Consider the following 64314-nt stretch of genomic DNA (forward strand, 5'->3'; position numbering starts at 1 on the left):
ATGAATAGAGTTGAATTCAACTGTGAGTTAAATGAATAGATTTATACTAATTAGAGTTAAAAATTTGTTATTTTTGTTACAACTTGTAGAAGTTGAATTTAATGTCGCTTGTTTGTGGCGTGACATATTACATATCAATCTATCTTGTCATTTTTTTTGAAATTTTTGAAAAGAGGGTATTTTAAGGGGAACTATTTAATTTGCTGATCTGCAAGAAGGAATTTGATGTAGCTAGTAGCTACTGAACTTGTGTTGAAGATATGCATTGGTCTTTGCTCTTTTGTTCTTCGCTTGAGCCTGGAGCTAACGAATAAAGATGAAAGCTAGGAAATGTACTCTTGCCACACACACCCAAAGAAAAGGTGAATCCATTAACTTATCGATGATCAAATGGTTCAGATCAGTAACTTCTTCATCGTTAGACACCGAGGGCTTGTTCGGATCACAGGATAGGAAAAACATAGGAATAGGAAAAACACATGAATAATATAGGATTGCATATACAAAACGTAGGATTGAAAAACAAAGGAATTTGATGGTAATAAGCATTCGGAACACTACAAGAAACTTGTTAATCCATGACGGATTCTCGGTGACGGATTTACAGATCGTCACTGACAAACGTAATCCGTGACGATATTTTGTTTTTTGTCACGGATGAGCCCAGTGGATATTCATGGCACACTAACTCGTGACAGTTTTATCAGGACTGTCACAATGTATGATTTTAAATTCGTCATACTCTAGGTAGCCCAAAACAATAAAAAAATAAAACATATTTAGCGCAAAGAAAAATAAAAAAATGTGATTGCAAGAAGAATCAAACCCAAAATACGATTTGTTAAATTTGAACAAAATAGTTTTGTTAATATGTTATATGTATATGATGCATAATATGGCAAACTAAAAAAATATGGTGCGCATGGGTAAAAATCTGCAACATGTGGGATTTGAACCCACACTTAGCTGAAGGTAGGAATGCGTCTTACCATTTGAACCACTTGTTCTATTGGTCCCAATGTGTACTTAAAATATTTTTATTTGCCTTTTATTTGTCCAAATGTCACTCGAGTAGGCCCAGGATGTTGCCCATAGCGTGGCCCAGCAACTCAGAGTTGGCGTTTCAAAAAGGAAAAAAGAACTCGAATTGGTAAAATAGAAGTTCAAAAAGGAAATATTTTTTAAATATTCTACGTGATCTAAATTATTCTTTGAAATTTACCGTGAATTTTCGAAGCTCAATAACTAATTTTAATACCACAAAGTTCATTTACTCTATTAAAATAAATAGAAAACAAATTAAAATTTCTCTCTCTGCACTTGGGCCTTTTTCGGATCAAGTATTAAAATAGAAAACAACTTTTGTTTTGGTCATTTTGTTATATGACTTTGTTTCAATAATTTGAATTTGAATTTCAAATTATGACAACTTCAAACAACATTTTCAAATACTAAATGATTTCAACTGAAAAAGTTATCAACAATAAAATTGTATAGCTCATTAATATCTATAACTTTTATTTTGGTCATTTCTTTATCCGACAAAGTGATATTAATATTGTTCACAAATTTTACATATGTCTCTTATAGTTTATGAAACCATATGGGAGATGTGTAAATTTTGTGAACAATGTTACTATCACTTTATTGGATGAAGAAATGGCTAAAACAAAAGTTATAGATATTGATAAGTTATACAACTTTGTTGTTGATGATATTTTCAGTTGAAATCATTTAGTATTTGAAAATGTTATTTGAAGTTGTCATAATTTGAAATTGGAATTCAAATTATTGAAACAAAGTCATATAGCAAAATGACCAAAACAAAATTTGTAGATATTGATGAGCTATACAACTTTGTTGTTGATGACTTTTTTAGTTAAAATCATTTAGTTTTGAAAATATTATTTGAAGTTGTCATAATTTGAAATTGAAATTCAAATTATTGAAACAAAGTCATATAGCAAAATGACCAAAACAAAAGTTATAGATCTTGATAAGTTATACAACTTTGTTTTTAATAATTTTTTCACATAAATTCATTTAATATGATAAAATTCGATTCAAAGTTTTAATATTTTAAAATTTCCAGGTTAAATGACCATTTTGTCCAAGTAACTTGTATAATAGGTTTTCAGATACCAGGGTTATTCTAGTAAAATCGCATCAAAATTGCTACTCCCCTCAACCCTAGCCGATTCCAAATCTAAGTCCAGATCTCTTTCCCCAAACCCTCACGCTCGCGGCTCTGATCCAGCGCTCGCCAACAGCTGCGTCGGCCTCGGCCTCCTCGGCGGCGGCGGCGACGGGCGTGGGTGGGGTGGAGCCGGCCGTGACGCTCGACCAGGTGCCGCGGTGGAGCGACCCCGACCAGCGCCTCTCCTCCTCCTCTTCCCGCACCGCCGCCGGATTCGACGAGAGCCCCGCCTCGTCCTTCCTCTCGTTCGCTGACGACGGCATGGCCGATGTGGTCGGGGGCCGTGGCGTGTCGCGGTTCCCCGTCGACCACGAGATCAACTCGAAGATCCACCCGTGGAACCTCGAGGTCGATTTCCACCCGTGGATCCTAGCATGCTTTCCCCTACTGATCTACATTCTGTACTTGTAATTTGTATATGTAGTTCTTTTCTCTACAAATTGACATTCAGATCAAAACATTGTAACAAACATGCATGCTAGGAACACTTCATTTGTGCACTTCTGCTGGGAGAGGCAGCTAGGATTATCAGTTTATTACCAAATATACTGCATCTAATAAGACACCATATGAAGTAATAAATTAAACATATTGCTTATCATTTGTTGCCTTCTGCTTGTACATGTGTTTTTTTAGGTAAATCTGCTTGTACATGTGTAGAAGCATCACATGATTTCTGCCGTATAGGAAGTTAGGAACTGTCTATATACTCAGTGGAACGGACTATTAATTAGTATACCATGCTATCATCCATGACCAATATTCTCATCTTTATGGTCATGCATACAAATCTATATGTTTAAATACTATATGCCTATAGTCCGTAGAAATGAAGCATGCATAGGAAGTTACTCGTATCATAACTTTAGTGTCTAAATTTAGTGCTATACTCCTATGCATTCTAGTTCACTTTCCTGTACCACTTTACTTGCTCTCATATTTTTTTTGGTTTAGTCTAGCGTCAGTTGCTTGTTTGCTTGGCCAATGAAATGAGGTGGGTTGGGGATAGGGACATTGAGTTCTGTTAGCGCAATATATTATGGGGACACAGATTGGTGTTGCAAAGTAGCCCTATCATTCAAAAACTAATATCGTATCTGTAGATTGTTTCTTGTTGTTTCTCTAGCTCATAAAAAAAAATCTAACATTTGGTATTGTACTATCAGGTTGCTGGGCTGAAACTTTGATGGAGGAGTGGCCAAAATGCTTTGGTGGCTGCTGGGAATTGTCATGTGCTTTTGAACAGGTTTTAATTATGTTGTATGAGATATGCTAAAAAAAATGTTGTATGAGATGTGAAGGTTGTAATGTGTTTTTAGAATATTTATGTGCTGCTGATGATGAGAGAATGTAAATTGATGATAGGTAATTGATTTTGCTAAAATTATGGATGAAATATTTGTATTTTGCTAAATTTAGCATCAGCCGAATTTTAGTTGGGCTGAAATATTGCAGTAGCCCAATTTGAACTGGGATGAATGATAACTAAAAGGCCATAAAAACACCACAAAAAAACAAATTGGCCCAAAACAAAAAAAATCCAGTTGGTCATAAATGGGCCGAAAGCTCTAGGAACCCGAATTGGACCAAAAACACATGGGCTAAATCCTAGGTGGCATCGATGACACATCATTGTCCACCTTGGCAAACATGTGGCACATACGTGGTGATTCGAATCCGTGATCCTACATGGCAGATAATCTGTGACGGAAAAACATCCTATGTGGCAGCTATCCGTGACGGTTATTTTTCGTCACAGGAAATGCGCTTGGTTGGACTAACTAGGCCTCGGGCTCTATCGTGACGGTTTAAAACCGTCACCGATTCTGTTAATCTGTGATGGTTTTCGACAAACCGTCACGCAAGTCAATCCATGACGCTCAATCCGTGATGATTTCTGAAACCATCATAGATGTTGTTTGGTGACGGTTTTTCAGTGATCCGTGATGGAAATTTTCCATCATGGATTAACAGGATTCTTGTAGTGGAATACAGGAATATATAAACCATAGGAATTTTCTAATTAATATTGATCTCATATATTATAGTATAATTATAGTACAATTAAGCAATAAAATATTAGTTCCCATCTAGTCACTCCAACGTGATTAGCATCTACCCTATGGTAGCTAATGGTAAAAATGAAGTGTGAGTTGAAAGTTTTCAAATCCGAGTTGAATGTTTTCAAATCCGAGTTGAAAATTTTCAAATCTGGGTTGATAGTTTTCAAATCTGGGTTGAAAGTTTTCAAAGTTGAGTTGAAAGTTTTTCAAATTTGACTTAAAAAAAATTTAAATTTCGAGTTGAAAGTTTTCAAATCTAGGTTTAAAATTTTGAAACTGTGACTTCATATGTAGATTTCTTTTTAATTTGTTAGTTAAAAAAATCTTATCTACTACCATCATTATCCTAAATTGTTATTATCTAATATACTAGTAGATTAGTATAACTACTTAGGCCAAAAAAACGAGCGTCAGCCAGCTAGCCATGCCCCAGACAGGCTCGGTGTTAATGGCAAACTGGTTCCATTTATCAAATCTATAAGAGACTTGTAGATACACTAATTAGTGTAGCTAGAAGATAATTCACTGAGTTTTGAATATGTGTAGCTGACAAGCGACAAGTGAATCTCAATCAAGCAATCGATTGAAATATAGCTGAAATCCTCTTTATATTTTCAACTCACAGTGAATGACAGATGGGCCCCTCTTATCAGTAAAAGAGACCTTATACCTAGCAACATTTTTGGCCTGCAGATAAGCAGCAGAGAGAAGGAATCTTTCATGTCGCACCATCTATCATCATTATTGCAAGGATAAGATAAGTAGAGAAAAACTCCAAACGCAATGAGAGATGAGACATGAGAGATTAGCCACGCTTGGTCCCCATGCAAAGCACAATCGTCCTTGCGCGCTCTAATCATGCATGTTACTAGCTATAGCCTCTATCAATTAAACAAACACCGATCAGAAAAGAAAAGGGGATCATGATATTTAAACAAAGCTAGCAGCTTGCAGCAGTAGAAACAAGAACAAAAACAAACGTCTCGATCCAGGACAGGAATGAAATCTATCAATCCATCGGACATATCATTCAGGCCTGGGCATCGATCGATCGACTGATCATCCTCGTCGTCTATCTCGTTGGATTCGTGCTACTAATATTATTCAGAGCTTTGCTCCATCACTATTCTTTCAGAGTTTCAGACAACAGCAGGTGATGCAGTACAGTTAATTAACGATGTAATAGCTTAGGCATCAGTGCAGTTGTATACTCCGCAGCTTTTTTGCATTTCAGTATACAAGCTAGTATGCAAGACATTCTTTTTTGCACTTTAGTAGATGTACAAGTGCAAACAAATTTTGACGTTTCTTACCCTTCGTCTACCTTGGTCTCCAGTATAGCTTTGTGCTTAATAACATACTCCCTCTGGTTCTATAATTCCTGATGTTTTGAACAATAATAGGGTCTCTAAAATATATCATTAACTTTATTTTTCTATTCTAATATATAATGCATGTTTACTTTTCTTACAGCACTTTGAAGGACAAATCTATATATGTTTTTCTAGTTCCTTTAGACAAAATAATTTTGAAGTTATTGATAATCAAAGTTACAAAAGTTTGACCTCAATCTTATCCAAAACGTTAAGAAATATGAAACCGGAGCGAGTATTATACAACCCCTGCTATAGAGTACTCCAATAGGGTTGTATAATCTAATAGTAAAGTGGAGACACTGAGATTTAGGGTGGAATCGGTCCTTGTAAGCGAATACAGATGGTCTCCCTTTGCATCACAAGTTTTCGCAAACAACTTTTATTTTGCAAACATGCCAACACTATGTGTTGGATTTTAAAATGGTTTCGCAACCCATTTTCCTACATCGACAAACAAGTTTGGTGTGAGTGGGACCATTGGTACTATGCCCGAGAGAATGGTTACCGTGGAACCACGGGGTGCAGCGAGATAAAGGATTGGGGTCATCAACATCCTACAGGAGTAATGCAATTATTGGGTAGATCTGTCGATTCGTCACACGAACCGAGGCCAGTCAAAAGTTAACATGCACACTAGCAATGCAATTTCACAAACAAAACATTTTGAAAAGTAGAAGCAATATGATCAAATGGTAACTTACATCTGTCCTCATCTTCAAAATCTTTAAAAATCCTCATCCAAAATAAATTCCGTCAGCGTCAACTATTCGCAAAAGAGAAAAAACCAAGCAAACTCCTAAAAAGAAAATATTATTATTATTAACTACTAGTGCCATTTGGTAGATCTCAATATAGAAAAAAAAATAAAGACATGAACGGAGTAGATCAGAGTTACGCATAGGAAATTATGAATTTTTTAAGTTAAACATAATTTTTAGATTTAAAAAGGGATTTATTTAAAACTGGAAAGGAACATGTGTCCTCACCTTAGAGAGGGTTTTTGGCTTCAATGAAGATAGGTTTTGGGCGCAACGTCTTGCTCATGCTGATTGTGCAGATTGGATCTTGCGAAGGTTGTGGTATAGTTACTATTAATCTATGTCAAGTTTCCATGTTCAAAAATGAATAGTGATTGGCGTCAATCATTTGGAAACGATTATGGAGCGCTCCTTTTTTTACAAGACATTTCTGAATGAACATTTAAATGGAAGAACAAAAATGAGCCCCACATGTGTAGATGGATTCTAATCACTCAGGTGGATGTCCACCCGTTTATTGCATGTCAACTAAATGATTGAAAAAAATTAAAAATATTGACAAGGTAGATTTATATGAAATATATCACTCCACAAGCATGCAAATTGAAATCCGACTTCTACAACTTGTAACAAAAATAATAAATTCAACTGTGAGTATATGTATACTAATTAGAGTTAAAAATTTGTTATTTTTGTTATAACTTGTAGAAGTTGAATTTAATATCGCTTGTTTGGGGAGTGACATATTACATATCAATCTATCTTGTAATTTTTTTTGAAATTTTTGAAAAGAGGGTATTTTAAGGGGAACTATTTAATTTGCTGATCTGCAAGAAGGAATTTGATGTAGCTAGTAGCTACTGAACTTGTGTTAAAGATATGCATTGGTCTTTGCTCTTTTGTTCTTCGCTTGAGCCTGGAGCTAACGAATAAAGTGACAGCTAGGAAATGTACTCTTGCCACACACACCTAGGTGTGGATGTCGAGCTGGCTTGGCTCGGCTCGTTATCCTAACGAGCTAGAAACCCAGCTCGGCTCGGCTCGTTTGAAAGCTCGAGCCAGCTCGTTAGGCTCGTGAGCTTTGGGGGCAGCCGGCGACCACGGAGGCACGGAAGCAGCTCAACCTCGCCGGCACCAGCGACCACGGGGAGGAGCTTGACGGCGGAGGAAATGAGCTCGAGCTCGCCGACGACCACGGGGAGGAGCTTGGCGGTTGAGGGGACGAGCTCGAGCTCGCCGACGACCACGGGGAGGAACTTGGCGGTGGAGGGGATGACGGACGAGCTCGAGCTTGCCGACGGCGTCAGGCACAAGGGGAGGGGCAGAGAGCGACGGCGTCAGACGCGGCGCGTGGGACGAGCTCGAGCTTGCCGATGGCGTCCAGAGAAGTGTCTTGATGTTGTCGTCCACTGTTTCCCAGAACTTGACATTAATGGGACAACGCGTCCTGACTAGAGTGCCACAGGCGTTGCTGAACTTGGACCGCACTATCGGTGGTTCGACGGGCTTCCCATCCTGATCGAGAGCAATCACGTTGTAAGATTCCTTGGGTAATTTATTCTTGCTTCTCTCACCACGTCTTTTTTTCCCACTCCCGTCTGCACTTGTAGATGTCTCCGTACGTTCAGGTGCAGACGTAGCGGTGTCCATCTCAACTTCTTGCTCTGTCCTGTTCCTCCCGGCTTTACGTTTCGAGCGGCGTCGGACTACCATCTGCACAGAATAGGTAACTCTATACACCATTAGGTTCATGTCACATCATAGTTAGGGAATAATACATGGCTAACGATTTTCAGCACTTACGGCCTGTTCGATAGGTATGTAGTCCGGATCATCATCGCGGGGGGCGACTTGTGTTATTTCCATTGGAAACGGGTCACTTGGTGTGCGCCACGTTTCTTCACTAGAAGCGTCTGGCTGCTTATTGCTACCGGAATTTTAAGGAGCGTTACCTTCTTGAGGCGCTATTGGTGCGTTCGATGGAACCTTTTCGTTCGACATCTTCCAACTTGACGTAAAAAAATTTGACATAAGTCCCAATTTTACGTAAGTCCCAATTTAACGCAATTTCACATAAGTCTCAATTTGACATAAGTCCCAATTTAACATAAGTCCCAATTATACATAAATCTCAATTTAACATAAGTCCCAATTATACATAAATCTCAATTTAACATAGGTCACAATTTAACTTATTTTCACATAAGTCCCAATAACTTAATTTCACATAAGTCCCAATTTAACATAGGTCCCAATTTAGCATCAGTCACAATTAAACATAAATCTCCATTTGACATAGGTGCCAATTTAACAAAAGTCCCAATTATACATAAATCTCAGTTTAACGAAAATCACAATTATACATAAATCCTAATATAACATAAGTCTCAATTTAAACATAAGTCACAATTTAACATAGGTGCCAATTTAACAAAAGTCCCAATTATACATAAATCTCAATTTAACAAAAGTCCCAATTATACATAAATCCCAATATAACATAAGTCTCAATTTAAACATAAGTCACAATTTAACATAGGTGCCAATTTAACAAAAGTCCCAATTATACATAAATCTCAATTTAACAAAAGTCCCAATTATACATAAATCCCAATATAACATAAGTCTCAATTTAAACATAAGTCACAATTTAACATAGGTGCCAATTTAACAAAAGTCCCAATTATACATAAATCTCAATTTAACAAAAGTCCCAATTATACATAAATCCCAATTTAACATAAGTCCCAATTTAAACATAAGTCCCAATTTAAACATAAATCTCCATTTAACAATCCACAATTAAACCTTCTCAAAATTAAACAATCCACAATTGCACATATCACAATCCACGATGCACAATTAAACAATCCACAATCCACAATTGCACATTTCACATTTCTTTTTTTAAAAGGAAATGTTACCGAGCGACGGCGGGGACGAACTGGCGGAGGCGATGGCAACGGCGAGGGGGGAGAGGTCCGTGCGGCGGCGACGGCGACGGCGGGGTGGGAGAGGTCCTGGCAGTGGCGTCGGCGACGGCGAGGGGCGGGGCGACTTCGGGGAGGAGCCGGCGGTAGCGGGGACGACTTGGCGGCGGGGACGACCTGGCGGCGGCGATGGCAACGGCGAGGGGGGAGAGTTCCGTGCGGTGGCGACGGCGACTTGGCGGCGGCGACGGCGACGGCGAGGGGGGAGAGGTCCTGGCGGTGGCGACGGCAACGGCGAGGGGGGAGAGGTCCTGGCGGCGGCGACGGCAAAGGCGAGGGGGGAGAGGTCCTGACGGCGGCGGCGGCGACGGCGTGGGGCGGGGCGACTTTGGGGAGGAGCCGGCGGTGGCGGGGACGACGGCGACGGCGACTTGGGAAATTTTGGCAGCCTGGCGGCTAGGGTTTCGCGGGAGCCGGGACTTAGAAAATTTTGGCTCCCCGCGCTCCCTATATATAGGCGCAGATCATCGCATACGGGCGGCTTAAGGGACCGCATGGAAAAAATATCTTTCCATGCGGGCTGTTAAGCCGGCCGCATGCGAAAAAGATCTTTCCATGCGGGCTGTTAAGCCGGCCGCATGCGAAAAAGATCTTTCCATGCGGGCTGTTAAGCCAGCCGCATAGAAAGATCTTTTTACCAAAAAAACTCATATTTTTTTTCCTCTAAGTAAACTGTCCATATATATTTTTTTCCCAATATTTCGCCACAATTATACATTCCAAATGTTTTTGGCACTAAGAAAACTCATGAAAATTGCTCAAAACTCGTAATCAAATGTTACATGCTAATGATTACAACATAAGGGGGACCTAAATTCATGCACATACATTTGAAATATAATGAGAACTAAAGGTTACGAAATAACTATGACTTAATAACCTTGGCAACACCATCTGCTTGAACGTACGACATATTTGCTTCATTGATTGTTCTCTCAACCTTCTTAATTCGCATAGGAAGATCAGTAAACAATGGTACATCGTCGAACTGGTTGTAATCATTGGGGTCTTCGATGTTGTCGATGCCGACGATCTGTTGCTTTCCGGATATGACAATAGTTTTTCTTTCATCTGAAGGGTCCTTCACATAAAACACTTGAGCCACACGCTCTGCTAAAACCCATGGATCATCCTTGTGGCCTGTTTTACTGTGATCGACTATCGTTAGCCCGTAGTCATCAACAGAAACCCCTATTGTGTCTTTAACCCATTCACAACGGAGCACGGGGATCAGGATGTTTAGGCCATAGTCCAGTTCCCATATTTCTTGAATGGTCCCATAATACGACCTCTTTTCTCCACTCGTGTCAATCGCTTCGACACGGATCCCACTGTTTTGTGCGGTGCTTTTCATGTCCTTCGTAGTCGTACTCAAGGTAAATCCATTGATGTCGTAACCTTGCCATGAATTGACAATACTTGAAGGCCCACATGCCAGTCTTTGTAAAGTAAGTTCCTCCACAGAATCACCAACTGGCAGGTTTAGATCTTTCAACCACAGAGGAAAGCGACGCTTGTGCTCTCTTGATATCCAATCATTGGACCGCCCTGGGAAGCAGGCTTTGATTTCTTCTAGGTGTCGCTCAATGAATGGCTCAACGATAGCGAGCTGTTGAAGAACGCTATTGTGTGCCGCGGACACCTTTTTGTAATCATTATCGAAGAACTGCTTCCTACCAACAGTACCCCTTCCAGACAATCTACCTTCATGTCGATGAACAGGAATGCCAATGGCATTAGCATCCTTTATGTAGTCCATACAACACTCGACTGCCTCTTCAGTTGTGTATCCCTCTATCATTGATCCTTCCGGGTGAGCGCGATTGCGTACATAGCCTTTGAGGATCGACATGTAACGCTCATAGGCCCACATCTGATGTAAGTATAATGGACCAAGTTCAATAATTTGAGGGACGATGTGAACGATCAAATGCTCCATCATATCTAAAAATGATGGTGGGAAATATATCTCAAGCTGGCATACAGTCTCGACGGCAAATGTCTGAAGCGGACCTAATTCCAAAGGATCAAATACCTTCTGCGAAATTCGATTGAAAAAGTAGCACAACTTTGTTATAACCACCTTTGTATGGACTGGTTTGACTGCCCTTATAGCAATTGGTAGGAACACCGTTAGCAACCTATGACAGTCATGCGCATTGTATCCCGAAATGGACAAATCCTTCATTGATACTAGCTTCCTGATGTTCGATGCGAAATCAGTAGGCACTCTAACCCCTTGTAAACATTTACAGAAGGCTTTTTTCTCTTCAAATGTCAACGAGTAACAAGCAGGAGGAATCTCGGTTTTCCCATTTGGCAGCACTACTGGGTGAAGGTCATGCCGTATGGACAAATCTACAAGGTCGTTACGTGACTTCAATCCATCCTTCGTTTTACTCGGGATGTCCAGCAATGTGCCAACGGTGCTATCAAACACGTTCTTCTCGAGGTGCATAACATCAATTGCATGTCGAATCTCTAGGTCCTTCCAGTAATCTAAGTATTTGAAGAAAATTGAGTGCTTCTTGAAAGGCGACGCAGTACCGTTGTCACCATCAGCTTTCTTCCTCTTTACTGTCTTCTTCTTTCCCTTTCCATATACAACCTTAATCTTCTTTGTTATCTCATACACGTATGTACCACCTCTTGCAACTGGGGCAGTGTCATTCTCCACTGTATTATCGAACAATCTAGCCATCTTACGGTACCTATGTCTTTGTGGTAGGAACCGTCGATGTCGCATGTACACTGTCTTCAAAGACGACGTCAGGTATTTGTATGAAGTTTTCTCCAGACATATCAGACATCCAGTCTTCCCTTTAATCTGCCCAGATAATGAAAAGTTTGCAGGTAGGTCATTGATGGTAACGAATATGATCGCACGTAGATTGAAGTGCTCCCGCTTAAACTCATCCCATAGTTGTAACCCCTCTTTCCAAAGCTCCTCCATGTCCTCCATCAAAGGCTCAAGGAAAACATCTATGTCGATTCCAGGTCGGTTTGGACCTTGTATGAGGATAGTGAGTAGAATGTACTTTCGTTTCTGACATATCCATGTTGGAAGATTATACATTGTGAGAAGGACTGGCCATGTGCTGTGCGAGCTGCTTAAGTCACCAAACGGGTTCATTCCATCAGTGCTCAACGCAAACCTTACATTCCTAGGATCCTTAGCAAATTCTGGGTGTTTTGCATCAAATGTCTTCCACTGGCGAGCGTCGGCGGGATGTCGAATCATACCATCTATTTTCCGGCTCTCTTGATGCCATCTCATCAACTCAGCATCAGTCGGGTTTGAGTACAGACGCTTCAGGCGGTCCTTAATTGGTAGGTACCACATCACCATTGAAGGAATCTTCCCGCGCTTACCCTTATCAGAATCTGGATCTGTACACTCTGAATCTATGGGCCCATTCCCCGTTTTATACCGACTTGTGCCACACGTTGGGCAACATTCCAATTCCGCATATTCTTTACGGTATAATATGCAGTGATTCTTATAAGCATGAATCTTTTCTACACCAAGAGATAAAGGACATATGAGTTTCTTCGCTTGATACGTGTTCGATGGTACAAAGTTAGGCTTAGGAAGCAACACACGCAACAAACTCATCAGATCATTAAAACTTGTGTCCGACCATCCATGTTTAGCCTTCAATCTCAGAAGTTCAAGCACTGAACGCAAGACTGTGAAATCCTTATCACATCCCTTCGTTTCATCGTAAAGAAGATCCTTCGATGCCTTCTCTAATGCCTGCCAATTCTCCAATCCTCGTGACCTGCCCGCTAGCACCTCTGGTTCAACATGGCGTAGCATATCCTCAATATCAAAACCACCATCGAAATCATCACTATCGGTGGAAACATCGACAACCATTCTTTCACGCGACATGTCTTCGATTATAAAATTCTCCGCCTCATTCATCTCGAAACTTAACTCTTCATCGTCATCTTCCGGATTGGCGAATTCCCCGTGATAGGTCCAAACCTTGTAGTTGGCGGTGAATCCGTACTCCATTATGTGACCCAATATTTCACCAGGATCTACCAACAATTTCTGATTCTTGCAATGACGGCACGGACAAAAGATCTTTGTCATATTCTCCCTCAAAGCATGCACCTTAGCCTGATCAATAAATTTAGATACTTCCTTAATAAATATCGGCTGCGTTCTCCGCATCTCATACATCCATGACGACCGATCCATCTAATTATATAAAGGCAAAAAAGTTACAGATAAAAAAATAGACCGCAGGTATTTCATACAAAAGTTTAAATGCATTTGTCTCCCAAAAAAAATACAACAATACATGTAACTAGTATGTACAATTGATTACATGCAAAATTTGCCCATCAAAACATATATTTTGAAGCTAGATTTTGCAAAAAATAGTTAGACCAAACCTTGTCAAAATATTAAAAAAACTCCACTTTCCACCAACGAAATATAACAAAAATGGAGCCAAATGAAGCAGGATAGAGAGTTCTTCACCTTTCGTATAGAGTTCAAGTAAAAATTTCGGGTTGAAAACCTCCCCCCCTAATTGGTGCTTGCTTTAGGAGAGAGAAAGCTTCGTTTTCAAATGGTCAAGCTCGGGCCTGGAGGAGCATATATGGCCGATCATCGCATGCGGTCCCTTAAGCCAGCCGCATGCGAAGATCCATTATCGCATGCGGCTGCTTAGGACAGCCGCATGCGATAATGGGCCTATTTTCGCATGCGGCTGTCTTAACCAGCCGCATGCGATAATACATGCGGCCCCTTAAGACGGCCGCATGCGAAAATAGACCTATTATCGCATGCGGCTGTCTTAAGCAGCCGCATGCGATAATGGATCTTCGCATGCGGCTAATCAACCCGCCCCAGGGGGGCGGTTTTTGCAGGCGCTGCCACAAGCGGGCCGCATGGAACCTACCGACCCCCTCGTACAGAAAAACGATTTTTGTAGTAGTGTGATACAAACACGGAATTAAGTTAATTAAAGAATAATACCAAGGTAGAGGAAGCTATATATTCATATGTACCTTGATAAGTTAGCAGTTGATATATATGTCGCCTCACCAGAGAATTGAAACTCTGGGTAGGGTCTTCTTGTTGTACATCGAATGGCATGGCCCACGCAGGGAAGGGTGGTGGCCACCCTCTAGCCCATCCCACTCCAACTTTTCCCACCAGTCCTTTTCTTAGTCCACGACAGGGCGACTGTCTTGATGACGACTGTCGGCAATAGCTGGGATACTCCTGAGGCTCCAGCATACCCTCAACTTGATTGTCTCAAGTTCACGAGCAAACATCTTGTGCTGATCTCGCATAACTGTTGTAGCTTGGGGAGATGCTTTAGGTGGATGTGCTTCAACTTCGGGAATTCCAGCAGTACATCTCTTAGATGTTTGGTAGATATTATAATATAGAGTAAATTGCACCCACGGTGCATTAACTTGGCAGGTGGGTGCAATTTGGTGCAGGAACTTGAAAAATACGTGTTCTAGTGCAACAACTTGACAGGAAAGTGTAATTTAGTACAAAAACTTTATAAGTGATTGCATACATACAACAACTTGCATGATACGTACGATTTTGATACAATAAGTTAAGAAGTTATACGACAACTTAATTATTTGGAGCACTTTTTTTATACATATTCAATTTTTAAGTACTTATTTTGACAATATACTAGCGTGGATTTATATATAAGCATATTTATATTTTTATTCTAATAACTAATAACTGAAAGTTAATTAAACTGGATGTAGAAATTATTATATTTCGGTTGAGATTTAGGAAGGTGAAGAAAACAAAAATTCTTAAGGATAATTGGATGTAAAATTGTCAAGTTCTTGTACTAGAACGCACCCACTTGTCAAGTTGTTGCACTCGAACGTTCAATTCTCAAGTTCTTTCACTATATCGCACACACCCGTCAAGTTGTTGTACTGTAGGTGCAATTTACTCTATAATAAATAATCTTTTCAAAAAAATATTATAATATATAATGCATGTTTACTTTTCTTATAGTGCTTTGAAGGACAAATCTATATATGTTGTTCTAGTTCCTTAAAACAAAATACGTTTAAAGTTATTATCAATCAAAGATACAAAAGTTTGTCCAAAATGTCAAGAAATATGAAACCGGAGTGAGTATCATACAACCCCCGCAGCCCTATTAGAGAGTAGTCCAACGGGGTTGTATAATCTTATAGTAAAGTGGAGACACTGAGATTTAGGGTAGTACTTTCTTTCTTCTTCCAATCCTTGGAATCACGCCTTGTATGCGAATTCAAAGGGTGTCCCTTTGCATAGCAAGTTTTCGCAAGCATGCCAGCGCTGCGTGTTGGATTTTAAAATGGTTTCACAACCCATTTTCCTACATGGACAAACAAGTTTTGTGTGAGTGGGACCATTGGTACTACGCCTGAAAGCATGGTTACCATGGAACCACGGGGTGAAGCGACAAAGGGTTGGGGTCATCAACATCCTACTGGAGTAATGCCATTATTAGGTAGATTTGTCGATTATTCATGCAATTATTGATGATTGATGAGCTTTGTGGAGCTGATCCGACAATATGTTGAGTGCTAGAAGGGCCCGTTATCCCCTTGTTTTGCATTGTATCTTTGGGGAAGGAAAGATGCGGCCTCTCCCCTCTCCCCATCGCCGCCTCTTGACTACTGAACGCCGCTTGACCTCTGCCATATTCCCCGCCCCGGCGACGATATCCTCTTGCATCTCCCCTCCCGCGACCACGAGCTCCGTGGTGGCTGTACTGTGTGAATCGAGCGATGAGCTCGGTACATGCTGGGCAGTTAACTGAAGACGAACAATTAAAGTTGAATATGAAAACTCATGGCTGTGCTTAAAATGGGATGGTGGTAGTACCATCGTACCAATATTATGTTTGGGGTTTCTCTCCCTCTGCTTTGGCAACCGGGTGCTGGTGAGCTCAAACAGGCTCGGTGCCACTGGCAAACTGATTCCATTTATCATATCTATGACTTAGATACACTAATTAGTGTGGCTAGAAGATAATTCAGTGAGTTTTGAATATGTGTAGCTGGCAAGCGACAGGTGAATCTCAATCTAGCAATCAATTGAAATATATAGCTCAAAACCTCTTTATATATATGACAGATGGACCCCTCTCAATCTAGCAGCATTTTTGGCCTGCAGATAAGCAGCAGAGAGAAGGAATATTTCATGTTGCACCATCTACATCATCATTGCAAGGATAAGATAATTAAGTAGAGAAAAACTCCAAACGCAATGAGAGATGAGACATGAGAGATTAGCCACGCTTGGTCCCCATGCAAAGCACAATCGTCCTTGCGCGCTCTAATCATGCATGTTACTAGCTATAGCCTCTATCAATTAAACAAACACCGATCAGAAAAGAAAAGGGGATCATGATATTTAAAAAAAGCTAGCAGCTAGCAGCAGTAGAAACAGGGTTTTTATTATAATATATAATGCATGTTTACTTTTCTTACAACACTTTGAATGACAAATCTATATATGTTGTTATAGTTCCTTTAAACAAAATAATTTTAAAGTTATTGATAATCAAAGTTACAAAAGTTTGATCTCAATATTGTCCGAAACGTTAAGAAATATGAAACCGGAGCAAGTATTATACAACCCCTACTACAGAGTACTCCAACAGGGTTGTATAATCTAAAAGTAAAGTGGAGATACTGAGATTTAGGCTCTGTTCGGCAAGTTGGGTTGGGAACCCATGTCCCCCGCACGAAAAACGGAGAGGTCCATTAGCGCGTAATTAATTAAGTATTAGCTATTTTTTTAAAAAAATGGATCAATATGATTTTTTAAGCAATTTTCGTATAGAAACTTTTTGCAAAGAAACGCACCATTTATTAGTTTGAAAAACGCGCATGCGGAAAACGAGAAGGGGAGTTGGGAACCAGGGCAACAAACAAAGCCTTTTATTTTGCATCACAAGTTTTCGCAAACCACTTATATTTTGCAAACATGCCAACACTACGTGTTGGATTTTAAAATGGTTTCGCAACCAATTTTTCCACATTGACAAACAAGTTTGGTGTGAGTGGGATCATTGGTACTAAGCCCGAGAGCATGGCTTCCGTGGAACCACGGGGTGAAGCGTCATCAACATCCTACATGAGTAATGCAATTATTGGGTAGATCTGTCGGTTCGTCACACGAACCGAGGCCAGTCAAGTTAACATGCACACTAGCAATGCAATCTTGCAGTAAGACATTTTGGAAAGTAGAAGCAATATGATCAAATGGTAACTTACATCTGTCCTCATCTTTAAAATCTTTAAAAATCCTCATCCAAAATAAATTCTGTTGTAGTCAACTATTCGCAAAAGAGAAAAACCAAGCAAACTACTAAAATGAAAATAGTATTATTAATAACTACTAGTCCATTAGGTAGATCTCAATTTAGAAAAAAAATAAAGACTTGAACGGAGTAGATCAGAGTTACGAATAGGAAATTATGAATTTTTTAATTTAAAAATAATTTCTAGATTTAAAAAGGGATTTATTTAAAACTGGAAAGGAACATGTGTCCTCACCTTAGAGAGGGTTTTTTGGCTTTAATGAAGATAGTTTTGGGCGCAACGTCTTGCTCATCCTGATTGTGCAGATTGGATCTTGCGAAGGTTATGGTATAGTTACTATCAATCTATGTCTAAGTTTCCATGTTCGAAAATGAATAGTGATTGGCGTCAATCATTTGGAAACGATTATGGAGCGCTCCTTTTTTTACAAGACATTTCTGAATGAACATTTAAATGGAAGAACAAAAACGAGCCCCACATGTGTAGATGGATTCTAATCACTCAGGTGGATGTCCACCCGTTTATTGCATGTCAACTAAATGATTGAAAAAAATTCAAAAAAAATTTACAAGGTAGATTTATATGAATAGAGTTGAATTCAACTGTGAGTTAAATGAATAGATTTATACTAATTAGAGTTAAAAATTTGTTATTTTTGTTACAACTTGTAGAAGTTGAATTTAATGTCGCTTGTTTGTGGCGTGACATATTACATATCAATCTATCTTGTCATTTTTTTTGAAATTTTTGAAAAGAGGGTATTTTAAGGGGAACTATTTAATTTGCTGATCTGCAAGAAGGAATTTGATGTAGCTAGTAGCTACTGAACTTGTGTTGAAGATATGCATTGGTCTTTGCTCTTTTGTTCTTCGCTTGAGCCTGGAGCTAACGAATAAAGATGAAAGCTAGGAAATGTACTCTTGCCACACACACCCAAAGAAAAGGTGAATCCATTAACTTATCGATGATCAAATGGTTCAGATCAGTAACTTCTTCATCGTTAGACACCGAGGGCTTGTTCGGATCACAAGATAGGAAAAACATAGGAATAGGAAAAACACATGAATAATATAGGTTTGCATATACAAAACGTAGGATTGAAAAACAAAGGAATTTGATGGTAATAAGCATTCGGAACACTACAAGAAACTTGTTAATCCATGACGGATTCTCGGTGACGGATTTACAGATCGTCACTGACAAACGTAATCCGTGACGATATTTTGTTTTTTGTCACGGATGAGCCCAGTGGATATTCATGGCACACTAACTCGTGACAGTTTTATCAGGACTGTCACAATGTATGATTTTAAATTCGTCATACTCTAGGTAGCCCAAAACAATAAAAAAATAAAACATATTTAGCGCAAAGAAAAATAAAAAAATGTGATTGCAAGAAGAATCAAACCCAAAATACGATTTGTTAAATTTGAACAAAATAGTTTTGTTAATATGTTATATGTATATGATGCATAATATGGCAAACTAAAAAAATATGGTGCGCATGGGTAAAAATCTGCAACATGTGGGATTTGAACCCACACTTAGCTGACGGTAGGAATGCGTCTTACCATTTGAACCACTTGTTCTATTGGTCCCAATGTGTACTTAAAATATTTTTATTTGCCTTTTATTTGTCCAAATGTCACTCGAGTAGGCCCAGGATGTTGCCCATAGCGTGGCCCAGCAACTCAGAGTTGGCGTTTCAAAAAGGAAAAAAGAACTCGAATTGGTAAAATAGAAGTTCAAAAAGGAAATATTTTTTAAATATTCTACGTGATCTAAATTATTCTTTGAAATTTACCGTGAATTTTCGAAGCTCAATAACTAATTTTAATACCACAAAGTTCATTTACTCTATTAAAATAAATAGAAAACAAATTAAAATTTCTCTCTCTGCACTTGGGCCTTTTTCGGATCAAGTATTAAAATAGAAAACAACTTTTGTTTTGGTCATTTTGTTATATGACTTTGTTTCAATAATTTGAATTTGAATTTCAAATTATGACAACTTCAAACAACATTTTCAAATACTAAATGATTTCAACTGAAAAAGTTATCAACAATAAAATTGTATAGCTCATTAATATCTATAACTTTTATTTTGGTCATTTCTTTATCCGACAAAGTGATATTAATATTGTTCACAAATTTTACATATGTCTCTTATAGTTTATGAAACCATATGGGAGATGTGTAAATTTTGTGAACAATGTTACTATCACTTTATTGGATGAAGAAATGGCTAAAACAAAAGTTATAGATATTGATAAGTTATACAACTTTGTTGTTGATGATATTTTCAGTTGAAATCATTTAGTATTTGAAAATGTTATTTGAAGTTGTCATAATTTGAAATTGGAATTCAAATTATTGAAACAAAGTCATATAGCAAAATGACCAAAACAAAATTTGTAGATATTGATGAGCTATACAACTTTGTTGTTGATGACTTTTTTAGTTAAAATCATTTAGTTTTGAAAATATTATTTGAAGTTGTCATAATTTGAAATTGAAATTCAAATTATTGAAACAAAGTCATATAGCAAAATGACCAAAACAAAAGTTATAGATCTTGATAAGTTATACAACTTTGTTTTTAATAATTTTTTCACATAAATTCATTTAATATGATAAAATTCGATTCAAAGTTTTAATATTTTAAAATTTCCAGGTTAAATGACCATTTTGTCCAAGTAACTTGTATAATAGGTTTTCAGATACCAGGGTTATTCTAGTAAAATCGCATCAAAATTGCTACTCCCCTCAACCCTAGCCGATTCCAAATCTAAGTCCAGATCTCTTTCCCCAAACCCTCACGCTCGCGGCTCTGATCCAGCGCTCGCCAACAGCTGCGTCGGCCTCGGCCTCCTCGGCGGCGGCGGCGACGGGCGTGGGTGGGGTGGAGCCGGCCGTGACGCTCGACCAGGTGCCGCGGTGGAGCGACCCCGACCAGCGCCTCTCCTCCTCCTCTTCCCGCACCGCCGCCGGATTCGACGAGAGCCCCGCCTCGTCCTTCCTCTCGTTCGCTGACGACGGCATGGCCGATGTGGTCGGGGGCCGTGGCGTGTCGCGGTTCCCCGTCGACCACGAGATCAACTCGAAGATCCACCCGTGGAACCTCGAGGTCGATTTCCACCCGTGGATCCTAGCATGCTTTCCCCTACTGATCTACATTCTGTACTTGTAATTTGTATATGTAGTTCTTTTCTCTACAAATTGACATTCAGATCAAAACATTGTAACAAACATGCATGCTAGGAACACTTCATTTGTGCACTTCTGCTGGGAGAGGCAGCTAGGATTATCAGTTTATTACCAAATATACTGCATCTAATAAGACACCATATGAAGTAATAAATTAAACATATTGCTTATCATTTGTTGCCTTCTGCTTGTACATGTGTTTTTTTAGGTAAATCTGCTTGTACATGTGTAGAAGCATCACATGATTTCTGCCGTATAGGAAGTTAGGAACTGTCTATATACTCAGTGGAACGGACTATTAATTAGTATACCATGCTATCATCCATGACCAATATTCTCATCTTTATGGTCATGCATACAAATCTATATGTTTAAATACTATATGCCTATAGTCCGTAGAAATGAAGCATGCATAGGAAGTTACTCGTATCATAACTTTAGTGTCTAAATTTAGTGCTATACTCCTATGCATTCTAGTTCACTTTCCTGTACCACTTTACTTGCTCTCATATTTTTTTTGGTTTAGTCTAGCGTCAGTTGCTTGTTTGCTTGGCCAATGAAATGAGGTGGGTTGGGGATAGGGACATTGAGTTCTGTTAGCGCAATATATTATGGGGACACAGATTGGTGTTGCAAAGTAGCCCTATCATTCAAAAACTAATATCGTATCTGTAGATTGTTTCTTGTTGTTTCTCTAGCTCATAAAAAAAAATCTAACATTTGGTATTGTACTATCAGGTTGCTGGGCTGAAACTTTGATGGAGGAGTGGCCAAAATGCTTTGGTGGCTGCTGGGAATTGTCATGTGCTTTTGAACAGGTTTTAATTATGTTGTATGAGATATGCTAAAAAAAATGTTGTATGAGATGTGAAGGTTGTAATGTGTTTTTAGAATATTTATGTGCTGCTGATGATGAGAGAATGTAAATTGATGATAGGTAATTGATTTTGCTAAAATTATGGATGAAATATTTGTATTTTGCTAAATTTAGCATCAGCCGAATTTTAGTTGGGCTGAAATATTGCAGTAGCCCAATTTGAACTGGGCTGAATGATAACTAAAAGGCCATAAAAACACCACAAAAAAACAAATTGGCCCAAAACAAAAAAAATCCAGTTGGTCATAAATGGGCCGAAAGCTCTAGGAACCCGAATTGGACCAAAAACACATGGGCTAAATCCTAGGTGGCATCGATGACACATCATTGTCCACCTTGGCAAACATGTGGCACATACGTGGTGATTCGAATCCGTGATCCTACATGGCAGATAATCTGTGACGGAAAAACATCCTATGTGGCAGCTATCCGTGACGGTTATTTTTCGTCACAGGAAATGCGCTTGGCTGGACTAACTAGGCCTCGGGCTCTATCGTGACGGTTTAAAACCGTCACCGATTCTGTTAATCTGTGATGGTTTTCGACAAACCGTCACGCAAGTCAATCCATGACGCTCAATCCGTGATGATTTCTGAAACCATCATAGATGTTGTTTGGTGACGGTTTTTCAGTGATCCGTGATGGAAATTTTCCATCATGGATTAACAGGATTCTTGTAGTGGAATACAGGAATATATAAACCATAGGAATTTTCTAATTAATATTGATCTCATATATTATAGTATAATTATAGTACAATTAAGCAATAAAATATTAGTTCCCATCTAGTCACTCCAACGTGATTAGCATCTACCCTATGGTAGCTAATGGTAAAAATGAAGTGTGAGTTGAAAGTCTTCAAATCCGAGTTGAATGTTTTCAAATCCGAGTTGAAAATTTTCAAATCTGGGTTGATAGTTTTCAAATCTGGGTTGAAAGTTTTCAAAGTTGAGTTGAAAGTTTTTCAAATTTGACTTAAAAAAATTTAAATTTCGAGTTGAAAGTTTTCAAATCTAGGTTTAAAATTTTGAAACTGTGACTTCATATGTAGATTTCTTTTTAATTTGTTAGTTAAAAAAATCTTATCTACTACCATCATTATCCTAAATTGTTATTATCTAATATACTAGTAGATTAGTATAACTACTTAGGCCAAAAAAACGAGCGTCAGCCAGCTAGCCATGCCCCAGACAGGCTCGGTGTTAATGGCAAACTAGTTCCATTTATCAAATCTATAAGAGACTTGTAGATACACTAATTAGTGTAGCTAGAAGATAATTCACTGAGTTTTGAATATGTGTAGCTGACAAGCGACAAGTGAATCTCAATCAAGCAATCGATTGAAATATAGCTGAAATCCTCTTTATATTTTCAACTCACAGTGAATGACAGATGGGCCCCTCTTATCAGTAAAAGAGACCTTATACCTAGCAACATTTTTGGCCTGCAGATAAGCAGCAGAGAGAAGGAATCTTTCATGTCGCACCATCTATCATCATTATTGCAAGGATAAGATAAGTAGAGAAAAACTCCAAACGCAATGAGAGATGAGACATGAGAGATTAGCCACGCTTGGTCCCCATGCAAAGCACAATCGTCCTTGCGCGCTCTAATCATGCATGTTACTAGCTATAGCCTCTATCAATTAAACAAACACCGATCAGAAAAGAAAAGGGGATCATGATATTTAAACAAAGCTAGCAGCTTGCAGCAGTAGAAACAAGAACAAAAACAAACGTCTCGATCCAGGACAGGAATGAAATCTATCAATCCATCGGACATATCATTCAGGCCTGGGCATCGATCGATCGACTGATCATCCTCGTCGTCTATCTCGTTGGATTCGTGCTACTAATATTATTCAGAGCTTTGCTCCATCACTATTCTTTCAGAGTTTCAGACAACAGCAGGTGATGCAGTACAGTTAATTAACGATGTAATAGCTTAGGCATCAGTGCAGTTGTATACTCCGCAGCTTTTTTGCATTTCAGTATACAAGCTAGTATGCAAGACATTCTTTTTTGCACTTTAGTAGATGTACAAGTGCAAACAAATTTTGACGTTTCTTACCCTTCGTCTACCTTGGTCTCCAGTATAGCTTTGTGCTTAATAACATACTCCCTCTGGTTCTATAATTCCTGATGTTTTGAACAATAATAGGGTCTCTAAAATATATCATTAACTTTATTTTTCTATTCTAATATATAATGCATGTTTACTTTTCTTACAGCACTTTGAAGGACAAATCTATATATGTTTTTCTAGTTCCTTTAGACAAAATAATTTTGAAGTTATTGATAATCAAAGTTACAAAAGTTTGACCTCAATCTTATCCAAAACGTTAAGAAATATGAAACCGGAGCGAGTATTATACAACCCCTGCTATAGAGTACTCCAATAGGGTTGTATAATCTAATAGTAAAGTGGAGACACTGAGATTTAGGGTGGAATCGGTCCTTGTAAGCGAATACAGATGGTCTCCCTTTGCATCACAAGTTTTCGCAAACAACTTTTATTTTGCAAACATGCCAACACTATGTGTTGGATTTTAAAATGGTTTCGCAACCCATTTTCCTACATCGACAAACAAGTTTGGTGTGAGTGGGACCATTGGTACTATGCCCGAGAGAATGGTTACCGTGGAACCACGGGGTGCAGCGAGATAAAGGATTGGGGTCATCAACATCCTACAGGAGTAATGCAATTATTGGGTAGATCTGTCGATTCGTCACACGAACCGAGGCCAGTCAAAAGTTAACATGCACACTAGCAATGCAATTTCACAAACAAAACATTTTGAAAAGTAGAAGCAATATGATCAAATGGTAACTTACATCTGTCCTCATCTTCAAAATCTTTAAAAATCCTCATCCAAAATAAATTCCGTCAGCGTCAACTATTCGCAAAAGAGAAAAAACCAAGCAAACTCCTAAAAAGAAAATATTATTATTATTAACTACTAGTGCCATTTGGTAGATCTCAATATAGAAAAAAAAATAAAGACATGAACGGAGTAGATCAGAGTTACGCATAGGAAATTATGAATTTTTTAAGTTAAACATAATTTTTAGATTTAAAAAGGGATTTATTTAAAACTGGAAAGGAACATGTGTCCTCACCTTAGAGAGGGTTTTTGGCTTCAATGAAGATAGGTTTTGGGCGCAACGTCTTGCTCATGCTGATTGTGCAGATTGGATCTTGCGAAGGTTGTGGTATAGTTACTATTAATCTATGTCAAGTTTCCATGTTCAAAAATGAATAGTGATTGGCGTCAATCATTTGGAAACGATTATGGAGCGCTCCTTTTTTTACAAGACATTTCTGAATGAACATTTAAATGGAAGAACAAAAATGAGCCCCACATGTGTAGATGGATTCTAATCACTCAGGTGGATGTCCACCCGTTTATTGCATGTCAACTAAATGATTGAAAAAAATTAAAAATATTGACAAGGTAGATTTATATGAAATATATCACTCCACAAGCATGCAAATTGAAATCCGACTTCTACAACTTGTAACAAAAATAATAAATTCAACTGTGAGTATATGTATACTAATTAGAGTTAAAAATTTGTTATTTTTGTTATAACTTGTAGAAGTTGAATTTAATATCGCTTGTTTGGGGAGTGACATATTACATATCAATCTATCTTGTAATTTTTTTTGAAATTTTTGAAAAGAGGGTATTTTAAGGGGAACTATTTAATTTGCTGATCTGCAAGAAGGAATTTGATGTAGCTAGTAGCTACTGAACTTGTGTTAAAGATATGCATTGGTCTTTGCTCTTTTGTTCTTCGCTTGAGCCTGGAGCTAACGAATAAAGTGACAGCTAGGAAATGTACTCTTGCCACACACACCTAGGTGTGGATGTCGAGCTGGCTTGGCTCGGCTCGTTATCCTAACGAGCTAGAAACCCAGCTCGGCTCGGCTCGTTTGAAAGCTCGAGCCAGCTCGTTAGGCTCGTGAGCTTTGGGGGCAGCCGGCGACCACGGAGGCACGGAAGCAGCTCAACCTCGCCGGCACCAGCGACCACGGGGAGGAGCTTGACGGCGGAGGAAATGAGCTCGAGCTCGCCGACGACCACGGGGAGGAGCTTGGCGGTTGAGGGGACGAGCTCGAGCTCGCCGACGACCACGGGGAGGAACTTGGCGGTGGAGGGGATGACGGACGAGCTCGAGCTTGCCGACGGCGTCAGGCACAAGGGGAGGGGCAGAGAGCGACGGCGTCAGACGCAGCGCGTGGGACGAGCTCGAGCTTGCCGATGGCGTCGGGCGTGGCGCGTGAGACAAGATCAAGCTTGCCGGCAGCGTCGGGCGCTGGAGGAGGGCAATGGCGTCGGGCGCTGGGGCCGGGAGAGGCTGAGATCGGTGGGCCGGCGGCGTCGGGCGCTGGGGTTAGGTGGCGGCGTCGGTCGCTAGGGTGGAGGCGCAGAGCAGCGGCGTTGGGCGTGGGCCGTGTCACGTGGCGCTGGCATGTGGGGGAGACGGGGATCTCAGCCGCCACCACCAGGGAAGGGGGAAGGGAAGCTAGGGTTTTGGTTTTTGGTCTGTTGGGCCTTCTAAATAAATGGGCCTATGGGCTTTGTGGCCTGGCAGCCTAGCTCGTTAGGGCTCGCGAGCCAGCTCGAGCTGGCTTGTTATCTCTAGCGAGCTAAACTTCTAGCTCGGCTCGTTAGGAAAATCAAACAAGTCGAGCCGAGCTTGTCACGAACCGAGCGAGCTAACGAGCCACGAGCTTCCTGTGCACCCCTACACACACCCAAAGAAAAGGTGAATCCATTAACTTATCGATGATCAAATGGTTCAGATCAGTAATTTCTTCATCGTTAGACACTGAAGTTGTAAAGAAATTTAATTACTCTCAATAACGGGGTGTTTATATTCGGTTGGTCATGTGCTTTTTAGTTTGAGAGGATGTTGGATTGAAAATTATCAAATACTACTCCTTTCATTTAATTTAAATGTAGACGGAAAAAACATTTTCCGCACAAAACGTTTACACATAGCTGTAAAAAAAAAGCTCTTGCTTTTATAATAGTAGGTGGTTGATTATTCTCACTTGGTAATACGTTATAAATTCTTGAGAAGCATCATTAGAGCGAACTAGGAAGGTAGCCCGTACATTCGCACGGGCATGTACCATACGTAGGATATATTTGAGAAACTTATAAGGGTGGTATACTAGCGGACCAATACCTGCAACGATTCAAAATTGTGATTTTTTAATGAATTTTCTTCATTACCATTCCATGACAAATTTAATTGTTATTTATAAAATAACGTACTGGAAATTGGGGTTGGTAACTTATGGTATCTAAATGGTACCTAAGACACATAACTCTTGAAGTTCCATAGGAAAAGAGAGAAAACTTAAGTTAGAAAAGACATTACATATAGAACCATATATAATTAATGACTCTACCGATTTATGTAGAAAAATTGACTTTACTATTTGATGGATAATTCCTCATAGGAAATTATGAATATGTGTAAAGTATAGGGATACAAATTAGAGAAAATAGTGGAAGTTATGAAAAAAAAATCTGACTTTTGATTTTTACTTAATTCGGTAGACCATTATTTCTAACCATTGGATATTTAGATGATCTAATATATTGTGCATATTCCAACTAACCAATATTCGCCTTCCCTCACCACAGACGGTGGACATGCCAATTCGTGCCTCTAGCAGCATGCTCGCATTATTATATCGAGAAGACAAAAAATGTCATGCATATATAGGCATAATACATGTAACTATCTCATGCCCGATCTTTTCATCTAAGAAAAAATTTATATACCCAGCATGCATGCACACTGGGATGCACCTGGCTAGCCCCCCAATTTGTTTACTCCATAGATAGTATGTTCATTTTTCTAATGATTAGATAATTTAATAAATAACATACAAATAAGTATCTGCAATAAATTTTTATTAGTAGAATATCCATAAGGACACCCCCTGTAGACCCCCCTCTTCCCTTCTTCTTTTCTTGGTGAATTATTTGGATTTGAGCAAAGTTAGGTAGCATTCCCGGTAATTCTGTGATATAGGTATTTTGGGCTATAATTTAATGTTCAACTTCCAAGGTATTAAGGTTTCCCAACCCTCAGCGCTGAACACAGCCTAAGATTGTTCATTTACCCATAAAAAAATCATATCTTTATGCAAGCATAAAGCATCAGGATTAAGTAAATAGCCTCCACATACATGTTGAGAGATATAATTAAGTTGGTTGAGAGTCAATAGGTCCATTGATGCTATAATTATGGTTAATGCGGTTTATAGGTATGGGTCCATTGATTTTATTACAAAAAATAAGTTGGATATTTTGACTTTTAATGAGATTTTTTTAGGATTTCTTTAAGTATACAATGGTTCAAACAGATCATAAATTGAATATATAATTTAATATTTACAACTATTGAAGATTCTTTATTTATTTATAAAACATACCAAGATCAACATGCATGAGGGATATTGTCTTGTCCATATTTGCAAGTGCATGCAGTCTTTGGAGTGCGATGAAATTAAGTTAGTAATATAGAAGATATTAGATAGCCACGAGCAAGGAAAAAGCACGCATGCACTTCTCATGCAGGTGGATGGAAGAACGTACGTGCGTTGGGCAGACTCGTACGGTCTAATTGTTCTTAAGTTCTTTTTTTTAAAGATAAATGTAACGGTATATGATGGTAAAAGATATTGGGTCCATCAAATTAAATAAAACCAATGTTCTCTTTTTTCCTTAGATTTTCTAGGAATTAACTAGAGCACCACGTGTCATCTTAGGAGAGTTTTAGTATATTTGATGGACTTTTAGTATATAATAATAGATAGATAGATTTATCTCTCTAGGCTTGTGAAATTTACTCTGTAATATATATTGTCATTTTTAATGTTTTGTTCTTTTTTGGTTGTCAAGCAAAGAAAAATGATTTATATTCAAAGTTAGGAAAGTGTTTTTCTTATATATATAGATTTGATGGGTTCATCGGTTTAAACAATCCAAATACTTAAATCTAATAGTTGGTGTACATGTCGGAAGTTATACTTTTTTCTATGACAAAGCCTCTCGACCCCAAAATATAAACTTCTAGCAAGTGGGGACAACTCTCTTGTTAAATTTGTTCCAACGTCGTCGGTGCGAGTGTGGCCACCGGCGTCGTGGTTCTGGTCGTGTCCGATCCATGCTTGCAACCTTCTCTGCCATGGAGAATGCCAGAAACCCCAAATCGGCTAGCCACCACCGACTCCAAGTTGGCAGTGGTGCTCTTCGTCTAGAGTCACAAAAATGGAACGAGAAGGATGCTCCTCAAACTCTTCTCCCGGCAGGTAAAGACAGAGAAGGGCGGCGAGGAATCGGTCAACTCAGTAGTATAGCCCCGAATGAGAGATGGTTTTGACCTCAGTGCGGGGTAGAGGTGAGATTGAAGTTGCCGAGTGCTCGCTTTATTTAGCTTTCGCAGCGCCCCTGTAAGTTCCAAAAAAGCTGCCTCAACATAGTCAGCAAGATGCTTAGGCGGTGGGGCTTATAATTTTAGTAAAAACGGTGGCGACACCGATCAGCTGTATGACCCACTATAGTGCAAATCTGGCACACATGGTTCTCAGTAGACTTATCAGTATCAGTGAAGTCATAAGTATTGGTACGCCCCCCTGTCTAACTTAGCAGCTGACACAACATTGTTCCAAGATGCAAGAAATTATTTTCTTTACACTTCAGTATTCAAGCGTAAATATATTTTGACGTTTCTTACCCTTCTTCTACCTTGATCTCTAGTAAAGCTTCGTCCTTAATAATGTACTCACTCTGGTTCCATAATTCTTGACGTTTTCGATAATGATACGGTCAACAAAATATATCTTTTACTTTGTTTTTATTATAATATATAATGCATGTTTACTTTTCTTATATTACTTTGAAGGACAAATCTATATATGCTATTCTAGTTCCTTTAAAGAAAATACTTTTAAAGTTATTAATAATCAAAGTTACAATTGTTTGACCTCAATCTTATCCAAAACGTCAAGAAATATAAAACCCGATGGAGTATTATACAACCCCTACAGCCTCGCTACAGAGTAGTCTGACGACGTTGTATAATCTAATAGTAAAGTGGAGACACTGAGATTTAGGGTGAGACTCTCTTTCTTATACCAATCCTTGGAATCGGTCCATGTATGCAAACACTACGTGTTGGATTTTAAAATGGTTTCACAACCCATTTTCCCACATCGACAAACAAATTTGGTGTGAGTGGGACCATTGGTACTACGCCCGAAAGCGACAAAGGGTTGGGGTCATCAATATCCTACAGTAGTAATGCAATTATTGGGTACATCTGTCGATTTGTCACACGAACAAAGGCCAGTCAAATTAACATACGCGCTAGCAATGCAATTTCGCAAACAAACCATTTTGGAAAGTAGAAGCAATATGATGAAATGTTAACTTAATTACCTCTGTCCTCATCTTAAAATCTTCAAAAATCCTCATCCAAAATAAATTCCGTCGGTGTCAACTATGCGCAAAACAGAGAAAACCAAATAAACTCCTAAAAAGAAAATATTATTATTATTATTATAACTACTAGTGCCATTTGGTGGATCTCAATTTAGAAATAAAGACTTGAACGGAGTAGATCAGAGTCACGGATAGGAAATTATGAATTTTTGAAGTTAAACAATAATTTATAGATTTGAAAAAGAATTTATTTAAAACTGGAAAAAGAACATGTGTCCTCACCTTAGAGAGGGTTTTTTTTTTGCTTTAATGAAGATAGTCTTGGGCACGACGTCTTCCTCATGCTGATTGTGCAGATTGGATGTTGTGAAGGTTGTGATGTATTACTATCAACCTATGTCTAGTTTCCATGTTAGAATATTCAAATGGAAGAAAAAAAATGAGCCCCACATGTGGATATGGATTTTAATTACTTGGATGGATGTACACCCATTTTTTACATATCAACTAAATGATTATGAAAACAATTCAAAAAATCGACAAAGTAGATTAATATGAAATATATCACTCCACAAACATACAAGTTCAAATCCAACTTCTATAAATTGTAACAAAAATAACAAATTACAACCTGTAGAAATTTAATTTAAACTCGCATGTTGGTAGAGTGACATATGACATATCTTGTCACATTAGCAACGTTCTTTAAGAATTCCAGCTATAAATTTGGCCACCTGATCAGTTATCTAGCTATCGTCTCTGCACTCACACTGCACAAAGATGTTTCCCAGTAGTGTAAATATGCGGGAGCAAAATAATATCATAATAATATCAATAGCCATGACCATCCTCCTACTCGTTGTGTTCTTCTGTCGGATGTTGGGTAACATGGCGGGCAAGAACAAGAGGAAGAAGCAACCTAAGCTACCACCCGGGCCAGCTACTATGCCGGTGTTGGGTAACATTCACCAGATTCTGATGAACAAGCCGGTGTTCAGGTGGATCCACCGCCTTCTCGACGAGATGGACACCGAGATCCTGTGCCTCCGTCTCGGCAGCGTCCATGTGATCGCCATCGCCTCACCGGAGATGGCCCGGGAGGCCCTGCGCAGGAACGATGCCGTGCTGACTTCCCGGCCGGTATCGTTCGCGTGGCGGGCGTTCAGCTTTGGGTACAAGAACACCGTTGGGTCGACGGGCGATCAGTGGAAGAAAATGAGGCGGATGCTCGCGTCGGAGATCCTCTCATCGGCCATGGAGCGGCGAATGCTTGGCCAGCGCGTCGAGGAGGCTGACCACCTTGTCAATTACATCTACAGGAACTGTAATAATGGCACTGTAGACATCCGGCACGTAACGAGACACTTCTGTGGCAACATCATCAGGAAGCTGGTGTTTGGCCGGAGACACTTCGCCTTCGGCGCTGGCAATATCGGCCCTGGCCGTGATGAGGAGGCCCACATTGACGCGCTCTTCACGGCGCTAGACTACCTCGGCGCATTCTCCATCTCCGACTACTTCCCGTCGTTGGTTCTCAATGGCCTGATGAGTACATTCAGACGGCTGCATGATCCAATCATAATGGAGAGGATGGAAGAATGGAGGGCTCCCAGGAGAAATGGTGATGAGAGGAGAGAAGTTGCCGATTTTCTGGATGTGTTGATCTCCTTGGACGATGCACAGGGAAAACCGTTGTTGTCACTTGATGAGGTCAAGGCAGAAACGCTGGTAATAAGCTCTATTACACCGTCATATATATATATTTCAAACTAGGACTATAGATATGTCCTCGGAAGAAAAATAGTACGCTTGAAGTGCTTACATTTTGGTCCAAATTTCTAATACTAGAAATGCTTATATTTTACAATTAATTAGTGAGGTCTTGGTTTCGTTATAGGAAACAATATACTATGGTGTGGTTCCGTTCATTTTGATGTTAAAATTAACCGTTGGTTACTATGACTCAATAGTGAGCGCGCAAAATATCTAAGATTTATTTTTTGAAAAATAGCTATGGAAATGTTTGAAAAAAAAATTGTAAGTCTAGTATATGCATATCTATTATCTCATTCTAAACTCCACCCACGCATCGAGAAACAAAGAGACAAATCAAAATAATATATGAACAGTATTGTAGTGTTCATCTATGGATTTCTCTTGTTTTCTATTTATTTCTCCAATCTAGATTTGATTGTTGTGACCTCAGTAGATGTCAGTGCATACTTAATATTGTTGCCAATTTTCCAAAAGTTTTCATGGAAATTTTGATTGTATTTGGGAAGTAAAGACATATCAGAGGTTGCCCCTGGAAGGATGAAAATCCATCACTGTTTTAATTTAATCTTATGGCTGCAGGAAATAATCCTTAATTCGGTAGACAACCCATCAAATGCTGTAGAGTGGGCACTGGCAGAGATGGTGAACAATCCAAAGGTCATGAAGAAAGCAGTAGATGAACTCGATATGGTTGTCGGTAAAGAAAGGCTTGTCGAGGAATCCGACATTCACAGCCTCACATACCTCAAGGCGTGTATCCGGGAGGCGTTCCGCATCCACCCCTACCACCCATTCAACCCTTCCCATGTCGCGATCGCTAACATCACCATCGCTGGATTCATGATCCCAAAGGGTAGCCATATCATTTTAAGCCGAATTGGGCTTGGTCGAAACCCTAGAGCACGGGATAACCCACTCGAATTCCGACCAGAGCGACATTTGAAGAATACTGATAATGTGGTGCTAGCTGAGCCAGAGTTACGGTTTTTATCATTCAGTGCTGGTAGGCGTGGCTGCCCCGCCGTATCACTCGGAACTTCAATTACAATGATGCTTTGGGCCGAAAAACTCAATACTGATGTAATAAAAAAACATATTTGTAATTAAAAAATATTTACAAATAGGTCCTTGGCGCCAATAACGCTGGCACTGAGGAACTATTTGTAAATATTTTACAAATAAAACCATTTTTATTACAAATAGGTCTTGTTAAATAAATTTACAAATAGGTCCTCAGTGCCAACGATATTTGCGTCGTCCCACATCACATTAGTGACTTAGATTCCATCCAGGGGTGGAGGGGATGGTGTCAACTTCATTGGTGTTGTTCCGTTAGATCACGGCGCCAATGACGTTGGCGTTACGGAAAGGGCCATTTATAGAATAAATTTTGGAGTGTATATTTGTAAAATAAGTTTTTTAAAAGGACCAAAAGGTGAAAATTCAGGGGTAGCCACTGATTAGAGAATAGGCTGTTTAGGCGACGACTAGGCAGATTAGACGGTCTAGGCGTGTTTTCTAATTTTTCCATAGAAATACAAAATATTGATTGAAAATAACACATGTTATATAGTACTTCCTCCGTTTCCTGTTATAAGACATTTTGACTTTGGTTCAAGTCAAACTATTTTAAGTTTGACTAAGTTTAAAGACGAATATAGTAATATTTATAATATTAAATTAGTGTTATCAAATCAATAATTGAATATATTTTAATAATAAATTTGTCTTAGGTTAAAAAAGTTACTATTTTTGTTTATAAACTTGATCAAACTTAAAGCAATTTGACTTTGACTAAAGTCAAAACGTCTTGTAACCTGAAACTGAGGGATTATCTACGAAGGGGAGCTTTCTCTCGCTTTAAGCGTAGAGGGGAAGAGTGTGGCAGCACTAAAGAATGGTTCACAAGCAGGTAAGAATGTAGTAAGATAACGTAATGCCATTCTATTCTATAATGCAGCTGGCCCCACGCTTCCATATTTCATCGCCGTGCATTGCACATTTGCACCAAAACTTTTGGCCACTGCTCATTGCCAAGTCGTTGTTGCCTAATCGCTACCCTCCGCCATCTAAATACGCCCAGTATCCTTCCATCCAAGCCGCCTAGGATTGATTGGGACCATTTAGGCAGCAAAACGACTAAAATCCTCTGACTAGGATGTAATCTGGACGTCTTGCTACGGACTAGCGATGAGTCGCCGTCTAGGCGGCCGTCAATCAATCTATGTATTGTTTTCATGTTAAAAGATAAATAGTGACTGGTGTGATCAATCAACTGGAAACAAATATAGAGCACTCCTTTTATTTACAGGACATTTCTGCATATTTAAATGGAAGAACAAAAACACGAGCACTACATGTAACATTAGCAAGGTTCTTTAAGAAATAAGATTTGCTACCATCCAGCACTTGTACCCGGCCCAACCCAAGGTCCCAGTACCACAACGTACTAAAACAAATCTGACTATCCAATATTTAGGGGTAGGATTGGGAATGAGTAAGAAACCTCTTCCAACACTAAATCAATCTTGTTTCTGGGTTCTCGTCAAAAAAGAAAAAATCTCATTCTTGCGCCCGTTGTTTCCTTCCTCATCTGTACTTCTTCGCCGTACGCCACCGACGATGCATATCTTAGCAGAAACCAGATCATGCACAACCCAATATCCTTCATCGATGCTACTGCATTCTTCCTTGCCACCGGCGCCGGCGCCTAGTCCAACGACTCGCCGCTGCTGCCGCTGCTGTGGCATCTGGCTCGACCTCTCCACGGCCACCTCGACGTCGTGGCCGGCAACGCCCCTAACTCCACCGCGGCCGCATTGCTTGGTGTCCGATCTCTCCACGACCACCTCGTCTGGTGTCACACCCCGCCGCTCGCCATGGTCGTCGACGCCGAGCATGCCGCACGCCGCTGTGGACCCTGCAGCCCGTGCCGTCGACGCACCTATTGCCTGCCGTCACCGTCGACGCCGGGATCGAATCTTGCAGCATGTCGCTGGCAATGCAATGCACCCTGCTGCTCAGTGCTCACCGCCACCATCGAAGCCGGGGCTGGACTCCGCCGGCCGCACACATCCCCGAACCATCGAACCCCGCAGCTCGCCGCTGCCGCCATCAACGCCGGCCCCGGACCTCGCCTTCCGCTGATGCCGCCGTCAACACTGGCCCCACCGCCCACCCTAGAGGCCAACATCTCGCCCTTACATATGAAAAGTCTATACTACCCTTTCACCTCTCTTCAAAAGATGGTACCACCATATGGGCTAAAATGGTACTGCACGGTACCGAGAAATCTCAATCACCGTCTGATATGTCCCAATTGACGGCTAGGATTTGGTACGCCTACCTCTGCTGGACGGGAGCAAATCACTTATAAAATTCCATCTATAAATTGGCCACATAATCAGTTATCTAGCTATCCTCTCTTCAGTCACACATAAACATGTTCTTTCCCAGTACTGCAAATATGCGCGAGCAAAATAATACCATAATAGTATCAATAGCCATGACCATCCTCCTGCTGGTTGCGTTCTTCTGTCGGATCAAGAAGCAGGCTGCCATGGCAGCCAAGAACAAGAGGAAGAAGCAACCCAAGCTGCCACCGGGGCCAGCTACCATGCCGGTGTTGGGTAACATGCACCAGATGCTGATGAACAAGCCGGTGTTCAGGTGGATCCACCGCCTTCTCGACGAGATGGACATCGAGATCCGGTCAGAGACCCTTATATTTCTTGTCTTCCTTCCCTTTCCCGTCCATCAGATCGGTACCGCCCCATCTTCCTCCTTCCGCTCCTCATCGGGCTGCCATTGGGGAGAAGCGCGGATGTCAGGGGGAGTGGGAGCAGATCAGTGGCACCAACGACGAGCTGGTTCATGCCAGCGTGCTCGCCAGGTTGGCGGCCGGCGAGACGACGGGCACTTTGCTAGTATTACCGAACTAGAGTAATTAGTATTCTTTCCTATCATTTTGAGAGTATTGAATGGTACTATTCCAAATGTAACGACTACTCCCCCCGTCAAAAAAAAAAAGATAAACCCTGGGTTTCCGTATCCAACGTTTAATTGTTGGTAGATGATAAAATATAATTAATACTTTATATGTGACTTGTCTTTTTAATTTTTTTTGTAAGTTTTTTTAAATAAGACGGATGGTCAAACGTTAAACACGAAAACCTAGGGTTTGTCTTTTTTTGACGAAGGGAGTATATAGCTTCTAAATTACAAAAACATTATTAAAAAATATAACATTTATCAAAAAAATGTTTATATAATATACAATATTTTGGAACATTTACATTAATTTAAAGAATAGATGATTGAAGTTCTAAAAATGAATAGCGATCGACTAGTGTCAATTAGTTGGCGACAAACAGAGCACACCTTTTTCCAGGACATTTGTCAATATTTGAATGGAACAACAAAAGCCGAGCACCACGCGAACACTAGCAATAGTTCTTTCTTCTTTTTTTTTAGGAAATGCCATTCGGCTAGCTTTATTGATCATTAAACATTAAACATTGTTACATCGTTTGCCAAAGCGCTTAGAATATAACCAGGAGGTTCATCGACCCAAGTACAAGACTCTTTCGTACTAAAAGCAATAGTTCTTTCTTTATTGAAAAGGAAAACGTGATGAAGTTTCATTCCACACGTGTTTAGAATTCCATCTATAAATTAATTGGCCACAGAATCAGTGATATATCTAGCTAGGCTATCTGCACTCCCAAAAAAAAATCAGTAATCATGCACAAGAACAACGATACCATCATGCCATCACAACTCATCGCCCAAAATGACCATGCATATGTCCTCACCTTTCTGATGTCAATAGCCATGGCCATCCTCTTGCTCGTTGCGTTGTTCTATCGGATCAAGAAGCAGGCAGCTGCCATGGCGGCCAAGAGGAAGCAACAACCCAAGCTACCACCCGGGCTAGCTACCATGCCGGTGGTTAGCAACATGCACCAAATGCTGATGAACAAGCCGGTGTTCAGGTGGATCCACCGCCTGCTCGACGAGATGGACACCGAGATCCTGTGCCTCCGTTTCGGTCGCGTCCACGTGATCGCCGTCGCCTCGCCGGAGATGGCCCGGGAGGTCCTGCGCAAGAAGGACGCCATGCTCGCCTCCCGGCCATCGTCGTTCGTGTCGCGGACGTTCAGCTTTGGGTACAAGAACACCATCATGTCGCCGGCCGGTGACCAGTGGAGGAAGATGAGGCAGGTGCTCACGTCGGAGATCCTCTCGCCGGCCATGGAGCGGCGGATGCTCGGCCGGCGCGTCGAGGAGGCTGACCACCTTGTCAATTACGTCTACAGCCACTGTAATGATGGCACTGTAGACGTCCGGCACGTAACGAGACACTTCTGTGGCAACATCATCAGGAAGCTGGTGTTTGGCCGGAGACACTTCAACTCCGGCGATGGCAATATCGGCCCTGGCCGTGATGAGGAGGCTCACATCGACGCGCTCTTCACGGCGCTGGACTACCACGGCGCCTTCTCCGTCTCCGACTACTTCCCGACACTGGTTGGGCTTGACTTGGATGGCCATGAGGAGGTTGTCAATGGCCTGATGAACACATTCAATAGGCTGCACGATCCTATCATAATGGAGAGGATAGAAGAATGGAAATCTCTCAGGACAAAAGGTGATAAGAGGAGAGAAGTTGCCGATTTTCTGGACGTGTTGATCTCCTTGGAGGATGCACAAGGGAAACCGTTTTTGTCAGTAGATGAGATCAAGGCAGAAACGCTGGTAATAAGCTTTATTACACCGTCACATAATTTTTTTTTCAAACTTGGACTATATAGATATGTCCTCGGAAGAAAAATAGTATGCTTGAAGTACTTATGTTTTGGTCCAAATTTCTAATGCTAGAAGTGATTATATTTTAGAAATAATTAGTGAGGCCTTTGGTTCGTTATAGGTAAAGATATACTATGGTGGGTTTCATTCATTTTGAAGTTAAAATTAACCGTTACGATGATTTGATAGTGAACGTGCAAAATATCTATGGTTTCTTTTTGAAAAATAGCTATGAAAATGTTTGAAAAGAATTGTAAGTCTAGTATAATGCATATCTATTATCTCATTCTAAACTCAACCCACGCATCAAGAAACAAAAGGGACAGATCAAAACTATATATGAACATTAACATTGTAGTGTTCATCTCTGGATTTCTTCTGTTTTCTATATATTTGTCCAGTCTAGATTTGACTGTTGTGACCTCAGTAGATGTCAGTACATACTTAATATTGTTGTCAATTTTCCAAAAGTTCTCATGAAAATTTTGATTGTATAAAGAGTTAAAGACATATTAGAGGTTGCCCCTTGAAGGATGAAAATCCAACACTGTTTTAATTTGATCTTATGGCCGCAGGAAATAATCCTTGCTACCGTGGACAACCCATCAAATGCTGTAGAGTGGGCACTGGCAGAGATGGTGAACAATCCAAAGGTCATGAAGAAAGCAGTGGATGAACTCGATATGGTTGTTGGTAGAGAAAGGCTTGTTGAGGAATCCGACATTCACAACCTCACATACCTCAAGGCATGTATCCGGGAGGCGTTCCGCCTCCACCCCTACCACCCATTCAACCCACCCCATGTCGCGATCGCAGACACCACCGTCGCGGGATACATGATCCCAAAGGGTAGCCATGTCATGTTAAGCCGAATTGGGCTCGGTCGAAACCCTAGAGCATGGGATAAACCACTCGAATTCCAACCAGAGCGACATCTGAAAAATACTGGTACTGTGGTGCTAGCTGAGCCAGAGTTACGTTTTGTATCGTTCAGTGCTGGTAGGCGTGGCTGTCCTGCCGTGTCACTCGGAACATCAATTACAATGATGCTATTTGCAAGGCTTCTGCAGGGGTTCAGTTGGAGCATACCACCAGGTGGTGACAGGATTGAGCTTCAAGAGTCAGCTACAAGCCTGCAATTGTCTAAACCATTACTTATGCAAGCAAAACCACGATTACTACTTCATCTATATGAGGCGGATGTATTAAATTAGGTAGCTAAGACCGTTTTGTATGAAAGCAAAACCACGATTATTACTCCTTCTATATGAGGTAGATACAATAAAATAGGTAGCTAAGACCATTTTGTAGTTTTTTATCTGGCATGATGTAGTCTTGTCCATTAGTGCCAGTTATAACTAAGAACGTATTGGCACTAATATTTATAATTAGCACTGGTTTTTAAGCCGCAACATGTATTGTAGGCCGCAACATGTATCAAGGCCAGTTCATAGTGATAGAAGCTGGCTAAGCACCTTAGAGTTAGATACTACAAACCCCACCCTTGTGTAATATGGCATTTAGTCCAAGGAAAATGATAAACCGTTTGGGAAACCTAGGACAATCTAACCAAAGATTCTTTGCTTGGCTGCTGTACTACAATCGGCTATGGATTTCAGAGTGACTACAAAGTCGAGGATGACCGAACAAGAACTATTGTGTTTGATATTTATGTTTTGGAACATGGGGACGATGCAACACCTTTTGAAAGATTTCTCATACTCACTAGCAGTTGGAGCAGGGATTTGGCAAAAGAATTGGGCAGAATTTTCTTTCAGCCGCTGTATCAGGGAACAGATCACTAATTGAAACTAGTGCGGACAGTCGAATGGGCCGGATGAGCAACACAAAGAAAAGGTATCCGATCTAATTCATCTTTGTGTTGTGGGATATTTGGAAAGAGGGAAACAGATTGATTGGTTTTCAAAAGCAGGGTAATCAACAAGATAAGGGAAGAGATGATCATGTGCCAGATGGCAGTAGATCTGTGAAGGGTGTAGTGAGAATATTACAACCAGAAGATTAGCCGAGATGGGCGACAAGATTCTAGAGAGAAATCACTGTCAACCTGTTTTCATTGTTTCTATTGAATAACTAGTGGCCTATTTGCTGATCCGGAGTAGACGACAACGATCTCTCATACAAGCACATAATAGATAAACAATGAACACGGATATAGGGAGAGGCATCACAGCTTTATTACTTTCTCATATGTGGATATATTCAGATCTCCCTACCTCTCTATCGGTATATATACCCATAATAGGAAGAGTCCTATTGTCACACCCTAAAAATCCTAAATATATAAATTGTTGTTTAAATGGAATTATTAGAATTTATTTTAAAAGCCTAGAAGAGAAGATCTAATTTTAATTAATAAATTCCAATATAAAATGGGGCCAGATAAAATTTCATTAAATACTTTGCTTAATTCTATAATTCCTAGATTTTTCTGGGATTTATTTGAGCTAAGGAAGTATTTTTAATAAATGGAATTGCATTTCATGAATAATTTAATTGAAAAAAGTTTTTAAAAGTCTCTTTTGGCTTTGGGCCGAAAGTCGGCCCAAAACCTTCTCTCTCTCTCCCCGGCCCAAGTCGGCCCAGTCCGCAGCCGCAGCCGCCCGCGCGAGCTCGCTGCCGCTGACAGGTGGGTCCCGCCTGTCGGAGTCGTCGTCTTCCTCCGGCCGAAACCCTAGCGCCGCGCCGCCGCCGCCGCTTCCCAAATTCGGCCGCACCTTTCCTTCTCCGGTGAAATCAATTGAGGGGAAACGATCTTCGGGATCTCCTCTACCATTTCTCTTTTGGAATCATCAGCTAATTTCGTTTGGAAATCCGTGGATTCGAGGTCGATTCGGATCGGTCTCCCTCTCTCCGAACCCAAACCTTTCCTTCGCGTCGCCGGTCGCCGTGGGCCTTCGCCGCCGCCTTTCAACCCCTATAAAAGGATCCCCGGTGTCTCCTCTACCCGCCGCCACCCTCGCCTTCGTCTCTCGCCATCGGAAGAGCCCTAGCGCCGTGGATCTCGTGCCGCAGTCGTCGCCGCCGCTCCAGCCGTGCGCCGCCGCCGTCCCGGTCGTCGTCGTCGCTCGGGGAGGTCGCCATCGTTCCTCGTCCGCCCCTTCGCCGTCGCTGTAGACCGCCGGAGCACCGCCGTCGTCGTCAAGCCGAAGGTCTCCGCCGCTTCGACCTCGTCGCCGACGCCGTCCGTTGCTCCTCCGCCGTTGCTTTGGTCATCGGTAAGTTCGCCGCGTCGTGCTCTACGTCCTGGTGCCCTCCGTTCGTGCCGAAGCGCCGTCGTTCGCCGGCGAGCTTGCGCGCCTGAGCCGCCGAGCCGCCGCCGGAGATGACGTCACCGCTGACGTCATCAGGGTCCGTTTGCCGTGAGCCGCCGTAGACCTGTTCGATCTCGGCCGTCCGTTTTGGATGGATCGATCTCGGCCGTTCGTTCCCGTGAACCGCTGCCGTGCGCCCGGTCCACCGCTAACCCTAGCCGCTGACGCAATAATTCCCTTTTCCTTTTCAAAAATAATTCATTATTGCGTCATAATTCAATTAAAATCCATATAAGTGTTTTAATCCGATTTAATCTTTAAAAATTCATAACTAATTCATCTTAGCTCGGATTTAGTTGGTTCAAGTCTCTAAATTTTTCTAAAATTGAGATCTACATGTTAAAAATATCCACATGTACTGTTCATGCTTGTTTATGTGCTGTTTTGGTGTTTTTGCTCTTTTCTGTTTAGATTCCGACGTTTCCGGAGAGTCCGTTTTCGCAGGAAAAGAATTTGAAGAGTTCCAAGGCCAGCAAGGCAAGTCACACAGATCCCAAACAATCCTTTGAGCATGTTGATCCCGTTTAAAGCTATTGTTTCTATTCAACTATTGCATTTATTTTCGAATGTCATTGGGTGGAATTAACCTATTGTTTGTTATAGCCCTTTTGTTCTTGATTACTTTATTCCTTGATACCTTGGGTTGTTATAACTTGACTAGTTGGGCTATATATATATTGGTTCAACTAGATGTATTAGATATAATTGCTTAGCCATGCTTAGAAACATTAGCACACTATTGGGATAACTTATGATTCACTATTATTTAATGATTGCTTAATGATAGTTCACGATGGTCAATCGTGATTGGTTAATTAATTACTTGCCAACTAAAACCTGATAATGGTGGGTTGTGAGCACATGGTTTTGAGAGTCGTGCTCATGACAATTAAGGACCGGTTCATGAGTTTCGGTTGTGAAACATTAACCGTGCCAACCACAAGCCAGCGTGGGTAACGGCTTTACCTTTTGTATAGCATGGTTCATTGCGGAGCACCAGACTGAGAAGTGGCGGAGATAAGCCCACGGGGGTCGCTGGGGAGTCCATGCCTTGTTTATAAGGGGGTGATTATGATCCAGGAAAGGTGCGCTGTGGTGGATTGTGTTGTGCGAGGGGTACTGTCACAGCTCCTTTCCGAGGTACCGTGGTGGTATTAAGGCACATGGTGACATGTTGTGGGGCTGTGTCTTGTGGGTACAGTGGTACACCTCTGGCCAGAGTAAAACTATTCGAATAGCCGTGCCCGCGGTTATGGGCGGGTCTAACAATGTCTTTCGTGTTTAGTCTCACACCTCTCATCATAATAAAAGATGATATAACTGGTAATAATTTGATTAGCTCCTGGTTTGGAGATAGAACTGTACAGCCGGGATGGTTGTTCAGAATGATTGGGCCTATGCAACAGGGTATGTTGTATAGCGTTGGATTAATATTGATTAATTATTACCTAACTGTTTTATTAAATTCTGAAATGTTTATTAAATGCTGTTTATGCAAATGAAACCCTACTATGCCATCCTTTGTTATCCTGTGCACTTGCATATTTGCTGCGTGGCTTGCTGAGTATGTCATATACTCACCTTGCAATCATTCATCAGAGGAAGAGTTCTACAGTGATGCTGATGGTGTGAAGGATTAGGTGTAGCCCTGGTCAAGCTGCCTGTGGAGTGGAGCCGTCTGCGCCGTTTATCTTATTTTTTTCCGCTGCTTAGATCTTTATTGATTGAGAGGAACTATCTACCTCTGTAATGACATTTTATTCGCTTATTAATTAGAGTAATAATTGTACTCTATTATCAATTTGTTATTGTGTGCCTCGGCTGATTCCTGGACGAGGGTTCACACACATGTAAGCGTTTGGAATTTTGGATAGAAATTCCGGGCGTGACAAGTTGGTATCAGAGCCGACTTGACCCTAGGTTATGCCAGATGGTTACCCATAGAAGCCCTCTAAAAATATTGAAAAAGTAGAACTGTTCTTTCCCCCTTATCTTTTAATTAAACCAAACTAATAGCACATGCACTTCATAATCTCTTTTAGTGGTTCTCGTTCAAAATTTATTCTAGCATTATTAGTACTGTACATCTATTACTGTACTAATGGCTCCTTTTTCCAGCAAAAGTTTTACAATATTGTTTTATTTAATCTTGCTGCAAGGAAATAAATTTAGCATATTGATTTTATAACTTTCTTTTATTTCTTTTGGAACCTGTTGTTCAAAAGTACAAAATTTGTGACCTTGTTTCCAACTATTTCAACTTATCTTGCAAGCTTGGTTTATTTTATTTACTTACCTTTTACTTTGATTTTCTAACTTTATTCAAATTAATCCAAAAACTTGTGCTATTAATTGGATAAATGTCTTAACTCCCTCCTTTCACTTGTCTTTAGATGCCGCGCTACAAGCCTGAGTACTTGTTTGGTGTTGAGGGATTTGTCCAGGAGTTGCGTACGATGTCCTTTGTCATAGGATTTGGGACTGCCCCTTTTTACGCCCAGATTCCTCATGATCGTCACGAAGAAAAGTGCCGAGTCAAAGTCACCTTGAACAGTAATAGTGAAGATATCCCCTCAGTGATGTTCGAAGCTAGAGGAAGAAACTACATCCATGCATGTCAGGAGGTGGCAAGGATCGCCATAGGAGAGCTCCGCGATCGCTACAGTGATCAGTTGGCCGACACTGAGTATCGCTACCATCCTCGCCAACCACAGGGAAGTGATCGTGGCAGCTACCTTGAGACTGAGGGAATTGAGAATGATGCTACCACAAGGCATTTGGTTGAGATGCTGCGGGCTATGGATGAAACCCGTGCGGAGGTTGTGCTAGCAGCTCAAGATCGTGAAGATCGGAATCGTGGTAAGATTTGCAAGCTAGAAGACAAGGTGGATCGTTTGGAGAAGGAACTAGCCGCGTTAAAGGGAGAAGCACCACCGCAGAAGGCCAGGATTCGTCTTACCGCAAGGAAGAGAGCTCTATTTGTCCCTCGCTACCAATTGGCGCCAAAGGTCCGTGTGGTGGAAAAAGAAGTTACCCCAGCCCTAGCGGATCCTCCGGTCGTCAACGTAAGTGATGATGAAGAAGAAGAATCCAAGCACACCCATTCCAAGATCGAGTGGGGAGCAACTCAAGATGATGAAGACGAGCCGAACGAGCCTTCAACCAACTCCGATGCCCGGAAGAACTAGAATGCCTTGTCAAACCGTTGTCTTAGATCGTTGTGTTAGTTTGCTTGTTTTAAGTTTGGTTGTGTGTGTCTCGCATGTGATTTACACCAGTGGTGGGATGTAAGTGCATGCGTTTGTTTGCTTTCGAGTGTTTGGTAGTTGGTGAGTTTAGTGGTGTGAGAGTCTTCAGTTTTGTAATAATGAAACTCACTTAAGATCAATAAAACTTAAATTAATTCTCTGTCCTAAGTAGTTTTCCCCGGTTTCTCTTCTTGTGCTCCTGCCCATGCCAGATGGTGCTCACTCGCAGCAACGGGAATGGCCCTAACAACAACAATAACAACAACAACAATGGAGAGAATCCCACACTTGCCCAGGTCCTGGCTCAACAGGCACAGCTTATGAACATGATGATGCAGCAACTCCAGAACCAGCAGAACCAGGGAAATAACCATGCACCTCCCCAGAACAAGTTAGCAGAATTTCTTCGTGTGAGGCCGCCTACTTTCTCTAGCACCACCAATCCTGTTGAAGCTGGTGATTGGCTGCATGACATAGAGAAGAAGTTGGATTTGCTTCAGTGCACCGATCAGGAGAAGGTCTCATTTGCATCACACCAGCTGCATGGCCCTGCCTCTGAATGGTGGGATCACTTCCGCTTGAACAGGACTACTGCTGAACCTATCACTTGGCTTGAATTCACCGCTGCTTTCCGGAAGACGCATATACCATCGGGAGTGGTGTCTCTCAAGAAGGAGTTCAGGTCGCTCACCCAGGGATCTCGCTCTGTTACGGAGTATCTGCACGAGTTCAATCGTCTGGCTCGTTATGCTCCGGAAGATGTGCGCACTGATGAAGAGCGTCAGGAGAAGTTCTTGGAAGGACTTAATGATGAGCTTTCTTACCCACTCATGACTGGGGATTATCATGATTTCCAGAAGTTAGTGGATAAGGCTATTCGCCAGGAGGACAAGTACAATCGCATGGAGCAAAAGAAACGCCGGATTGCTCAATTCAAGGCACAACAGGGGAATAGTCAAAGGCCGCGTCTTACTTTAGGACCCCAGTCTATGCCACAGGGAGGTTCTTCGTCTGTTGTTCGTCCGCATCGTCAGTTCTTCAACCACAATGCTGGCAACAACATCCGCAATCAAGCTCCACGCCCTGTTGCAGCTTCGACACAGCAACAACCTGCCAAGAAGGAGCAAGGCAGCAAGCCCGGGGTGTGCTTCAACTGTGGAGACCTAGGACATTATGCTGACAAGTGTCCGAAGCCCCGACGCGTGAAGGTTGTCCCTACCCAGAGCAACTCTACCGCACCAGCATCAAAGGCCCGTGTCAATCATGTTGCTGCTGCAGAAGCTCAAGGTGCTCCAGATGTGATTTTGGGTACGTTTCTTGTTAACTTAGTTCCTGCAACAGTGCTTTTCGATTCTGGTGCTTCACATTCATTCTTATCTATGAGTTTTGCGGGAAATCATGGGATGGAAGTAGAAGATCTTAGACGTCCTTTGATGGTTAGTACCCCAAGTAATCAAGCACTCTCTTTGCAACGTAGCCCCTCTGTCAGAATAGAAATTCAAGGAGTACCATTTCTGGCCAATCTTATCTTGTTAGAATCCAAAGACCTTGATGTCATCCTAGGGATGGACTGGTTAGCCAGATATAAAGGTGTGATAGACTGTGCTAACAGAAAAGTAACTCTCACCAGTAATGATGGTCGAGTTGTAACTGTTCATGCATTGTCTTCTGAGTCTTTAAGGTCAAGACTGAACCAAATAACTTTGGATGAGATTCCTGTAGTCCGGGAGTATCCTGATGTGTTCCCAGACAATTTACCTGGTATGCCGCCCAAAAGGGATATAGAGTTCAGAATAGATTTGGTACCAGGAACAACTCCGATCCATAAGAGACCTTATAGAATGGCAGCCAATGAGTTGGCAGAAGTCAAGAGGCAAGTAGACGATTTGCTTCAGAAAGGATACATCAGACCGAGTTCGTCTCCATGGGGAGCTCCGGTTATTTTTGTGGAAAAGAAAGATCATACCTAGAGGATGTGTGTGGACTATCGTGCACTAAATGATGTGACTATCAAGAATAAGTATCCGCTGCCCAGAATTGATGATTTGTTCGATCAGCTTAAAGGTGCCACCGTTTTCTCCAAGATAGATCTTCGATCAGGGTATCACCAGTTGAGAATCAACGAGGAAGATATACCTAAGACAGCTTTTACCACTAGGTATGAATTGTTCGAATGTACTGTTATGTCTTTTGGACTTACCAATGCCCCTGCTTTCTTCATGAACTTGATGAATAAGGTGTTTATGGAATACCTAGACAAGTTTGTGGTGGTCTTTATTGATGACATTCTTATCTACTCCCGAACCAAAGAAGAGCATGAAGAACATCTTCGCCTTGCACTAGAGAAGCTACGAGAACATCAGTTGTATGCCAAGTTTAGCAAGTGTGAATTTTGGTTGTCTGAAGTGAAGTTCCTTGGTCACGTCATCTCAGCAGGAGGAGTTGCCGTCGATCCTAGTAATGTGGAATCCGTAACCAACTGGAAACAACCAAAGACAGTTTCAGAGATTCGCAGTTTCCTAGGCCTTGCAGGATATTATCAGAGGTTCATAGAGAATTTTTCCAAGATTGCTAAGCCAATGACACGATTACTTCAAAAGGATGTGAAGTACAAGTGGTCAGAAGAATGTGAGCAGAGTTTTCAAGAGTTGAAGAATCGCTTAATATCAGCTCCTATTTTGATTTTACCTGATCCAAAGAAGGGTTTTCAAGTGTATTGCGATGCATCCAAACTTGGATTAGGCTGTGTTCTGATGCAAGATGGGAAGGTGGTTGCCTATGCATCTCGTCAGTTACGTCCGCATGAGAAGAACTACCCTACTCATGATCTTGAGTTAGCTGCAGTAGTTCATGCGTTGAAGATTTGGCGTCATTATCTTTTCGGTACTCGTACAGAGGTGTATACCGATCACAAGAGTTTAAAATATATCTTTACTCAGCCGGATCTGAACATGAGACAACGGAGATGGTTGGAATTAATTAAGGATTATGACATGGGAATTCATTATCACCCGGGAAAGGCTAATGTTGTAGCAGACGCTCTTAGCAGGAAAGGCTATTGCAATGCTACGGAAGGATGACAGTTGCCATTGGAGTTATGCAAGGAATTTGAAAGGTTAAATTTGGGAATTGTCAGTAGAGGTTTCGTTGCAGCCTTAGAAGCGAAGCCCACTCTAATTGATCAAGTTAGAGAAGCCCAAATTAATGATTCTGATATTCAAGAAATCAAAAAGAATATGAGAAGAGGAAAAGCTATCGGTTTCTTGTAGGATGAGCAAGGAACTGTATGGTTGGGTGAGAGAATCTGCGTCCCCGACAACAAAGATTTAAAAGATGCAATTCTGAAAGAAGCTCATGATACTTTATACTCCATTCACCCTGGTAGTACCAAAATGTACCAGGATCTCAAGGAAAGATTTTGGTGGGCAAGTATGAAGCGTGAAATCGCAGAATACGTAGCAGTATGTGATGTTTGTCAGCGAGTCAAGGCAGAACATCAGAAACCCGCCGGTTTGCTGCAGCCTTTGAAGATTCCTGAATGGAAGTGGGAGGAAATCGGTATGGATTTCATCACTGGTCTACCCAGAACGTCATCAGGCCATGACTCTATTTGGGTGATAGTCGACAGACTTACCAAAGTGGCTCATTTCATCCCAGTAAAGACAACTTATTCTGGAAGTCGGTTGGCGGAATTGTATATGGCCAGGATTGTGTGTTTGCATGGCGTCCCTAAGAAGATAGTGTCTGATCGAGGCAGTCAGTTTACTTCAAAGTTTTGGAAGAAGCTTCAGGAAGAGATGGGTTCTAAGCTGAACTTTAGTACTGCTTATCATCCGCAGACAGACGGACAAACCGAAAGGGTAAATCAGATTTTGGAAGACATGTTGAGAGCTTGTGCTTTAGACTTATGCGGAATTCTCGTACAACAACAGTTATCAAGCTAGTCTTCAGATGGCTCCTTACGAAGCACTGTATGGTTGGAAGTGCCGCACTCCGCTTTTGTGGGATCAAACGGGAGAACGTCAGGTTTTCGGGACGGATATCCTGAGGGAAGCAGAAGAAAAGGTGAAAACCATTCAAGAAAGATTGCGTGTGGCCCAGTCTCGTCATAAGAGTTATGCCGACAATCGCCGCAGAGATTTGAGTTTTGACGAAGGAGATTATGTGTATCTTCGTGTCACGCCTCTTCAAGGAGTTCATCGTTTTCACACCAAAGGAAAATTGGCACCGCGTTTTGTGGGACCTTATAAGATTGTCAGTAGAAGAGGAGAGGTTGCTTATCAGTTGAAGTTACCTCAATCTTTGGCAGGAGTCCATAATGTGTTCCATGTGTCGCAATTGAAGATGTGTTTAAGAGTACCTACCGAAGAAACTAATCTTGAACAGATAGAAGTCTAAGAGGATCTGACCTATGTGGAGAAACCAATCCGTATCTTGGAAATAGATGAGAGAAGAACCAGAAATCGAGTTATCCGTTTTTGCAAAGTCCAATGGAGTAATCACTCGAAAGAAGAATCAACTTGGGAACGAGAAGATGAATTGAAGTCAGCTCATCCGCATTTGTTCGCCAGTTCTTCCGAATCTCGAGGACGAGATTCTGTTTAAGGGGGGTAGGTTTGTCACACCCTAAAAATCCTAAATATATAAATTGTTGTTTAAATGGAATTATTAGAATTTATTTTAAAAGCCTAGAAGAGAAGATCTAATTTTAATTAATAAATTCCAATATAAAATGGGGCCAGATAAAATTTCATTAAATACTTTGCTTAATTCTATAATTCCTAGATTTTTCTGGGATTTATTTGAGCTAAGGAAGTATTTTTAATAAATGGAAATGCATTTCATGAATAATTTAATTGAAAAAGATTTTTAAAAGTCTCTTTTGGCTTTGGGCCGAAAGTCGGCCCAAAACCTTCTCTCTCTCTCCCAGGCCCAAGTCGGCAAAGTCCGCAGCAGCAGCCGCCCGCGCGAGCTCGCCGCCGCTGACAGGTGGGTCCCGCCTGTCGGAGTCGTCGTCTTCCTCCGGCCGAAACCCTAGCACCGCGCCGCCGCCGCCGCTTCCCAAATTCGGCCGCAACTTTCCTTCTCCGGTGAAATCAATTGAGGGGAAACGATCTTCGGGATCTCCTCTACCATTTCTCTTTTGGAATCATCGGCTAATTTCGTTTGGAAATCCGTGGATTCGAGGTCGATTCGGATCGGTCTCCCTCTCTCCGAACCCAAACCTTTCCTTCGCGTCGCCGGTCGCCGTGGGCCTTCGCCGCCGCCTTTCAACCCCTATAAAAGGATCCCCGGTGTCTCCTCTACCCGCCGCCACCCTCGCCTTCGTCTCTCGCCATCGGAAGAGCCCTAGCGCCGTGGATCTCGTGCCGCAGTCGTCGCCGCCGCTCCAGCCGTGCGCCGCCGCCGTCCCGGTCGTCGTCGTCGCTCGGGGAGGTCGCCATCGTTCCTCGTCCGCCCCTTCGCCGTCGCTGTAGACCGCCGGAGCACCGCCGTCGTCGTCAAGCCGAAGGTCTCCGCCGCTTCGACCTCGTCGCCGACGCCGTCCGTTGCTCCTCCGCCGTTGCTTTGGTCATCGGTAAGTTCGCCGCGTCGTGCTCTACGTCCTGGTGCCCTCCGTTCGTGCCGAAGCGCCGTCGTTCGCCGGCGAGCTTGCGCGCCTGAGCCGCCGAGCCGCCGCCGGAGATGACGTCACCGCTGATGTCATCAGGGTCCGTTTGCCGTGAGCCGCCGTAGACCTGTTCGATCTCGGCCGTCCGTTTTGGATGGATCGATCTCGGCCGTTCGTTCCCGTGAACCGCTGCCGTGCGCCCGGTCCACCGCTAACCCTAGCCGCTGAAGCAATAATTCCCTTTTCCTTTTCAAAAATAATTCATTATTGCGTCATAATTCAATTAAAATCCATATAAGTGTTTTAATCCGATTTAATCTTTAAAAATTCATAACTAATTCATCTTAGCTCGGATTTAGTTGGTTCAAGTCTCTAAATTTTTCTAAAATTGAGATCTACATGTTAAAAATATCCACATGTACTGTTCATGCTTGTTTATGTGCTGTTTTGGTGTTTTTGCTCTTTTCTGTTTAGATTCCGACGTTTCCGGAGAGTCCGTTTTCGCAGGAAAAGAATTTGAAGAGTTCCAAGGCCAGCAAGGCAAGTCACACAGATCGCAAACAATCCTTTAAGCATGTTGATCCCGTTTAAAGCTATTGTTTCTATTCAACTATTGCATTTATTTTCGAATGTCATTGGGTGGAATTAACCTATTGTTTGTTATAGCCCTTTTGTTCTTGATTACTTTATTCCTTGATACCTTGGGTTGTTATAACTTGACTAGTTGGGCTATATATATATTGGTTCAACTAGATGTATTAGATATAATTGCTTAGCCATACTTAGAAACATTAGCACACTATTGGGATAACTTATGATTCACTATTATTTAATGATTGCTTAATGATAGTTCACGATGGTCAATCGTGATTGGTTAATTAATTACTTGCCAACTAAAACCTGATAATGGTGGGTTGTGAGCACATGGTTTTGAGAGTCGTGCTCATGACAATTAAGGACCGGTTCATGAGTTTCGGTTGTGAAACATTAACCGTGCCAACCACAAGCCAGCGTGGGCAACGGCTTTACCTTTTGTATAGCATGGTTCATTGCGGAGCACCAGACTGAGAAGTGGCGGAGATAAGCCCACGGGGGTCGCTGGGGAGTCCATGCCTTGTTTATAAGGGGGTGATTATGATCCAGGAAAGGTGCGCTGTGGTGGATTGTGTTGTGCGAGGGGTACTGTCACAGCTCCTTTCCGAGGTACCGTGGTGGTATTAAGGCACATGGTGACATGTTGTGGGGCTGTGTCTTGTGGGTACAGTGGTACACCTCTGGCCAGAGTAAAACTATTCGAATAGCCGTGCCCGCGGTTATGGGCGGGTCTAACAATGTCTTTCGTGTTTAGTCTCACACCTCTCATCATAATAAAAGATGATATAACTGGTAATAATTTGATTAGCTCCTGGTTTGGAGATAGAACTGTACAGCCGGGATGGTTGTTCAGAATGATTGGGCCTATGCAACAGGGTATGTTGTATAGCGTTGGATTAATATTAATTAATTATTACCTAACTGTTTTATTGTCACACCCTGATTTTCGTTTCAGGATTTATAAATTATTTAATAAATTATTATCAGAATTTATATTAAATGTTCATTAATTTACAAGTGAAGTTAAATGTGGGAAATAAAATTTCCTAAATATAAAGCATGGATGGATTTAATTTTTATTAAATTCTCCATGGTTAATTATACTCTCTGGAATATTCTCGGATTTTTCGGAGCTCAATTCCTAATTTTAATCATACAAAGAGCATTTCAGTAATTACCCACATATTAAATTAATAATTAAATGGTCTAGTTATAATTTTGTTAAGTACTTTGAGTGTCCAAGTATTTTCAAGATTTTTCTTGGAATTATTTGAGCATAGGAAGTATTTTTAACAATTGAAAGATCATTTAAGTGATTATTTTAATTGGAAAAGTAATAAAAATCCTCCTCCTCAGCTTGGGCCCTTTTCGGCCCATTCCTTCCTCTTCTCTCTCCGTCGCGCGCGTGCTGTGCAGCCCAAGCCGGCCCAAGTCAAGTGCCCTGTTCTGTTCTCAGCCAACCAAAAGTCTAATTTACCTCCCTGGCACTGTTCATCTTACAGCTCTGGACAGAGCCGAGCCGCCCGTGCTGTGCCCTGCGCAGCCGCCGCTTCCTCCGTTAAATCCGCCTCATCCGGAGCTCCGTTTGCAAAATTAGTTGAGGGGAAATATTCCTCTTATCCTCCTCTATCTTTACCCCTAAGAATTGGAGCAAACCGTTGAGTATTTTATCCGAATCGAACTCGTTTTTGAGTTTATCTCCAAAACCGAGTTTTTGATTTCCCGGATCGATTTCTTGCGGGAGGAGTCCGATCTCTTCAATCCAAGGCTATAAATAGGACCCCCTAGTCCTCCTCTTTCGTTTGCCCTCTTTCCCGTGCTCTCTCGTGCTCCGTAGCCTCGTCGCCGCGTCGCGCAAGCCGCCGTCGTCGCCGGTCAACGTGCAGCCGCGCTGCGCCGTCGCCCTAGCCGTCGCCGCTGCCTCCTCTCGCCGCCGGCGGGTGCGCGTGACCGAGGGCTAGCCCGGCCGCCCCTTCCCCGTCGTCGCCGGCCACCGGAGCTCCTCCGCCGCCGGTCAACCGAGCCGCCGCCGTCGCCCCTCTCGTCGCCGGTCGTCGTCCAACGTCGTTTGTCGTTGTGGTGAGTACCGTTGGGTTCGTCTCGTCGTCCTCTACGTGTACATGCCCTCCTTTTTCCCGGCCGACCACCCTAGCTCCGGCGAGGTCGCCATCCGAGCCGGTCGCCATGGATGATGTCAGCATGACATCATCATCTTCTCCTTTTCCAGTTTTTTCTAATAGATTAAATCTTCGGAAAATCATAACTAAATAACTGTAGATCCGATTCGAGTGGTTCAAGTTGCTAAATTTTTCTAAAATCAAGATCTATATGTTAAAAATATTCACATGTACTGTTTATGCTTGTTTTTGTACTGTTTTGTTGATTTTTATTCTTTCGCTTTAGTTTCCGACGTTCTGGAGGAGAGCGTTTTCGTTGAGCAAGGTTCGGAAGTGTTTGCGGAAGCCCAAGGCAAGTCACACAGATCCCAAACAACCCTTTGAGCATGTTGAACCCATTTAAAGCTATTATTTTATTTCAACTATGCATTATTTTTGAATGTCATCGGGTGGTGAACCTTTCCCCGTTAATTAATGGCCGAAGATGATCTTATTTTCCTATGGGTTATAATTTGATTAGCATGAACCTTATATATTGGATTGGTTCAGCTAAATGCTATATGTAAGTTTGCTTAGCTATGCTTAGAAACATTAGCTAATTAAAGGGGATTAAATATAAATTATATTATATTATTCTTATTAATTATGGTTATATTTAATGGTAGCTCATGATGATTAATCGTGTGATGTTAATTAATTGATAATTAAAATCTGGTTAAGGTGGGTTGTGAGCATATGGTTTTGATAGTTGTGCTCATGGCAATTAAGGACCGGCTCGCGAGCTACTGTTGTGAAACATTTACCGTGCCAACCACAAGCCAGGATGGGCAACGGCTTTATCTTTTGTATAGCGTGATTCATTATAGTGCGCCAGACTGAGAAGTGGCAAGAAGTCCACGGGGGTCGCTGGGGAGTCCATGCCTTGTTTATAAGGGGGTGATTATGATCCAGGAACGGTGCACTGTTTTGAGTTGTGTTGTGCAAAGGGTATTGTCACGATTTCCCCCTTTGCAATGCCGTGGTGGTATTTCGGGGCATGGCAACATGTGCGAAATCGTGTCTTGTAGGTACAGTGGTACACCTCTGGCCAGAGTAAAACTATTCGAATAGCCGTGCCCGTGGTTATGGGCGGGTTGAGCAATGTTTTTCGTGATTAGTTTCACACTACTCATCAATGTTAATAATGTGATAATTAATTTGACTCCTAGTATGGAATGGATAATTCCTAGTTTGGAGGTTTGATCTGTACGACCGGGGTTGGTTGTTCAGGTTTGGTTGGGCCTGAGCAGCATGGGTGTGCTGTTCAGTGTTGATTAAAATTGATGATTAATTACTCTACTGTTTTACTTATCTTAAATCTTTGCTAAATGCTGCTTTTGCAAATGAGCCTATATTATGCCATCCTTTGGAATCCTTGTGCACTTGCATATTTGCTGTGTGGCTTGTTGAGTATGTCATATGCTCATTCTTGCAATAATCATCAAACCTCAGTTGAAGATAAAGGATCCAGAAGGGAAGACGTTTGGCTTATACCCCAGTTGAGCTGCCTGTGGGAGTGGAGCTGAAGCCATCGCTAGACCGTTAATTCCGCTGCTGTTTTCTTTTCTTTGTAAGTATGTAACGTTATTATTAAGATGGATTTGTATATTAAATTGTCAGTTTGTGTACCTCGGCTGATTCCTGGACGAGGATTTTATGCACAAATTAGTTCGGAAATTACTAGTGAATTTCCGGGCGTGACATTTATTAAATTCTGAAATGTTTATTAAATGCTGTTTATGCAAATGAAACCCTACTATGCCATCCTTTGTTATCCTGTGCACTTGCATATTTGCTGCGTGGCTTGCTGAGTATGTCATATACTCACCTTGCAATCATTCATCAGAGGAAGAGTTCTACAGTGATGCTGATGGTGTGAAGGATTAGGTGTAGCCCTGGTCAAGCTGCCTGTGGAGTGGAGCCGTCTGCGCCGTTTATCTTATTTTTTTCCGCTGCTTAGATCTTTATTGATTGAGAGGAACTATCTACCTCTGTAATGACATTTTATTCGCTTATTAATTAGAGTAATAATTGTACTCTATTATCAATTTGTTATTGTGTGCCTCGGCTGATTCCTGGACGAGGGTTCACACACATGTAAGCGTTTGGAATTTTGGATAGAAATTCCGGGCGTGACACCTATTAGGATACGTATCCATATATTTGGTATGAGCCCATATTTATCTCTGGCAGGAGATAATAGTTTCATAACACTCCCCCTTGGACGAATACCGCGCTATACACATGTCTCATTAAAAACTCCATCCAAAAACCTAGTGGGAGAAAAGGATAGGAGAATATATTGCACTTGTTGCCTCATTAAAAACCTTGCGTGAGAAATATTCTTGATCGCATAATCTTTAAGATCGACTATTCTTCATAAATAGCTAATGATCTATATGCTTTATTATATTAATCAACTTGGATTAACACAACAATATAGCGGTAGTAACCTTCAAGGTAAATTATCAAAACAATGATTAATTTGATTAATTCTTGGTAAATCAAAAATAAGACTTCCAAGTCTTAAGTATGATAATCAATGTTTAGCATATATGCTCCCCCTCAAGAAGAGATCCGTTGAAACTTCCATGTTCCAATGTCATAACCACATTTTTATTAATGTGTAAAATAATGAAAATAAAATTACCACAATGTTTAATCTTTCGTTTACTTATTTCATAAGTTCTACTATGAACATGAGAAATAAATCAACGTATAGGAGCAATATGTATAACCACTTATTCAAATGTGCAGTACAAACAAAGTTTTATCCTTACGGAGGACTATGGGAAAATAAGTTGCAACGATACACATATGCGGTATGTATAAAATAATTAGCTCAATACAAGAAATTAAATATTATGCAACTTTCTCTTAGTGGATTTATCAATCATTACCAATTTGATTGTTTCACTAATCTTCAACAATTAGCTTAAACCACTTAGAGTGACATAAACCGGTCTATATTTTGGCATTAGGGGAATTAATAAGATTGCCAAATACCATTGATTAGTATATCTTCATGATATATAAATTCTTACACCTTCATAGTATGTAGAAAACTACCAATCCACTTGCATGCTAGTGGATGTGATTTTCCAATTCATTCGTTTGAACGGGTCTGTCCACTTTATGGGAGTAAGAGTTATCGATGTTATATGGAGATTAACCGGTGATTCATACATTAGCGTAGTCCTACAAGGATCAACTTGTTCTTCCGGAAGTCAATTTCTCTGCTATGAGAAATATTCTCACTTCTAGGAGAAAAACTCTTTGTGAGTCATCATAAACTCTTCTACGAGTCTTGCAATTCTCTTCATGATAATATAGTGTGCTTCATGACACTGATTATTATGAGATTTACATATATGTTGCGAAATTGTTTTCTTTCTAGCGAAAACTTCATATGGATTTTCATAACCCATAAACTGCATATCATTTATTCATTCATGCCTTTTGCCAGCAATATATATAGCCAAATTTAATACATTCATAGTAGAAGAATATCAGTCTTTCCCATGACCAAATAAACCGTCGCTTTTCACCACTTCATTTCCTATTAATTCTGAACTTCCATGTTCACATAGACTTATTTAGTGACTATGGTTCAACCTCATTGCTTTCTTCAATAGACCCGATATGAGTGCTACTATGCATACATTTATTCATAGACATAGACTTATTCTAGAAATGCTTACATTTATTTATAAACATTAAACCCTAGAAGTGCTACTATTTTGGATTGGAGGGCATATTAGTTACTTAGTGAGGTGTTGATTCGTTATAACAAAGGATACTATTACACTGTCACCAATTTATGTAGTACTACCCTTTTTATCACACGTTTGACTATCTGTCTTATTAAAAAATTACATAACTATAATGTAAGTTGTTTTATTACTTAAAGTACTTTAAGCATGATTTATATCTTATATATTAAATGGTCAAAATGTATTCAAAAGTTAACAGCGTCATTTATTAAAAAACAAATGGTGCGGGCTTACGGTTAGCTTTGTTCAAAGTGTAGTACTGCGCACGCTAAATGATTGGCGTATCATGTTTCTTATTTGTTAGTATTATTGTGTATTGCTTACTGTGTTATACTCCCTCCATTTTATATTATAAGTCGTTTTGATTTTTTAAGTCAAACTTCTTGAAAACTTGACAAAGTTTATAGAAAATATAAAAAAAAGTATCACCAAATTAATTTTATTAAATCTAACATTAAATATATTTTGATAGTTTATTTGTTTTATGTTAATAATATTGCTATTATTTTTTTATAAGTTTTGTGAAAGCTAAAGAACTTGACTTAGTTAAAAAATCAAGGAAAAAGTCTAAATAACCCCCCTAAACTTTAGATACAAATTCATCTAGCACCCTGAACTTTAAAACCGGACATCCAACCCCCCTGAACTTTGCAAAACTGTTCATATTACTTCCTAAGATGGTTTTGTATATAAATTGGATAAGTTTGATCACGTGATATACACATTAGACATATATATTAAAATCTCAGCTTAAATCTTTCTTTTTTTCAATTGTTAGCTTTTGTTAGCTCTTATAAACAAGTACCTACATAATAATAATATATTATCACCGTATAAGTATAAATTGATGACTTACAACTGATGATATCCAAATATGTTATATTGGTTATTTAAAGTTCTTTGTTTAAGCTACCAAAATATGCAAAATCACCATCCAAAACCATATTAGGGGGTAATATGAGCGATTTTACAAAGTTCGGGGAGTTAGATGTCTGGTATTAAAGTTTAGAGTGCTAGATGGATTTATCCAAAGTTTAGGGTGGTATTTGGATTTTTTCCAAAAAATCAAAACAACTTATAGTATGAAACAGAGGTAGTAAAATATAAGCACTTATAGGTTTGAGGAAACCTTGAGTAGAAAAAAACTTTGATTTCTCTTATGAATATGGGATGGTTGGGGAATAAGATGGGAAAAAAATTGAATGCTGCTTGGTTAAAACAACAAATAGTATTCATGAAATGCTTGTATATTTTTATAAATGTCATAGTCGAGAAATGCTTATATTTTGACATAGATGGAATATAACTCAGTGAGGTGCTGGCTTGTTATACCTAATCATGATCCTATGGTGTGGTTTCATTCATTTTGAAGTTAAGAATCAATGATTTCATCTAGATAACACTTTAAATACTTATGACAATGTTGGAAAGAAAACAGATAACTCTAGTATAATGCATGTTTACTGTCTCATTCTGAACTTAACCCATGCGCGTGCATCGAGAAACGAAGAGATAAATCAAAACTATGAACAATATCGCATTGTTCATCACTGGATTACACTTATATTTAATTTGTTTGGTAGGTATAGACGTAATTGTTGTGGGCTCGTTAGACGCCACAGTATAATCAATATTGTTTTCCAATTTTCCAAAAGTTTGGATTGTATTCGATAAGTAATGATGTCCCCACGATGCAAAGTAAGGACACCTGTGATTTAATCTTATGGCTGCAGGAAATAATTATTGCAACGGTAGACAATCCATCGAATGCTGTAGAGTGGGCACTGGCCGAGATGGTAAACAATCCAAATGTTATGAAGAAGGCAGTGGACGAGCTTGATGTCGTTGTCGGTAAGGAAAGACTTGTCGAGGAATCCGACATTCAGAACCTCACATACCTCAAGGCATGTATCCGGGAGGCGTTCCGCATTCACCCCTACCACCCGTTCAATCCACCCCATGTTGCCATATCTGACACGATCATCGCCGGATACTTGATACCAAAGGATAGCCATGTAATGCTAAGCCGAATTGGGCTTGGCCGGAACCCTAGAGTATGGGTTAACCCACTTGAATTTCGACCAGAGCGACATCTGAACAATGCTACTAGTACTATGGTGCTAGCTGAGCCAGAGTTGCGGTTTGTATCATTCGGTGCTGGTAGGCGTGGCTGCCCTCTGCCGTGTCACTTGGCACTTCAATTACAATGATGCTATTCGCAAGGCTTCTACAAGGGTTCACTTGGAGCATACCCCCTGGTGCAGACAAGATAGAGCTTCAGGAGTCAGCTTCGAGCCTCCAATTGTCTAAACCACTGCTTATGCAAGCAAAACCACGATTACTGCTCCATCTATATGAGCTAGATAGGCTCTAAGTTTTGGTACCTATTTTTTCATTCAAGTGAAACACATACCTTGTTGCAATAAGATTTGAACCCGAAAAGTCTCCCTGATGTGTGATTACCACCAATTCTATCATGATATGTACATTGTTTACTTTTAACCCTCCCTATTCGAGATTTGAACCACTGATTCAGGCATTTAAATGACATCAAATAAAAGGCTGCCAACCATAAATCACATCGACAGCTAAATTTTCATACTCTCGTGTAAAAAAAAAGCTATATGTTTTCATATCCGAAACTGGCAATTTGTACAATCAGAGTCATTATGGTTGGTTCATGCTATAACCATGGATAACTCATTAGTACGGCTTCGAGCAAGGAACTGAAACTAGTAAGCCCCCGCATCCCCCCCCCCCCCCAACCGAAATTGAAAAATTTCATGACAAAAATTTTCATTAGTAACAGTTCGTAACTAGAAGTGGCATTGACATGTAGTGATCATGTCCATTAGTGTGGCAACACCCACCCGTGTGCTTTTATTTTTAGATAACTAGATGAAACCCCGCGCATTGCTGCGAGAATTTAATATGATAACAATAAAAAAAAATAACGTGTAAGATAGCTATGATAGCTAGATAACACCAGATTAAGTAAATTAATATGGTTTATGATAATTTAAATTTAAATAGTATGTAGAATGGTGATTCAAACATAAAAAGTAAGGTAGTATGACTTTATAGAAGAATAAAAATAGGGAGATAGTTTGGGTGTGTGGACCGTAGATTAATTATCTAAAGGCTGAAAACAATTGATGGGATATGACTTAATTAGAGGAAAAAAGGAGAAAGATAATATGGACCATAGATTAATCATTTAAGCACTAACTAAGTGAGGATGAACTATATAAGTATATAGGATATCATAAAACATAATAAAGATGTATATTGAAACATTATGTGAATTATGTTGGATGATAATTTAACATGTTTGTATTTGAAAAGCTCTTAAATTATAAAAACTATAAAGACATAGCATGTTTGCATGATGTTTAAATATGATGATTATTAGTGGATAATGATGTGGCATCTTGTTAATTAGTGGATTAGTGGATGATAATGTGGCATCTTGTTAGTGGATGATGATATGGCATCTTTGCATGTTAATCTTAAGGAGTTAGTGGGGGATAACTTTATAGTAAGATAGGATACTCACCCTTGTGCTATATGGCATACAAGCTTTTGCCTTTTTCATGAAGACGACATCCATTTGGCAAACCTGGGACATTCCAAGCATAAATTATTTTCAGGCTGCTCACACGATCGGCTACGGATTTCAGTCTGACTCCAAAACTGCGGATGAACGAGTAACTATTTTTTGACAAATATGTTTTTGGAACCTAGGGATGATGCACTACCACAAAACAAGCCATCACTGTCGGGCCATCACTAGCAGTTCGGGCCACACCTGTGTAACCTTTGTTTCTTCTAGCTGTAAAACTAAGACATGCTTGCAAGACAAGTTAATGCATAATATCCCCACAGTTAAAATGGAGCTACTCATTTCCTCCGTTTTATATTACAAGACATTCATATTTTTCTAAGTCAAACTTCTTCATCAAGTTTATAAAAAATATAGCAATTCTTATGATACAAAATTAGATCCATTAAATCTAATACTGGACATATTTTAATAGTATATTTGCATGGTGCCAAAAATATTGTTATATGTTTTTCTATAAACTTGATAAAACTTAAATAATTGTGATTTAGAAAACAAAAGGCATATTATAATATGGAACTGCGGGAGTATTAGGTAAGAAAAACTTGAAAAATAGATTAATATGAATTATTATAGAACTATTTTTCTAAAGAAAATCACCATTTAGCCATCTAGAAAGCGTGCGCGCGGAAAACAAATGGGTAAAAGTTGGGAAATATAATATAGAACACAACCTAAATGCATTGATTAGCCACAAGCTAGTAAATCATTCAGCCACCTTGGTACGACATGATACATGGGAAATTGAATATGGAGTATGGACGTACGTTCTCAACTAAATACTAGTGCGAGTTTTGCTTTTATGATATTTGAGAATGTAAACTAAACCAAAACTAAGCCTTGCAAAAAAAGGCATGAATGGTAGGAACTTCAAAAACCGAAAACTTTTAACGAAATTAAAAGTTAACCTCAAACCTGATGATGAAGATGAAAAGAAATATAAGTGTCAAGTCTCAAACAAACTTACTTTAACTGCTCATGCGTTTGGTAAGTGAAACGTCATGTTTCATTATATCGAGTAGTAGTAATATAATTATTAGTGCATAGTTAACACAAAAATGAAATATACATGATTCATTAATTATATCGAGAAATAGAGAAAAGTGGAACAAAATAACATAAAATAGGTGTGGTTTCCCTCAAGAAAACTATAAAACAGAACTCGTGTTGTCGGTGATATGGGCCCGGGGATATTATGTTTAGAGCGAGGAGGCTGCGCCCCAATGCCACGTGGCCCTCCCCTGAGGAGAGTGAGGCCCGAGGTGGGGTGGCGGCTACTCCTTCCCAAAGACTAGTCGGAGGAAGCTGCCCCCCAATGCCACATGGCCCTCCCCCGAGAGGAGTGATGCCCGAGGTGGGGTGGTGGCCACTCCTTCCCAAAGACTAGTTGGAGGAGGCTGCCCCCCAATGCCACGTGGCCCTCCCCCGAGAGGGGTCGAGCCCTAGGTAGGGCGGCGGCCACTCCCTGGCCGAGACTAGAGGGAGCAGGCTGCCCCAGGCGCCACGTGAACCTCCCCCGAGGGGGGATCGAGCCCGAGGTAGGGCGGCGGCCACCCTCTCCTGTGATTAGGGGTCGGGCTCCCTCGACCACCTCTCTAGGTCGCCACGTGCGATGGGTTAGCTGGCCGCCTCCAGGCGCTCACCTACCCGCTTTTATGGCGACCTGAGCGGTTGCACCACGCCGTATTTAATGTGGCGTGCAGTGCACTCAACCGATCTGTGACAGGTCCGTGACCGGTCGAATGACCGATGGGACGGCGGCTGTGTACCCTCGCCCTGTCAGTTTGTCAGGCGGCGTGCGGCGTGCTCCGTCCCATCCCATCATAATAATGAGGGGCTTCACAGCCTCTTATCTTGGTCAGAACTGACCCGGGTTCCCGTTTCCTGGTGCGAACGAGAACCCGGAAGTCTTCACCCATTAAATAGTGAATGACATGGGCGCCCCCCGTGTTAGGCGGCATGATGTGGTAGGCCCCACGACCGAGACGACGTGTATGCGGCTTCCAAGCTAAGGCACAAGACATGTCATTAATATAGAGAATATTTTCCCTTCTTCCTAGGTAGCACTCGCAGCACATGTGGTATCCCCTTAGAGTATAAAAGGAGGACCATACCTAGCGGGAAGGGGGATCGAACTCTGGATCCCCGAGCCAAAGCTTCTCTAACCCTAGCTTGTACATCGGAGATTCAGAGGCTTTGCAAGCACAAAAGAATCATCATACACACAGGAGTAGGGTATTACGCTTCATAGCGGCCCGAACCTGTATAAATTCCTTGTGTCTCTTTTGTCTCGAAAACCTCGGATCTCACCCGCTGCCCCCCCGGTCGAACAAAAAAAGGGGGGCCTCACGGTTCCCTGATGGAGGAGATCACCCTCGGACATCTGGCGCGCCAGGTAGGGGGCGCGTTCGTGATTTTTGAGGTTCTTTCGAGCGCCGATGAGATAAGCGTCGCGCCGCAAATGCGGGGGAAGGCGCCCGCCTCCTCAGGAGTTCCGCGCCACCCTAAGCAGGGGGCTAGGCCCCCCACATCTTCACCGGGTATGGCTGGCGGCCAGGTCTTTGTGGCGATTCTTCGGAATGTCCGATGACTCCCAAAGTTTCGGCCTAGCCTCACCGAAAGGTACCACGGTAGCGTCAACCCCTTCGAGTCCCTCCAAATCCACACGATGATCATAGAGGCGGTGTGGTGTGACGATCGGGCCAAGGCGAATTTCTTCCCCATGGCCCTCCAGGGCCAAGCGCGGGTATCGCTCATGAACCTGCCACCCGCCTCGGTCTACTCCTAGGAGGGCTCTTGCAGTAGAGCTCCGGGTGCCGTCGAAGCCCGGGACCTCCTGTGCTGGCTCTTCCGTAGCGGCTAGCTTTGGTCCCGCCGGCTGGCTGCGGTGCCTGGCCCGGCTCAACTAATCGTCCTTTCAAGCTTCAAGTATTTTCAATTTTTCAATTCTTCAACTTAATATAGCTTGAAGTCTTATATTTATTTCCCCCCCCCCACGTTCTTTTCTCATGGCCCTGCGACGCTTGCGTGTTACGCATTTGTTTGCTCCCTCGGTGCCTTAAGTTGAGCGCCGGGTGCCGTCGAAGCCCGGGACCCCCTGTGTTGGCTCTTCCGTAGTGGCTAGATTTGGTCCCGCCAGCTGGCTATGGTGCCCAGCCTGTCTCAACTGTGGACGGGGATCGCTGGCTCTAGAGTTTTTCGGCTCTCACACTCGTGCGAAAGTAGTCGTCCGTGTAAAAGGGAGAGATATTGGAAGGAGGCCACTGAAAGGAAAGAGCAAACAGAATGTGTAGTGTGGGGACACAGCCTCGTGGGAACCTCACCTCATTTGCTAAGTGGTCGCAGGCTTCCCAAAATTGTTAGGAACCCATGGTGGGAGGCCCTCTTCGAGCTAAAGGTTTGAAAGGTCGTGACATGCAAGCAAGGTTTGTGTTTGCTTCATTCATACAAGCGATTCTTTGCTATAAGTGTGGGGGCTACGATTCCTTGCTCTATCCTAGCCCTGCGTCGAGCTCTGGGCGCCGTCGACGCCCGGGGCCCCCTGTGCTGGCTCTTCCGTAGCGGCTGGCTTTGGCCCCGCCGGCTGGCTACATCGCCCAGCTTGGCTTGATCGTGGGTAAAGATTGTTGGCTATGGAAATTTAGTCCTCGCACTCGCGCGAAGATAATCGTTTGCATAGAATTATTATTGCTTATATTTATCTCTCTCCCATCTCTTCCTCGCGGTCCCGCGTACCCACGTGTCGCGCGCTCGTTTGCCCCCCTTGGTAACAAAAAGTTTGTATTCGGTTCATCCATTCAAACGATTCTTTGCTAAAAGCGAGGGGGCTACGATTCCTAGCTCTATCCTAGCCTTGCGTTGAGCTCTGGACGCCTCGACGCCCGGGGCCCCTGTGCTGGCTCTTCCGTAGCAATTGGCTCTGGCCCCGCCGGCTGGCTACGGCGCCCAGCTTGGCTTGATCGCGGGTGAAGATTGCTGGCTATGGAAAGTTCAGTCCTCACACTCACGCGAAAGTAGAACATGAATAGAGGTTAACAAAAGGCAAGGGCAAACGAGGTACGCGGCGTAAGGTCATGGGCCCGAGAGAATATAAGAACGTTTGCTGAGTATATATAGGTAATAAGTTCA

At 41.3% G+C, this 64314-nt stretch overlaps 2 protein-coding genes and 1 long non-coding RNA gene across 3 annotated transcripts; all 3 read left to right on the forward strand.

Annotated features, from left to right (window-relative positions):
• The first annotated feature begins 30996 nt into the window (after window positions 1-30996).
• Window positions 30997-36136, forward strand: LOC4335062 (tyrosine N-monooxygenase). Its single transcript, XM_015779641.3, has 2 exons — window positions 30997-31991; window positions 32619-36136. The coding sequence occupies exons 1-2, from the start codon at window positions 31044-31046 to the stop codon at window positions 33144-33146; spliced, it is 1476 nt and encodes a 491-aa protein (XP_015635127.1). The 5' UTR covers window positions 30997-31043; the 3' UTR covers window positions 33147-36136.
• Window positions 36137-36361: 225 nt separating this feature from the next.
• LOC4335063 (tyrosine N-monooxygenase) lies at window positions 36362-39421 on the forward strand. Its single transcript, XM_015778367.3, has 2 exons — window positions 36362-37796; window positions 38423-39421. Exons 1-2 carry the CDS (start codon window positions 36783-36785, stop codon window positions 39059-39061), a joined length of 1653 nt encoding a protein of 550 aa, XP_015633853.1. The 5' UTR covers window positions 36362-36782; the 3' UTR covers window positions 39062-39421.
• A 12689-nt stretch (window positions 39422-52110) lies between these two features.
• On the forward strand, window positions 52111-54832 carry LOC136356139 (uncharacterized). The gene is made up of 4 exons (XR_010740891.1): window positions 52111-52714; window positions 53039-53104; window positions 54244-54361; window positions 54638-54832. It is a non-coding gene; the product is annotated as an uncharacterized lncRNA (long non-coding RNA).
• The last annotated feature ends 9482 nt before the right edge of the window (window positions 54833-64314 follow it).

Source organism: Oryza sativa, chromosome 4 (assembly GCF_034140825.1).
Source record: "Oryza sativa Japonica Group chromosome 4, ASM3414082v1".
Lineage (NCBI taxonomy): Eukaryota > Viridiplantae > Streptophyta > Magnoliopsida > Poales > Poaceae > Oryza > Oryza sativa.

Bases quoted from the DNA above. Each gene is read 5' to 3' on its own strand.
- LOC4335062 (XM_015779641.3), top strand. From the start codon at position 31,044: ATGTTTCCCAGTAGTGTAAATATGCGGGAGCAAAATAATATCATAATA. The intron at 31,992-32,618 runs GTAATAAGCTCT...TTATGGCTGCAG, and splicing joins AGGTCAAGGCAGAAACGCTG to GAAATAATCCTTAATTCGGT.
- LOC4335063 (XM_015778367.3), top strand. From the start codon at position 36,783: ATGCACAAGAACAACGATACCATCATGCCATCACAACTCATCGCCCAA. The intron at 37,797-38,422 runs GTAATAAGCTTT...TTATGGCCGCAG, and splicing joins AGATCAAGGCAGAAACGCTG to GAAATAATCCTTGCTACCGT.